This window comes from Fringilla coelebs, assembly GCF_963513975.1.
Source record: "Fringilla coelebs genome assembly, chromosome: 1".
In the NCBI taxonomy this organism is placed as follows: domain Eukaryota; kingdom Metazoa; phylum Chordata; class Aves; order Passeriformes; family Fringillidae; genus Fringilla; species Fringilla coelebs.
This window is the reverse complement of record NC_140028.1, coordinates 30,721,882-30,793,970: the sequence shown is the minus strand read 5'-3', so window position 1 is coordinate 30,793,970 and position 72,089 is coordinate 30,721,882. Positions and strand designations below refer to the sequence as shown.

The window sequence follows — 72,089 nt, the reverse complement described above, 5'->3', positions numbered from 1 at the left end:
GAATCATTACTTCTAAGGCGATATCATCCTGATTTTTACAGCCCATGTGGTCAAGTCTACACAGCCAGCACTTTATTACAGTGTTATATTTTTTTATAATGATGCATGGACAAATGCACAAACACTCAAAAAAAGAAGAAGTGATAATTATCACTATGAAAAGCTCTTTTTATCATTGTGCTGAACTGCTCCAATAGGAGCAAACAAATGAACTCATCTCAGCCAAGGGTACTTCAATTATTCTAAGATGCTAAAGACGTAAAAACCCCTTTATTTTTTTCCCTACAGTTCAAAATGGATAAATGTATTTTTTCTGTCTTGTTCTGAAACATCACATTTCTGTCCCAAAACTATCCTTAACATAACCCAGAATGGACAGCATTTAGCTCTGGCTTCAAACGAAGAAACAAAATATTTTATGATTTGCAAGATGTAGAAATGAGAATTAACAAGACTTTTTCAGCTTTCAGAAAGAATACACAGGTTTACAGTCCAAGTCAATATACAGCTATTAGCATTAATTATTGATGTAAATAATATTAATGTTACTTATTATGAAGCGGTGTTTGAGTAATTTTTAGATGTCTATAACCATTATGAATTCCACCTTTTGTCCTTCACACCTATTTATAACTAGACCCTTAGCATTCGAGCAGATTTATCTAAGAAGCAGAAAATATTATCTTCAAAAGTTAAAATTAGCTGTAGATTGATTCTCCTGAATACAACAGTATAAGGTGATCCTAAATCAATTTCCATCTATTTGGGAAGACTGCCCTTTGAATTTTCCAGTCTAATTTCCCATGAATCTGGCATGGTCTTTCAGGGTCTAAATACCCAAGTATTGCCTTTGATTAACTCACGAGGAAGATACTGGCGGTAACTAACCACACATCAGTTACTTTATGTTTTCTGCCTGTGTATAAATCTCTTCCCTCTATAATTTTAATTTACTTTGAAGAAGGCTTCTAATCAGTTGAAAAAAGCTTCATCAGACTGACTGTGGGTAAACAGCATGCAGTCAGAGCACTGTGCAGGATTTGCTATTTCAAGAGTTGTGTTCAAGGTCTTACAGCCAAACACCCTTTACCTCCCCATGGGAAATGCCCTTCCATCATCTCATGCCACATAATTTCAGGCAGCTTAGGCCTCTAGGAAGTGCCAGGTGCTCTAGATTGACAGGACATGACTGAAGGTCCAGTGGAAAAAAAAGCAATTGTTGGAAAAAGAGATAGAAAAAGGAGCTACAGTACCAAACTGTGCCCCAAAACCATTTGTGCCCAAGAAAAATAGTGATAACAGATTCAGTAAATGAACAGTATCTGCCTGTTTTGTTTGTAGAGTTATAAGGAAAACTTCAGTTACTGGAAAATGTTATTTTCCCTTGTAACCTGACATTTGAATAGACAGAAAATAAATGCCTATTTCATGAATTATATAGCTGGTCAAAATCTTGCTCAGATGTTTGCACTAGAGAAAATTCTCGAATGGTATAGCTAAAGCACTTTGACTATACATTCCTAATATTACCTCAGATGCACCATTTCTCCAAATAAAGAATATTTAGTAGAATACAGCCCTCATCCTAAACAAGTCCTGACAATACAAAACTTATGGCTTTACCTCCCAACCTCACTCCCACACACAAGGGAACAAAACACCTCATTCCAAAGGGCAAGAAGAAAGGCCATTAAAAGTGAAGTTGCCCATCAGGATACACTATTTGTATCTCCCCTAGTGAGGACACCCTGAACCCCAACCACAAGTGCTGTTCTCCTGACTTCTCAGCACCAGTTGTAAAGCCCAGACTCCCAACGTGCCCTGCCAGAATCTTCTGTTCTCTTTGCTATTAACCATGGATCACGGCTTAATGGTGGGTCACAGAAGGTCCAAAAGAAGAGATGAAGAAGTCATAGAGGAATACACTTAAAAGTTTCTCTGTGGTTTTTTGTGCACTTGCTGTTCAATGTTTTAAACTTCCCTGGATGAAGTGGTATGGTTCTGAGAATAGGGCTGAAGTGCTGCTACAGTTAGAAGATTATTTTCTTTTTAACAGCATAAGGCCTTTACTTTCTACTTTGGAGGAAAAAAAAACTGATCGAAAAGATTACAAAATTTTAATGTTGCCCCCTTGCTCTAAATTTCCAGTGACAAACTGTGTTGACATTTTTAGAAGACCAGTTTCATAATGATATTCATTTATAAATCAGTCTTAGGCATTTTTACAGTTCTTAATAAATTTATTCATAATTATTTTTAAAAGACCTTAATAAATTATATAAAAGGAAACTAAACAGGACAGAAAAACTCTAAGAAGCCCTGCCAGAGTGGGACACAGCAGCTTTTACAGAGAACCTGCCCATTCAGGACTGCATGGCCCTTTGGCAATCTTTGAAACAGAAGGTTAAGCTGTCAGACCCTGATTAATGTTTTCGTTAAGTCCTTTGATCCTCGCTACTAATAAAAATTTGTTTGGAGCAAAAAAAAGATACAAACGTACTACAAATGGTATTACTCCAACTTTGCCGCTTGAGGGCAGTCATTTCGTGTCCTGCAATAAAATGGTAATTTAGCAGCAATTTTCCATGCTGGCACTCGGCCTGCTCTGACCCAAACTCTGCCACTGATACTCAGAAACTGAAAACAAACACAAATTACCTCTTTTGAATTGCTAATTTGATCTGAAATTCATCTCAGTCAAACTTTGGAGAGAAAGCTAATAAGGTGTGGAAAAAGCCACTATCACGGGATAAGTGCTCAAATGAGAATGCAAAAAAGGAAATATTTAAAGGGTGCTAAGACAAATTCAATGGTTTCAGTCAACCTAAAAGATATTTGTCCTGAAGTATGTAATGCACTTAAAAGCAAAATAGAAGTGCCTTATATCACACTTACACTGCCAGCAAATCCTGAAGGATTTGCCCTGAAGCAACCTCAGCATTGTTAGCAGTTGTGGTTGAGCAAAATGAATAGAGGATGGGTGACATTCCTAAAAAAAGAGAGAAGTGAAAAACATGTGGGAGATCTTGAGAGCAGGGCAGAATAAGGGGAGGCCAAATTATTGTAGATTAGGCATCTCAATTCAGAACTATAAAATACTGACAAACAATAAAGAAATTTGTAAGCTCTTGAAAAGCACAAGGAAATGCCAACCTAGGCTGCCTAGAAAAAAACTTTGTCACACCAACTTAATAGTCATCCATGATAGAATACAGGGTCTCATGAAATAAGAAAGGGGAACTGAGTGTAATATATATCTTGGCCTTTTTCACATCACATCAATAGCTTAGATAGCTATAGTGAAAAAATGTAAATCATGATTTACCTAAAGCCATAGTCTAGAAAAAACATGCCTGAAAATATGTGCATAAAGAAAAGCTATCAAACAATTTACAGTTTCAACAGTAGGATATATTTTGGATTTCTCATTGATTCTGACACTGCATTCAACCAACACTCCTGCTCTGCTCTCGTTTAAAAGTCCCCTCCAGCCACTGTCTCCCAGAGTTAATTCAAACACATGATTGTCCTGAATTACTCTGCAAGGCCCACACTCTATGCTTCCAGCTTCTTTTTCAAAATGTGTTTCTGCATATTCTTAGATTCATTCATCCACACAAAATAACCCTCCTTTTAGCCTAGATGCTCTTGCTCTCTCTGCATTACAATCCCCACAAATCTTGAACATCTTACCAGAGAGTTGAACACATGCCATTTTCGATGAACCCATGTTACGTACCTTAAATTCTGTATACTTTTACATTGAGATACTCATTTAAATTAAAGGGCTTCTTTCTGTTCTGTTTAAAATTTTTTTCTTTAAATTTTCAGTAGAAAGATACATTGTTTTGCAAGACAGCCAAAGCAATTTTTTAAGCAAACTCTGGTTTTGCAGCTCTTAATGGACCGCTCTCTTTGCACAAACTTCTTCACACCATGAGTGTGAAACACTTCTATGTGCCCTGTGGCAAATGTAAACTACATATGTCTCCAGTGAGGATAGTCCTTGGATTCCATCATTTTCTCTATACTGAAGCTCCTGCAAAGGCCCTATTGATGCCTCCTATTGCCCACAAGAAGGCAGCAATAGGTGGTGAATGGATGACAGACTGCTTCACATCAGTGTCAATAACTGCTCTGAACTTTGATTCTTACCATAGCTTAAAGAGTGTGAATTCAGTTCCACTGATGGCAAAACTGATATTTCAAAAGAAGAGTGGTAATAAATTTTACTAAAATATTAATATTTGCTGGAAAGACAAATGCTTTTCTTACTACACAGAATACAGATTCTACAATATGAATCAGACTATAGTGAAGATGTTCAGGTTTTTAGTTCTTAAATGACCTTCAGAAAATCTCTTGAAAGAAAAATAGAAAGCTTGTGACAGTATGAGTGCCATAAGCATCTGAAAGGCTGAACAGATCTTGATTGAAGGCAGCATCACATTGACACTGCGGATATCACCGCCTCAAAAGGACTCAGCGATCTTAGGAAAAGCAGTCAAGTTGATATGATTCATATTGTACTTGGAACTTCCATTTAAAATCTGCATTGTGTTTGCAATGGCAGACTATCGAGGTTATCCAGAACACTGGAAGGCAAGGAGAGAGGGAGGCAGAAAGGGAGGCAGGGAGGAAGCACGGGAAAAGAGAATTGTTTGGTTTTCATCTTGTTATCCCACACCAAAATAATTTCATGTGATCTAGCCATACATCTGAGGGCTACGTGGTTTTAGCAGGACACCAGAAGGCAAACCAACCCAGCAATGGCTGGACATCACTTCCTTACCCCAGAAAGGCTTTACACTGCTATTTTAAAGAATTATACTTTCTGAGCTGACCCAGTTATACTGCCTCATCGCTCAGTGGCCCATAGTGGTTTTAAATACAGTTTGCAATCTCCCTTGAGATGGAGGAGGGTGACTGTTAAACACAGGGATAGACCTTCTGAAAGCTCTGAAGAGAGGTGGGGAAGCATTTTGAACACAGATAGTCAGCCTGACCATACAGTCTGCATTGTTTAAATATTCTGGAATTCGGCCACAGCAATGGTTCAATTAAATACTTTTGCAAGAAAAGTTTTAAAGCGTTTATATAGTACTGAGAATAATACCATTTATATTTCATTATAACTAAGCACCAGCTTAATTATTCTTAAAGACTCTAAATTCCAAAACCACATTGCCCCAAAACACATTTCCTCTTCCTCAAAACTTATGAATCTGATTCTCCAATACTTGTCAAAATAAATCTTTTCTGTGCTCTTCTATTAACAGGAATAGTTAAAAATGGTGTTCAAAACTCTGAAGGTAAAACTGTTTCCACAGCATTAAAATCATAGAAACAGAATATACTGAGTTGGGAGGATCCATCAGGATCATTGACACCAACTCCTGGCCCTGCACAGTACATCCCCAAGAGTCACACCATGTGCCTGACAACACTGCCCAAACACTTCATGAACTCTGTCAGGCTTGTTGCTGTGACCACTTCCCTGGGTAGCTTGTTCCAGGGCATAACAACCCTCTGTACTGTATGGGTTCTAATATCCAACCTAAACCTCCACTGACACAACTTCTGGCCATTCCCTCAGGACCTGTCACTGGTCACCAGAGAAAAGAGACCAGTGCCTGCCCCTCCACCTCCTCATATGAGAAAGCTGTAACTGCAGTGAGGTCTCCCCTCACCCTCCTCTAGGCTGACCAGACCAAGTGACCCCAGCTGCTCCTCACATGAGTTCTCCTCAAAGCCCTTCACCATCCTCATCGCGCTCCTTTGGATACTCTCTAATAGTTTAATGTTAATGTTTTTCTATTGTGGTGCCCAAAACTACCCCCAGCACTTGAGGTGAGGCTGCCCCAGTGCAGAGCAGAGCAGGACAATCCCCTCCCTTGCCCAGCTGCTGATGCTGTGTCTGGTGTACCCCAGGACAGGGCTGGCCCTCCTGGCTGCCAGGGCACTCCCGACTCACGTTCAACTTGCCAACAACCAGGACAGCCAGGTTCTTTTCCATAGCGCTGCTCCCCAGCCTCTCATTCCCCAGTCTCTACCCACAATCAGGGCTGCCCCATCCTAGATGCAGAATCTGGAATTTGCTCGTTAAACCTCATCCAACTGGTGATCGCCCATTTCTTTAATTTTTCATGGTCTCACTGCTGGGCCTCTCTGATCTCAAGTGTGTTGACAGCTCCTTCTAATTTGGTGTTGTCAGCAAACTTAATATTGCTTTAAATTCTGCCTCCATGTCATTTATGGAGAATTTGAAGAGCTCAGGGGTGAGCATGGAGCCCTGCAGAACACCACCAGTGACAGGTCAATCTGATGCTGCCCCATTCACTGTAACCCTTCACCGACCCGTGAGCTCACCCATCCCATGATGTGTTTATCCAACTGTGGGCTGGACATTTTGTTCAGTAACGCACTGTAAGACATGGTATCAAAACTTTGTTGAAGTCCAAAAATATTACAGCTGCTGGCTTTCCTTGATCAGCTAGGTGGGTTACCCTGTCGTAGAAGGAAATTCAACAAGCAGGACTTTCCCCTCATGAGGTTGTGCTGGCTGTGACCAGTGACTGTGTTGTCCTTCAGGTGTTGTCAATACCTCCCAGAATAATCTCTTCCACGATTTTGCCAGGCACTGAAGTAAGACTGACAGGCCTGTAGTTTCTGGGGGTCCTCCTTGCCCTTCTTGAAAAGCAGAACATTAGCCAGCTTCCAGTATTGATAAAGGGCTGTTTTATCATCTTTCTAATTTTCATCATGATCTAATCTGCAGTTACTTTTGATGTAAATTACAGTGCTTTTTGAGATCAAATACTTAACCACAAGTTCTTACCATATTTGGGTATTGGCAGCATGTATATTCTTGTGTATCTATTTAGGAGAAATACAGCTAACTGCAAGCCTTGTGATAAAAAGGTATTACATTAGCATCACCCATTTGAAAGCATTCTTCCTCTCCAGGATATCCCAAGAAAACTTGTATGATTGCTTTAGGTCATTGGCTAATGTAAGTCTACGTTGTATTTGGATGGGATTCAGCAATTCTGCAGTAGAGTCATGCATGGTCTAACATCAAGAAAATGTGGGCAAATTATCCACTGCTCAAAGAAATGCATAGCTTACAGTATCTAAATAAGACCACATGCCTCTTATGGAAAGTCAATCAAAACACTGATTTTAAAAAGGATTCAGAATTTCAGATTGCACTATTAAAGCAAAGGACACAGCTTGACAAACGCACCAACCACCCAAACATTTATATTTTACCAGCCTTTTTCATTCCCTTATCCCCCTATTTTCCACATTTGCTCCTCCTCAAATCTCTTAAATCCCTCCCTTTTAATCTTTGGTTCCTGCTTGGAATCCCGTGACTGTTGTCTCAGCCCAAGATGCTCTTCCTCTGCATCCCACCACGTGTCCTATCACAAGGCACTGACCCCTCTTAGTCTGAAAGGTGGAGACCTACTCCCAGTGAGTCATGATGATGGATTTTATGCCTGGATACTGGGGCTCTCCTGGGGCGGCCATCAGCTTTATGAGAGATTACTCTGTCTGCAAATTAATGGAGAATAAAAACAAATATTCACTACTAGCTAATTGCCCATTTCCTACAGAGCAAAATGCACTATAAGTCATAAAATGATCCTGCCAGTGATGTAATAATATATTTCATATTTCTTTCGCATCTTCCAAAATTTCAGGATAATGGGAGCTATGTCATTTTGCTAGTTTTAGACACTTAGAAAAGTTATGTGCGTCCCTTTATCTCTACAGCTGAAAGCAGCATAAAATGTTTTGTTACTTTCCAATATTAAATTTATCCCTTGAGAAGAAACTGCAATTTTTAGTCTCTCTAAAGATGAAGCAGAGGGATTGGAAGAAACTTTCCATGACTGAGAACTGAAAACCATTCCCATTTATTTAATGACATAATGCACTGATGGTTAAGCACCAAAGGAAAGTTGATAGCAAATTATTTTTTCACAAATTTAATACACCTTAAGCAACACGTATTTCAACAGCAACAAAAACAACAAAACATAAAGAAATTTATTTTAGCAATATACTTAAGGTAGCTCAATATAGCTTTCAAACTTAACATTAATGTGTCAGAAAAAAAATATACAAACCAAACCCTAAACTCCAGTATAAAGTAACTGGTTTACTTCACAAAACTGTTACAATTATGATAAGGTTTGAGTCTGAAAGACATACTATAGATTGTTTACATTTTAATTGAGAGTCAACAGAGTATGAAAATTAGGAAATTAGGAATTTTACTATCTTTATATCAGATTTTCTTAAGTAAACAGTCTTGGGAAGACTGCAGAATCTTGCTAACTATTAATTCTGTTCAGGTCAAATTTCAAACTGATTTAAACTCCATATTTATATACTAAATATTTTTGGGGGCTGATCTTTTGAAATACATTAAAAATGCATGTTAAAACTGAAACCCATTTAAATAGCAATACGACACATGCTGAATTGTATATAGAGAAACAAGAAAAAAAATATATTTGAGAGAAAAGGTCCTAATACTCTGGGAAAAAAGGCAGTTTTTCCATAATGACCTTTTTAAACATCATCTTCATATTCTTCAATTTTCCTTTTATCTCTGTGGTTTTTCCCCATCTCTTGAAGATTCCGAGACCTCTGCAAGATCCCAGCAGCTCTGACAGTAATTCCTCACCATGCAGACACAGGTGTTCAATGTTCCATGAAGGATGAATTAGCCAATGACACATTGTTTCTGCAATATTGTAACTTAGCAAAGTTACTTATAGACACAGAATCTGATTTTAAACTATTTTTCTTCTTTTATATCGTCATCCACTAGCCCACTCTGTTATATGTAATAGTGAAGAGAATTTTCACAAAATTATTTATGTTGGAAAAGATCATTAAGTCCAGCCTTTAACTGACTTTACCACAAACAAGTTCATTGCTCCTTTCAGCCAATACAAAACAGCCAATTTGAGTTCAGTTTTTCCAAGGTGCCATCACTATCAGCTAGAGACCTTGCCTTAGTTTTTAGGCATATGCATAGGCCTCCAAGAGCTGCTTTACTATCATGGTTCATTTGATGTCACAACAGCCACACTATGAATATTGCATTTCTCAATCTTTGAGAAAGTTACAAAGTACAATCTCATATACTTTCCTACAGCAGTGAAGGGGGGGGGTCCAGGATTGCACTTTTCAACAAAATTGCTGACAACAAAAATATCTTATAATGTCAATATGGGTTTAGACCCTGCTGAGTGCTTTTGGGTTTATGCATAAACAGGTACTTTTTCTTGTTTCTGACATTATCTTGGGTATACTCTAATTCTTCCATTTTAACACTCCTTCTTTGAATACTAAAGGCTGCAGATTATAACATCAATCCATTAGTTTCGGCATTAAAAAAATCAGATCCTGAAAAAAACTGTCAGTTCCTGAGAGCAAGAATTGAAGTGTGGGTGAATTCCAACAACTACACCCTGTGCAAACAACATTTTCACAGCAAGTCAACTACACTGCTCTTGACAAATCTCTTTGCAAAAAACATATTCAAATAGCAACCATGGTTTGGAGAGTCCAAATAAATGCTTCTTACTTCCTGTTACAGACACACAGGCATAAGGGCCAGAAGCATAATAGTAAAGTTAGCATATGAGGATATGTTTCACCACAAAAGAATTCATGTTTTTTCTTTTTAACTAATAAATGAAAACAATTAGTACCATGTCACATTAGCTTTGTAACATTTATAAATTTTTATTTAATACATTTGCAAGCTAACTACTAAGGATGTCTAGCATCACTTTTCCATATTAATGAAATTTGGCTGTGTTTTCTATAAATTTCACATGGTATATATTAGAAAATACCACATGCATATTGACAAAAAAAGACCAAACAAAATTTTATCAACAGATTAAGGATTATTAAACACAGTGCAAGACATATAACTGGTGAGTATAGTTTGCAAATATATGCATTAATAATTGACAAGGAATAACTCAAAATTTTGCTGTCCTGATGTTATTGTTTCCATGGTCTCTTCTGAGCTGGAGGATTCTCTTTTTTGTATGGTATATAGATATATTCTCCTGACTCTTGCAGTTTGAGCAATCCTTTGTAGTTACACTACCATATCACAGACATCACCTTTGGACAATCTCATGTTGACTGGTGTAATTTTGGCAACACAATTTTCATGGATTCCAAATTTGGCCTTTGCTTCTTCTTTTTGTTGCAGATTCTGTTTTCTGAATTGGAAATTGGCTTGGGGCTTGTTTTGGGTTGCTTGGTTTTTTCTTTTTTTTTGTATGCTCTCATGCTTATGCTACCAAGAATTTAACTTTGTTCAGTAGTTTTCATGTGGGTTGACAAATTTACTTTGCTTGGCAAATTTAAATGACTTTGATAAAAATTAGTTCTTTGTGTTTGAGACCTAGGACAAGTCATAACCTGATCTTTTATAAAACCCCCAGCATTCTTGCATTGTTAGGTCAGCTGTATTCTTTCTCTATCTTGCTTTCATACTGTCTTTAAAAAGGTTCAATTTATGTGTGCCATTCTAGTTTTTCAACTTTCTGGAAAAAAAAAAAAAAGGAAGAAGGAACCAAACCCAAAGCGCATGCAAAATGTTTTGCTATGCTCATAATAGCCATTTCCAGAGGAATCAAAACTCAGTATCACAGAATGGCTGGGGTTGAAAGAGAGCTCTGGAGATGAACTGGTTACACTCTGTTAAAGCACAGTCACCTGAAGGAGGATTGCATCCCGGCAGGTTTTAGTAAATCCAGAGAAGACCTAACAGCCTCTTTCCTCATTCTCTTTGCTGCTGCTTCTCATTGTGTTCTCTGAAGGACAAGTTGGTGTGACGAAGAGACCCTCCCTGCAGGGGGTGAATAGCACTGTGGGATTCACATTCTCTGAGAGAAGCAGTGAGAGAAGCAGAGAAAAGAATGATCAAAACAATTCTTATCTCATTCACTGCTCCTGTGTTGTGTCAAAGTAGGATGCAATATAGAGATTGTTTACCCAGAGTGATGGTGTTTTGTTTCCTTGGCTTATCAAGGCCAAGTGTGAGTGTGTGTCGGGACTGTCAGCAGACAGTCACAAAATTCTGGGCAGCTGAATGCAGCTGAGTGCTGGGCAGATTCAGTTTAGATGTAATATAATATAGTCTAATATAATATAGAATAATATAGAATAATAAAGTAATTAATTAACCTTCTGATGTCAGTAGAGTCAGATACACCACTTTCTCCCCATTGTCGGGGTTGCCCTGCCTTTACTGTAGAGCACCACGGTTCAAGCACCACCAACCAGTGTGCCTGGACTGGAACCAGCCCTGCTGGGCAGGCTGTGAGCTCTGTGCTGGGCTGCATCTTCTCAGGCACAAAGGAGGCTCCTGTCTCACCAGGAGCCCGAGCTGGGGCTGGACAGAACTAAAACTGCTGCAGCCATGCAGCTGTGCCTCCACCAAGGAGGGGGCTGCCTGGAGTCAAGCATTTTACACTCTAAAAACACTTGGCCCACCCAAGCCCACTGCCTCCTCCTGCAGCTCTGCTGGTGGCACTGCAGCCATCTCAACCTTCCATGAGCAGGGCCACTGCTCAAGGTTACTGCTCAAGGTCCCAGCATCTGACACCTATAACAAGGTGAGTAATACATCACATTAGGCCTCAAATACATTGTAGGCTAAATTCCTTTACAGATATCCAGCTGTAGCTTAATTATTAGAAGTGTGGTAAGTAGCAATGTTTGACTACTGTCTAAATTGCTGTCCAAATCAATGTCTAATCATCATCGAAACTATCATTTCAGTGAGCATTTAAATAATTCTCTATCAATTTAAGATAATGGTTTAATTAACATTAAGCTATTTCTTTATCACCATTTTTCATTCAATCATCAATTAACTACCATTTGATTATCATGTGATCATTAATAAAAATCTTTTAGTTATCCCCATAATTATGACTTTATTTACAACAGTTAGACTTTTTTCTTTTTTAAACTGATGGATAATGCAGCTTTTATTACTTTACTAGATGTCCCAGGGGAAAAAAAATTCTTAAGCCATAAAATTCATACCCTGCATTACATGTATGTGTGTGTTTGTGTGTGTGTGTGTGTGAATTTATAGTGCATGTTTCTCACAGACAACAAGATCTGGTTTTCACAATTATTTTGCTTCTTCTCCTGAGGCTTGGATATGAAGGTTGCAAATAAAATATAGATTTTGTTGCATATAAAAGCTTCAGAATATTAAAGCACTGGATCTAGAGAGTTCCAAGACAGACAAGGCATCCACTGCAAAAAATATTCATGCAAAGTGTTCAGACAATACATATATTGTAAACCAAACAAGGGAGGCAAGAAACAGAGCTGCCCAGTCCATTCGAGGAGAAAAAACATGCCTTTGTTTTCCCATGGCATTGTTAAACACAAAGAATGCTGAATAAGTGATGAACTTAGCTTTTGTGTGATTAAGTGCACAAGCTGTATTTCTGAATTTTTACAGTCAACTGGATGATTTTCAGTAACCTTTGTAATTAAACATTAATTCCTTCATTATGTTCTTTTACATAATGTAGATTTGAATAGCCACATCCAGCAGCTACCTATTTTGGAACCAGCGAGAGGTCTCAAATGTTGTGCTGCTTCAAATCAACATAATTTGAGGTATCAGACATCAACGAAATTATGCTTATTAAATATGACACATGATAAATGAATTCAACATAGCCTAAAAAATACTAGTCCTCTGAATCTCTTTATTTCATGTCATTGGCATAATCGAAAGAGGCTAAGTCTTTCCTATAAAATCAGCATAAACACCCTTCTCAAAAGACTATTTCTCCAAACACTAAATAAAGAGAGAAATGGAAGAAGAGAAACCAAGCAACACAGAATGGATTTTGACAAGGAATGCCCCCTACACAAATATGCTTTACAGATTTTTCACCTATACAAGCACACAAATACTGCATAACAGTAATGCTATCAAGACTTCTTTTACTTGCTAAGTTTTAGTTTCCTCATCCAAAGTTTTCTGTAACAAAGAAAAAAGACTATAAAGCTCCCTGGCAGCTTGCAGAGACAAACATCTCCTGAAGGGGAAGAATGGCTACATTTAAATAGCTGAAGACATGCTGGTTCCAAGGCCTGTTTTTCATGTGCAGGATTAGGACAGAGATTCTTTCACTGTCACCCTCTTACATAAATATTTCCTTCCCTGAGGCTGTATTCAATTTAGAACTGGAATAATGAAAAGTCAATAGCAGCCTGACAGGGACAGGCACACATGGATAAATTTTGGCACTGCGATTATTTTCTATTTCGTGAAGCTTTGAGGAAACATTAGGAAAAGCTTTAAATTCCCATGCAGCCGTCATACCTACCCAGAATGGCAAGCTGAAGCAGACTTATTCAGCAGATTCCAAACCTTGCTCAAATTTTAATGTGCTCCATTTCTTCATTGGTAAAGCAGAAATTAAATACTCCTTTTCTCTTTCTTCTACCCCTCTGTGAACTAATGATTCAGACTATAAAATACCTGAGATATACACCCCTATAGACACCATCTATACACTAATGCCTTTATACAGCCACATGAGGAGAGTTCCATGCCACGCTTTTTAGCGAAGTCAGTGCTGTCAGCACCACTTAATGGCTCTCCAGGCTGCAAGGCAGAATTACTCTAGGAATTAAGTAAGCAGGCACAAACTGTAGACTGCATGGAGCTTAGGCAAAAGGCAAAGATTTCCATGCTCAGTCTATCCATACCCTCAGGATATCCATACCCTCATTTTAGGCATACAAGGAATTTTAAGGACAGTAAGAGATATTAAGTATTCTCTGGAGAGCCACTCCAACTTGGACTTGAGAAAAATTTAAATACTGAGAGTCAGGGCAGAGCAGAATCTAGGTGACATGGATGTCATTTTTATCATTATGTGTATGTACAACATCCAAAACACTGTGGGGTCCAGACTTCCTTTGAGAACTTTATTGCATACCAGGGAATGAAAGGACTAGTTCTATTTCTATAGATTTGCTACTCACATTGCCTACTCAGAGTTTTAGACAGTATCTCACAGTTTACCCAGCAGAGTCCCTTCTCAATGAAGATGCAGCAATAACAACAAATCTATGAATAAACAAGTTGATAGACAAGTCTTTTAATTTTGTCTCTTTTAAGATTAAAAATACATTTAATCAGCTAGCTTAATGAAGATTCCCGTAGCTGCAAAATTAACAAAAGAATATTATCTGTGCAGAACATCCACAGATAACCAGCAGCAAACACTTAAGGCACAGAAATATTTCTGTGGCTGTTTGTAAAAGGATTTTCTTTAAGGTCTCACTTCCTGATAATTATCTTTGACATTTCATAAGTATAGCCAAGGTATGTATAGCCAAGGTATAAAGGTATGTTACATTTTGGATGTAGTTTGCACTTAGAAAATGGTTGTTACAATAATTAAATGGAAGATCATAATCCAAAGTCCCTTAGACACATTTAAAATGTAAATGATTGTAAAAATGGAGTCTATATTCCCCATCTAAGGACAATTTTCAGCTGGAAAGTGCTGCAATATATCCACTCATATTCTACAGCAAACTAAAAAAAAATGAACAGAATTATTGATTTATGCAGTAGCTGTATTAAGAAACAAAAAGAAGGGATTTTTTACGGGAAAGGAAGGGAAAAGCAAGAAAAAACAAGCTTCTCCTCTCTCCTATTGCCATTCTACCAAATATCAGAACCAGGAGTACTTCCTTCTTCCCACTGATTTTTAACTTGTTGACTGTGGAATTTTGTCCTTCCTTCATTTGTATGAAACAGTGTCCTTGGTCTCTTCCCACTTCTTTTAGGGTGGCCTTCAAAGTAGTTTTCTTAGCTCCTGTCTTTGCCTTCTCAGAGTTCTGTCCTTACTCTTCTTCTGTTGTCCTTTCAGATTTCATTTCAGTCATGGTCTGTGTTCAAAACATTTCTAAAATGTGCTTCATTTTTCTTTTTTCTATTTTTTTATGCAACCAGAAATCTCATTTATGCTCTTTTGAATTACCACAATATCCTTTTCTTTTGGCTTTGCCACATGCCCTACAAAGTCATAACACTGTTACAACAATGAACATTCTATCCCATAACTTTGACTGCACCATGCATTTCTGTGCATTTCTATATCTGTACTTTCACATGCAAAGGATCATAAAAAATGTTGTTGCTCATAAAACTGAAGTGAATAAAACTGTAACTTTGGGCATCAGCATCAGAGGTCAGATTAGGAAAAAATATACATTTGGCCTACAAATTGAAAGTTACAAGTCTCTGCTAGTCAGCTACTTATCCACTTAATTAATCTTTTATTGCCTTGAGATAGCTGGCATACACTATCCAACAGCACTTCTCAGATGGAGCATGCTCTCCTGCTTCACTGTCATGAAATTTGATATTACCTCTGGCTCTAAGGCTAATTTCATATAATTTTATCTGTCTGAGTGTTCATAGCTCCACAAGTACAATGAAATTCCACACATTATAAAATGTCAATGCTCCACTGATAGTACCATTTTATTCCCTTGTTTATCTCAATACTAATATCTGAGCTCATTAAAACACCTACTACTTCTCTTACAAATTGTTCCTTGGTAATCCTTTCTTCCTTGACTGGAAAAAAATGTCCTTGCAGAAGAATTTGTTGACAGTTGTACCTTCCATACAGCTCTTGCTGAAATGGTCTACTTTTCCACATCTGTTTTCCCCCTTATAACACAAAACAATATGGAGAAGCCCACTGTTGAGAAAGCAGTCTCCAAAAGACTATTGTTTCTTCTCTTTCATGGCTGACACAGTTTGCTCTAGGAACATAAACAGACTCAAAGAAATCCACAATCATAACAGAAGAGTGATTTGAAAGTGGGATTCCTATATAGGCATCAAGCTTGTGAGTGGGCAGGCACAAGTAGCAGTTACAGAATTCTCTAACATACACTCAGAAATGAAATAACAAAATTAAACCAAAACAAATTACAAGTCAATTAGTTTTTGTACAATCATATTTTGGAAAAAAATATTCACTAGCACTGATCCAAAACCGCTAGAGCACTTGGTTTGGGAAATTTATTTTTAAGAAGAAAGCCCTAACACCCTGACTGCTTTAGCAAAATCATCAAACAGCTTTTGGCACAGCAATTATTAATGACATTTATTCTTTTTAGTCTATAGGGAAGAAAAAAAAATTCACAAAATATACACACCTGTACAACTGAGAGAAGATTTCTCAGGAAACAGATAGCTGACTTAACTGATAAAATATATTTCTAATGATGACTATCAATCAACTTGAACTCCAAATGTCCAATTTTGTCCAGACTGCACCAAAGTCAGGAAGAATCACACTTGTACATGAAAAGGCAGGAGGACAGACCTAATCAAGTTTTGAAAGATGGTACCCAAAGAATCAACTGAGAACTATAAATGCCTTGAAAACCAGGAGAACTGGATATGTTTAAATGCCACCTACTCATCAACATTTGAAAAACTACAAGCAACCCACAAGCTTCTTTTATTTAGCAAACTAAGATTAGTTACCATCCAAAATCATTGGGTTTTTTATTTAATTCGGAGCTGAATTTTTTTGCCCAAGAATATTAAACAGAAAGGGATACAGAAAGGAAAATGGGAAGTAAACCTAACATGCAGAATGAAAACAAACAGTCCTCAGTTTAAGAAATTACTTTAGGCAAAGTTTATGGGTGCTGAAACATTGCTGCAAAATGGGATGTGCTAGATCTGGAATTAGGAAAACATATATTTTCTCTGGTCAGATGGACAGGAGTCTCATATTTCTTGGCTGGTTTTTATTGTTTTGGCACTGAATAATAATCAAGATACACAGAAACACTGTGACACATTTTTGCTGTCAAATTTTCTGCATCTGCAAAGGCACTGAGTTTTGGCAGCTCTCATGGTCTTTGTTTCTCTCTTCTTGTGCCCTGCAAATCTTGGTAGCAATCTTCTTATTTTTCTTTTTTTTTTTAATTAAAGATATGTGTTGCAAGAGGCTCTCTGCTGCATAGTAAATGAAGAGAAGACAATCTTTTGGACAAATCTCTTTAAAAAGACTTTTTCATAACAATAAGCACCTGGACTCACTGACTTATCTTAAACTGGTTCCTCCACTAAAACAAACAGGTGTAAGAGAAGAAATCTGAAATCAGGATTAAAACTTTACAGAATTTAAAATTTGTATTAATAACAGTCAAAGAAATAGGCTGATATAAGAAACCTGGAGATGGGAATTAAGCTGAAGATCCAGCAGGATGCAAAGACAGAGTTAGAAGAGGGCATGAACAGTAAATGTCAGGATTGTCCCATTTTTGTTTTTGTACTGTTGACAAACAGTTATGGGAACAAAAGGTAAAGTACTACATCTTACTTTAACATGACAAAATCATAGAATCGTTTGGGTTGGAATGGGCCTTTATAGATCACCTAATCCATGCCACTGTCATGGGCAGGGACAAGTTTACACCAGGACACTAGAGAAGAATTCACATAAGTAAACATACTGAAGACCTATGTAGGTATCAGAATTGTCATGACAGTATTTTTTTTCCTTTAAAAAATAACAGATTTCACATACTACTTTGAAAAATGTGAGAAAACAGAGGCTGATGAGTCAAGAACTCAGAAAACATTGTGGCTAATACCAGAATTGAGATTGCTTAATGTCTTAATTTCTCCCCTTATGGCATATGCATTATAGCAACATTATACTGTTAAAAGTTATTTTTCCCACTTGAAGGGATGTTTTATATTACAATTCTAGTAATATATTTTTAAGCATAGAAAATGCTATGATGGGACTATTGTTCCTACCAACTTCAGAAAACATATAAGCAAGCAATGAAGCTGACAGTGGAAAATTAGAAAACCCAAGCAGTTTTCAATTAAAGGCATTAAGAAATTCAGACTGCTTTGTAATAAGAAAATGCTAGAAGCCCCAAGAGAAAAGAAAGGAGAACACATCTGTTCCTACTGACGTCAAGGAGGCTAAGGGCCAGGCTCTGCCCCTGTGCACACACAGCTACCATTGCTGTCAGCTGAAGTAACTTGTAGCTTAGGGTGCAGCTGAGTCCTGTGCATCCAAGTCAAAAGTTCACGGTATTGTTAAGTGCCATAAATTATTATCAATGCATTTTGCTCATGCCTAACAATGTTGTACAAACTGAATCTTTGACAGCCCCTGCCTTGAAAATTTGAGTCTAAGAAAATAAGCAACTAGCATTAAGAGGAGGATACTGAGAAACACTGGCAGAGACTGCCTGAATCCAGAGTTTGGTTATTCTAAACTATGCACAACCAGATAATTTTACTTCAAATCTACTATTGCTGAGGGTTAGAAAATAATATACCGAATGCTTTTTAATTCATATTCTTTTATTAGCTGTTAAATGATTAACCAGAATTTACTTTAAAAATTACTCCCTTACAAATGGTTTGGAAATTATTGGAGAAATTTATCACTGCTTTAAAAATGTTTTCTTGATAATGATTCAGTTGTAAGGAAGTCTATTTGAGTATTGCTGACATTGCAGTTCATCTTGCAATATTCTTCATCATAGTACTTTTGAGTCACTGTTTTTGGCATATATATTACACTCCAACCAATTGAACAAAATGCGTTAACTTAGCTAATTTACTGAAGAACTTATAAAGCCATAATAGAAAGAAAGAATAAAGAAAGAAAAGAGTAAGGAAGTGAAACAGTGGTCATGGAAAAACAGCTTAATCTATTTGCTTTTAAAAACTATCTGCAGACACCATACTTCCAATATCAAGATTATTAAATACTGTCTTTTCTCAGTAGAAAGCCTATAGCAATTTTTATTTTGTGCATAATTTTATTTGTGAGACCTGAAATTAATTCAAATAAACAGATGGATCAGCTGGATATTAACTTATTAAGGGGTGTAACTAAGGGTTCTTATGGCGCACTCCTACATTGTATTTCAACATAAGTAAGACTGTTTTGATATCCAGTAGGAATATTACTGTACTCTACTATACTCTACTATATTCTCCATGGGAACCATAAAATAATGCTCAGTATCTTAAACTGCACTGCTGTTGACATGAGACATTTTTTTCAGTAGTTTTTTTTTTAATGTTTATGTAAAATTTTTGCCCACATCTGTTAAAAAGATTGGCAAAAATTCGTAAGAACTGTTTATTCATTGTCTTGCTTTCATTTAAATGCAGTCTGAGGATATCCAGAAAAACCCTGTTATTAAAGGGCACATTAGTACTCAGCTTAATATTAAAAGGAAAAAAAAAGCTTATGGCAAACTGACAAAAAGCTGGTTATAACAGTTATAATAACTGTTTATAACAGTTGCAATATCATCTATTGCTCTTCAGGAAACAGCACACTGACTTGCAATGCAGAAACTCCCAAAGAATCTGAATTTTGGAAGACATGAAAATAACTTACCATAAATAATTGCCACTTAAGAAGGTCCATAAGAAGTAGGCTATTTAGGCAGAAAAAAAGTGGCTGGGAGATTAGATTTCTTTTTTTATACTCAGTACAACCCATTTTCTCTAGTTTCAGGAGTATAAACTTGAAAGAAGCCTGTGTGCAGTGGCTCTTGTCTCTTATGTTCTTGTACTACTGGCTGTGTGTTGCATGCTATCACCAACCAGGCCATGTAAGTGTAAATTCATAGGTCTCTTTTTATTTCCTAAATACTGGTGCTACCTGAAAATCTCCAAGAATGGGGCAGCACCTCTGACTTCACAAATTTGGAGCTTTATTCCTCTGACTTGAACACGCTCTGGATTTTAATCTCCCTGTAAAAACAGTAACATCCATTTGTATAGATTCATTAGATTCATTTATTCCCCTTCATTGTTTTTCTTTTGTTTCATCTTTTAGTCCAGTCAGCAATTATCAGGAAAGCCAGTACTCAGTCTGAGCAAGAAAACCTTGATTTTTCACCCCTTCCTCACTATAAAAAAGAGCTCTACTTCTTCATTTCAGGATTTCTTAAATTTTTACAATGCACCTTTAGCTTTTTATTATTTTTTTTAACAATCTAATTTAACTTGAATGTTGGAAAACCTCATCCTTGCTGTTTCCAACCTCTAAGACACAACTTTCTCCTCCTAACGCTCCCTTAAACCTCTTTGAAGCCACTCCCTTTGCAAATAAACAGTCTTCCTTTTACAATATTTTCACTTACTAAAGACATTTCCAGACTTTCCCCATATTCAGATATTCATGAGAGCCCTCTATTCCCTTTTATTTTCCCTACAGCATGGTTTTTAAAGCTGAAATGCTTAGATTTCAATCAATTTATATTGACATTCATTTTAAACTGATTGAACCCATGACTGCTAAATCAAAGATTATATCCTCCAAGTAAAACAGGCTTTTTGAATGTTGCTAAATTATGAATATCTATATGTTTTTTCTACTAAAATAAAATCCTGTAGGTGTCTCCCTCTTTGCCTTGTTTTTGCAATCATGTATATTGAATAATACTAATTAAAACCCTGAGGCCAAGAGCATTTACTTCTCTTGATTCTGGAATTTACTGTTTCCAAAGAAATAATAAAAATTAAATACTACTAATTCCAGCTTTTGCACAGATCTAGCTATTTCTAGTCATTGGCTATATCTAACCATTTTCTAGTATGCTAATCATTTAGTGAATTTTGTTATGAGTTGCTGAACCATATAGCCCAATAGAAGAGAGGCTGCCATAGCAACGTTTTCCTAGGCCTTCAGCAGCAAGTCTGAACACATATTCCTAACAGGCATACACACACATAAAGTATGTACACACAAATATATATATATATATAAGCACAAGGCCAACCACCCAGATCAACATAGACAGAAACACTCACTCAAACACAGATGGCATGAACGGTGAAATCCTGCCCTCCTCTCTGGCATGAGTCCCTGTAACCCGAGGTGTGACTCTTGCTGCTGGCACTTACACCCATGCAGAGGCACACATATAGCACAGGGAGACCTCTCACACAGTAAGGTTTAGAAACACAGTCTAGTCTAGGAGAGACTGCACTGATCAGGTGCAGGGCATAGCCAGACAAGCAGTCTGACCAGCAATTTGTTTACATCAGCCCAGCCCTATTTACCACCTCATTCCTCTATTTTCTCACATGTGCTCATTCCCATATCACCTTGATCCCTTCCTTTCCCTGTCTTTGGTTCTTGCCTTAAACATCTCATAAATCTTAGTCCCAAAATGCTCCATTATCCATTCCAAAATGCGTCGCAAAACCCTAGGCAGTAACACCCACACAGAAATTTCTGGTTGACTGCTGGGTGTGCCCTCACCTCCCTGGGAACTGAGGCTTGCCTGGGAGGGGCTGGGCATGGGCTCCCTTTGCCCAACCCGGCTCCCCCACCTGCCCAAGTGCCCCTAAACGCCTCTGTGCATGTGGAGATGAGCCTTCAATCACCTAATTTAACCCACTGTCAGCTGAGATTAAGTAACACTGTTGAGATGCTGCCGCCGCTGCACATTCAGCTCTGCAATGCCAGCCAACAGAAGAGGTTCAAGGCAGGGAGTAAACAGGAGCAGCCCAAAATAGAGCAACTGTAGAACTGCACAGGTGAAAAGCCATAGCACAACCACCATAAAAAACACAATGAATTTCCAAAAGGGAACTTAGTTTTTATATTTTATCTGAGAGGCTAAGAACTTTACCTTAATGACATTTCTCTTTGCTGTTTTCCTCTACCACTACATACAATCTTCCCACCTATAGCCAGGCCACTGAAGCAGCTATTCATGTTTCAGACCTTACCACAATGGAGACCATCAACATTTCCAGCACGAGTCCACTCCAAAACCACTGAGGCACCACTTGACCACTGGGTCAACTGAGCAGGCACAGCACCTGGAAAACTCCTTGTTTGCTTTTCCTCATCCAGCATAGCTTCTGTCAACCAGACACAACCCTGCCTTGCTTGTAAGATATGAAGAGCTCTCAGACTACCATGATTTGGCTTGCACCGGTGCCATGCATTACCAATGCAAACTAGACCGCCTGGTGTCATTTATGAACCAACATAGCTGTGCTTGTCATGCACATGGGATGGGTCATGGAATTGTAAACTGTGATAGGAATCCGGCCTTCTTCACAAGCCTGTCGGTCACTCACTATGTGCACAGCACTCCGTAAGTACCAAAAATAGAAACGCTGCCTACTGCTGGGTCTCAGAAATATCAGGACCCCCTTGGTAAGGGGGAAGTTTGCCCAGGTGACCTTGAGCACAGCACAGTGCCTGTCCCCCATTCCCCTTCCAGGCACAGAGCAGGAGCCACTGCCAGAGGAGCTCTCCTGCATCCCAGGGAGCGCTGCATTTTTCAGGGGCACGAGCTCAGGAGCGCTTGAGCGTCCTGAGGCCGGGAGGTGAGAGTGGAAACAGGGAGCCCACCCACGAGCCCGAGGGATTACAGAGCATTTTCCTTCAAACTGAGAGACCCAGGCACACAGAGAGCTCTCCCCGGGGACGCTCTCCCTTGGCTCCGGCCTTGCAGCGGGCCGGGAGCTGCCCTCCCGCGTTCCCCGCCGCTCAGCGCGGTACGGCCGGGCGGTGCCGAGCCTGGGGCCGGAGCGGGCGCGCAGCCCCACCGGCCGGGCGGTGCCGAGCCTGGGGCCGGAGCGGGCGCGCAGCCCCACCGGCCGGGCGGTGCCGAACCTGGGGCCGGAGCGGGCGCGCAGCCCCACCGGCCGGGCACAAGCGCCGCGGCCGCGGAGGGGAGTCCCGGGAGGGCACGGCAGGCGCGGGGCGGAGCGGCCCATCCCGCCGCCGTGCCTGGGGAGGGCCCCCCGGACCGCCACCGCACCCGGGAGACGGTACCGCCCCTCGCAGGCTCCCGGGCAGGCGGGCACGGGTGTTCCCGCGGGTGCGGCGGCCCCTCCGGAGCGGGTGGAGCGTCAGGGCCCCGCGGGGCTCGGGCTGCCGGGCGGCGGGGCCGTCTCCCCCTCCGCGGCGGGAGCGGAGTGCGGCGGCCCGCGGAGGGGGCGGGGAGGATGACTTCATGCCGCCGGAGCGCCGTGAATTTAGGAGCAGCAGCTGCCGCCGCCGGCGGCGGGATGTGGGGGTGAAGTGACAGCGGGAGCTGCTGCCGGCTGACGGAGGAACAGCGCCGGGCACCCGCCGAGCCCGGGGGCTCTGGGCCGCCACCAGCAGCCGCTGCGGGAGAGAAGGAGGGAGGGAGGAAGATGCGCTGAGCCGGTCGCTGAAAGGTGAGCGGGAGCTGCCGGGTGCGGGGGCGAGCGCTGCGGCGCTGCCCGGCCGGGGGAGCGCGGCGCTGCCGATGCGAGCCCCCGCTCCGGCTCTGCCGGCCGCCCAGCCCGGGCAGCGTCTGGAGCGGCGCTGGGGCTCGTAGCTTTCTTCTCTTTCCCTCGCCTTCCTTCTGCCGTGGTTCCCTCCAAAAGCGGCAAGGCTGCGCTCTCTGAAGCGCCTCAGTGGTGCGTTTTATCTTGCATGGCCAGGATGTGCGGTGGCTCGGTGCCAGCTCCCGCTCGGGCTGCTCTCCGTGCCCGTGTCGGAGCGCCCTGTCAGTGGCGTAGCCCAGGACGGGGGCGAGAGCGGGAGGGCTGCGACAGGTGCGGGAGGGCGCCCCGCGCTGCCCCGGCGTTCCGCAAGTGACGGGGAGACATCTTAGGGCAGAAGGGCTTCAGGGGAACAGAAGCAAGAAAAGATGTCATTTCATGCACGTTCCTAGATTTGGAAGTCGCTTCACAGGAAACTAAAGAGTGTAGAAGTTGGGGAGCCGGCCCTTACACCAAAATGGGTTCTGTCGTCTTCTTCCAAGACTTGCGTGGTTTTTTCCCTTTATTCATTTTTATCTAGCCTAAGGTTCTCGACAAACAAAATAGCACCAAAATTCAAGTGCATTTGTTTGTTGACGGAAGAACTAGTGAATTGCTGTTCTATCATGTCACCTGTAGAAGCGGAAAAAAGAAAAATGTATGTATATTGTAGCTTGGCTGTTAACATTGCACATTGTGGTACGTGCGTAGGTCTTAACATCAAATGAATGGTATTTTGGAACTGAGAAGGTAAAAAAATTTGCCTGACCTATTTCTGTGCCTGATACACTGGTGGTTTTTGTTGGGTTGGTTTGGTTTGGTTTTATTTTTTGTTGATTGGTTTGTTTTTATTTTTTAAGTTTGTTCGGCTTTAAAAAAGAAAACTTGCCCTAAAGCAGGTATAGCAATACAGGAGGTTGGTGTGCAGAGACAGCTCATTAGAATAGACACAATCTGCATATGTAACAGTTAATGGCTCTGTGTGGTTTGGAGATGGAAGAAATGACTGTGTCTCTGGGAAGTAAAGAATTGGGAATTAATCTGTTCTTCATGAAAAAGGAAGTAGGATACTGGAAGCTGAAGGTTATTTTATTCAATGTCTGTTTACCTGTATGTTCATCCTCAAGGATCCTGTTACCCAAGGGTTCCCAGAAGCTCAGACAGTTGTGGTTGTGGCTAAAGCTTCTGGTCATGGTGCCAGAGTGACACGAGTAATCCTTAGGGATGTAACAGGGAGTTGCTTTATTTGTTGTCATTGTCTCTGGGAAGATATTTAAATGCAGTCTGTACTGTTGCTGGGTATGCAGAAGGCAAATGACAGCTACAGAGACAGAAAATGTGTACAAAAAACAATTGAGCTTTCACAAGGCTGAAACAAAGAGTGAATGATGAACTGCAGAGTCAGAAATCAGTCCAACAGACAAATCTTTTCTCCAAAGCACAGTCATTAACTATGATCCTGTGTAGGCTTGTTGCTTTAAGTCGTGGCATATGTAATATATGTATTTCAAACTAGGAAAAAAAAAACCAAAGTTTTGTCAAACCTGTGTCTTTCATCGATGATACATTTATTTTCTTCCTGTAAAAACTTTGAAGCATTGGTTAGGACATTTCTGTTGGTTTTTCCTTTCTGGAATTAAGCATGGCTGACGGTTTCAGTGCTGCAACGTTCTTCTCTAGTTGCATTTGGTTGGAAAAAGAAACCATGTAGCTGAGTTCAGATCCTTCACATATTAGCCCATCCAGTTTACATACAGTCAATTTCTTCAGTGGAGTGAAGAAATCAAGTAATGGCCCCCCAGGCAGTCTTACAAGCTTAGGGTAGTATGACTACTCACTAATGTTGACACAATGTTATCACAGTAAATTAACTCTTCATGCTTTCTGGCAAACCGAATTTTTCAAGACTCTTTATTCTTTAAAAATTAACTTTTTTTTTTAAACAATATGGTAGCAGAGATGAAGCAGTGGTTGACAAGAGCCCCGCTGCAAACTTGAATTGCTTTTGTTTTTATCTTGTGTACGCTAAAGGCAGGTGGTGTAATGTGCATGTGTCCATAGAAGAAAAAGTACATCTAATTATCAATGTGAGTCTAGTTCAGCGGCGTAGCTGGTGTAAATCCACTGCCTACGGATTTCTTTCCCAGAACTCTTCTTGCTCCTTCTGTTACTGTAACTCTCCATACTTCTGCCAGCCAAAGGAAAGCATCTTTATTGCGGTTGATCTGGGGCAGCAGCCCCACTGACTGGAAGAACAGCCTAGTTGGCCAGCTGGTTGGTGCCAGACAGACTGGGTAGCAGCTGAGATTTAGTTGTCTTTTTCCTCAGAGGTTCTGCTATTTTGGAATACTTCATCTGGGTTTGTTCTTCAGATATGTAAGAGCTTAATTATCTTTGAGGTTTCTAGGCTGCTGTCAGCCTTTGAACCGGCAGGTTCATTTACCCAATTTTATTAGTGGGGACCAGATGGATATGTTTGCAAAAGGCTTGTTTCCTTAGTAGAACAAACTGGAAAACCCAGTGACCTTGAATGCACTTGAAGTTGCAGAGGTTTGATTTCACTTCTGGTCCTTTCCAAGGGCTGAGATGAAACACTTCAGTTGAATATATTTTCTATTATTATGAGAATTTTTAAAATTATGTTACCAAGTGCTGTTTGAACTAACTGAAATAACCATGTCTCAGAGCAAGCAGGTCATTTTTCACTTATGTCGTTACTAGGCTTTCAGATGGATTATTTTTTCCAATTTAAGATTTCTATTTAAAAAGGCTTGAGCAGAGTAAAAGGGGACAGATATTACACAATGAACTTAAAACTTTAGCATGTGCAAACAATCAAGAGTATTTCAACAGCAGTGATACCATTTTTATTTTGAAGAAGAAATACATTCACACTTTCAAAATGCATGTCCTTCATGTGCAATAGCTCATGTTTCTGGGAGAGAAAAAAATTATTTCTGAAAATAAATACCAGGCACAAACTGAAACTTGGTCTTCTAGTATGCAGATGGATTCCATATTGGACTTACTGTCAATAGAGGATCTTTATGTGAGTGCCCACTAAACTGCAAAGGTAGCAATCATTAAAGAGAACTGAGAGTTTGATCCATTTATTGTATATTAGTGGTGGCAACAAGACAGGTAGTGATAATCTTATTTTGAATTTGACACATTCAAGTAAGTCAGCACTTCACAACCTGGATAATGAACCCCTGAGTTTAATATGAAATGTGGAGATAGAAATGCAGAGTTCATGTATGCTTCTTGCAAAAAAGAAAGCTGCTTGAAGCTTTTCCCTTGAAGGGGACTGCATGTAAACAGCAGCAAAAGCATGGATCTATTTATATGTATTGTTTTCATGATGTGTCAAGAGACTAGCTTTGAGAGAATCTTAATATTGTCTACTCTTAGAAAATTACTTTATTAAGACAACATCATAAAAGAAAGGATCTGATTGTACGAGAACTGTATGTTTGTAGTATATATCCCACCCTCAAAATATAATCATATATATAATCATATATCAGAGGAGAAAGTAACACAGAATGGACTCGTATAGGACAGTTGGTGCAAATGTCCCAACCAAATGCCAGATCAAAAAATTGCTTTTATTTTTCCTTTAATTCTTATGGTAGAACCAATAAGATATGATAGTGGGTTTTGTCTTCCCTAGAATACTGAAGACACGCTGCATTTCTGAGCTGGTCATATTTCTGTGATTGTAAAGTGATTCCAGGGTATCTCTGCTCTTCTTTCCTGGTTGAACTAAGTATAAAACAGTAGCTATGAGGAAGAGCTGCAGTAGAAGAATTTCTATGTCAGCTGGGGTGTAGTTCTCTCTAGCAGAATTTGGTTTGTTTTCTAACCTTTATTAAAATGAATTAAAAAATTGGCTGCATTGCTCTTCTTTGGCTTTACAGGACTCATGAGGAATTTAACCTGCCTTTATGGCAACTGCCTGGTCTCTCCACAGCTCTGTATCCCTTTCTGCACTCATGTCCCGATGGTTCATCAGATGTTAGAGGCAAATAGGTCTAATGCCAACATAGGGTCTTAGTTTCTCTTACTCTGACTGCTTCTTTTTGTCACGTTTTTGTTCTAGTGACTATTCCAAAAGAGTCAAAGGTATATTGAAGTTATTTTGGCAGCTGTTAGCTAGCCCATGAAATGTGCTGCAGCTTTAATGAGATCATATAGATCTTAATATATCCATATAATTATATATATTATATAATATATATATTTGCTAACTATTCACTCATTTGCCTTCTACCTCCTACAGTATTTCCACTTACACATATGGTGAGCACATAACTTTGGTGAAACGATCTCACCACCTGTTGTTTTAAAATAGCACAGATGCTTATTAATGGTCCTTCCATGATGCTGTTTATAGTACATGTGAAACCTCACTTAAAATACTGTGGATCATGTTGATAAAGGATATTATTACTTCAGCAGCAGCCTTAAATGCTGTTCAGCATCTTGACTTAACTTGTCGGTCATTAGCAGGTAGGAGAGAGGTGAACTCCACAGAAGAGTCAAAATTGTGATGCTCAAGTGAGCTGTCATTGAATCCTTCACAAGGTGTTCTGTGGAAATGCCTGCTGCCTTTTAGACAGCTAGTCAATCCCAAGAGCTTCAAAAATCACGAGCACACATTACATACACTCGTAAGTCTTGCGCTCAGCTGAAGTGAATTCCTTGAGGCCAAGCTCAACAGCACTTTCACACTTCAAATCAAGGGAAAGGAAATAATTGCAGAACTTTAACCTTTACCAAGACTGTTGCCTCATATATATATATTTTTACCACAGAAAAGTAATTTCCCAACTCAATAAATTAAGTTTAGGTGCATAAATGTTCCATCAATTCCCGTGTTCTTTGTTCAATCTCATGAGTCACTTGGGTTCTTAGGTTTAATTTCAAACAATTTCTAGAGTTCTGCAGTAATGTTTCTGATCTGCAGCTGTCTGCATTTGTCTTGGATTTTTTTTTTTTTTTGTCTAACACATTCAAAGTGGAAGGTAAAAATGTTTGAAATCACCTATCTGCAGGTAGACCCAAAAAATTCTTGGTGTTAAGGGTCAGTTTGCTGACATGTAAATGTGAAAGTGCAGTCAGGCCAAACAGACTCGGCTACTTTCAACCTTCCCAAGGTGCTCACTTGAGGCACAGAAAGTTCTTGATATCTGTATGATGCTAGTGAATTCCAAGACAACACTATTATACACTGAGAAAAATATAGAACAAAAAAAAGGAACAAAAGAATGTTTCATTCAAGTTTAGCAAAAACTCCTCATAACTAGTAGTATGAGTAGCTCTGGATTTTTTGTGATTTTTTTTTTTTATGAAATATGAAAACTTTTTTCCCTGTGGTACATGACAGACAGCATTGATTGTTTGAGTTTAATGTTGCTAAAAAATTAAAGAAATAGTTGCTCACACTAGAAGGGTGACTTTCAGATGCCAGTTCCATTTCTATAGGATGGGCAAAAACCTCTTTTTGTTTCATTAAAAAACTGTGGCATATTATAATGTAGCTTGTAAGAATGTAAGTCTGTTGTTAAAATAAGATGGCTGGCAAGATTCCAGTAAAGGATGCTTAGAGAAGAAATTACTAAATTAGGTGGAGTAATCATCTTTTGATACAGTCTCCCAGTGTTTGTTGCTCAGCATTGATTAGAAGTTCCCTGGGCACAAAGCAATGTTTGCACTATTACATTTAATTGCAGGAGACATCATGTCCTTGCTGCATGTGTTTGGTTGATCTGATTTCTGTTCTCAGGCTCCACGGTATCCTTTGGCATGATTCAGAGCATGTGGAGTGTAAGGAAAAAAGTCTCTTTGTTTTCCCTTAAAATTTGTTGCCTAGTGGTTTAATTGGGCACCTTTTTAATTGACATGATGTGAGTAATGTTAAACAATTGCTTCCTTTTCAGTTTCTCACGAGTCAAGATTTTCTGTCGCATTCTTTTTCCTCAAATACAGAGTTGTCTTCTGTATGCACTCTTTCTGTACATATGGACTCTATTCTATGTTTGATTTATTCTTTGACACTGTTTTTATACCTTCTGAAAATTTATTTCTGACATGCAGGATTAAGAATCTCTTTTTAATAGTACAATAATTTCTTATTTATGTCCTTTTTCTTTCTCATTTTTTTCACTATGCATATTTTTTTCCAGTTACTCATTATGTTTCAATTGGGCTGATCTCTTGTGTCCCTACGAGGTTCCTTTTCATTGTAGGATTGATAGAACAATATGTTTGCATGGCATTAAGGTACTGGTGCCATTAGCTGGAAACATAAAAGTTGATAGCTGGATATCAAAAATGCATTTTAAATGTAGGACAGAACAAACTGTAGTGTTTAGCCTTGCAGAGAAATTCAGTCATAAACTGTTCCTTTGTTTTGTGTTTTCCTTGCTTTAAAATAGTTGGATGATGGCAGCTTTTCTGGGTTGGGCTAATGTTTTTGAGCTCAGGCATGGGAAACAGAAAATAAGTGAATAGGATTTGTTAATGCATATAAGAATTGGAGCATGTGAAAATAATTCAGACTCTAAAAAGCAGGCATAATGTGAAACACTTTATATAAAAAAGTCCAAAAACAAACCACACAAAACCAAAAATAGACTGCTGCATTTTAAGTAACTGTTATTTGTAAGGTCTCGTGGAGTCAAAGCGTGATAAGAGATGTGAATGGAGTCTGCATAAATATAGAAGCTGTATGACTTGAGAAAGAGACATAACTTATCAAAATGATTACAGCATGCCTGTAAAGCCTAAGGGAACTACAGCTTTTTTTCAGTGAAATAAGCCTATTTTATCTTATACTTGTTTATATACAAGCTAATAGTGTTTACAAACACCAAAAGCTTTTCCAAGCAAAGTATTTGGCCTGAATAGGGAGTTGTCTTAAGTAATTCTGAATAGCTTTAGGCTTTATAGATCCCTTTCCCCCACCTTTTCCTATGTGTTTAATTGCCTGCAGGGACTACATGTGCTGATTTATCAAATGGCAGCTATAATATTATATGATAGTAAGAATTGTGTCGATGCTTGTGTCATTCACTCTAAGTGACAATATGCAAAAATAATGCCACCACTGCTACGTGTCCTTTTAAAGTCTAATTTTTCTGTCTGTACCTAATGTGGTGCTACTTGACTGGGCCTGACTGGGGCAATGGCAATATTCTCTTCAGTTTTACAGAAGCAAAATCCCTGCTACATGGTGAAAAACAGGTGCAAAGCCTTCAGTCATCCCCAACTCGTGCACAAAGCATCTCCAGAACAGATAAAGTTTGAATGGGTATTTATAGAAGATGAACATGATAGCCTGCACCCGGAGAAACACAGATACTGTATAAGAAATTTAAGCATGTAATATCACTTCCTTGCTGATACTTCAGCATTCATTACATGTTCATGTAACAGTAGGCTTTTAATATTAGCTAATAATGGGGAATGACTTCATTAGCATTTAAGGAAGGAATTGAAAGTGTTTTGTGAAGTATAATTCATTAGCTAATTGTCCCTCTAGACGATACTTTTCAGCTGTACACTTTGCACACTTCGGGAATTGCAGTACAGACCAAAGAGCAAGAAGGAACACATTTTTGTTACCCTCTTTTTCTCAGATACTGGAGAAATGTATTATTTATGTGGCCCTTTTAATCTTGGAAGATCTCAAAATGCTTTTCAGCACTTCCATTTTCATTGACAATATTTGGAAATAAGGGATGAAAGCTGTTATTTAAACATTGTTTTCCCAGTTGTATAGCCAATAAGGCTGCAGATCAGGGAGTTACTTATGCAAGTCTCCAGAAAAAGGTACTGATTTCTGATGACTGCTGCAGCATGCTGACCCATGCTGTTTCCTTCCAGGCAGAAAATTCTCTTTCCTTTCACTTGTGTGCCTCATAGAAGCAATTTTTGAAGACCATTCATCCGTTACAGACTGCTGCTCTGCTTGTTAAGCAGTGTTTCTAGTGGGATAACACACTATGCAAATATATTTTGTGTAAGTTTTCTAGGTCTTCCAAGTCCACTCTTTGCATTTCTGTTCCTCCATCTCCCTCTGGCTTTCTTGGTTTGGCTAAGGTAGGGACTAGTACTCATTTTGCAAGTATATTTTTCTACTGAATTTTTTTGTGTAAAATTTTTGAGTTTAAAGTTCTGTCTCTCTTGGTAGCACCATATTTCTTAACTACTGTCTTGAACATTTATTTGGACACTAACAGTTTGCACACCTTAAATAACTGCACATGATTTCTTAAGCCAACTACAAGGCAGAATAGAAAGATAACTTGAGCAGTGTTCTAAGATCTGTATCCAAATAAATGCCCATCTTCCTGTGGTGGTTTGTTGCTTTGATTTCCTACTGCAATGGGAGAATAAGGAAGTGCCAGAAATGTCCTAAGTTTCCTCTGCTTTCCAGACTGTGTAATCTGAACATTGTGTATTTGTTGAGCCTAAGGCAGCACCTGAGCACTTCATTTTGGTGTCCAAGCATGTTTCTGGCAAGTGAGCTCTTTTATGCGGCTCCTTTTGAGAGGAGCAGTTGCCTGTGTCTCTGTGCTTGGTAATGATTCATTACACTCTCAGGGCTGCTCTCCAGTGTCATCTTTCATAATTCTATTCTTGTATGAATTTTGGTGGCAAGTATGGAGTTTCTGAGTTTGGGTGGGTTTGTTTTTTGTTGGTTTTTTTTTTTTGTATGGCATGGCTATCAGCAGGATCAGAGTGGCACTCTTTGTTCTGAGATAAACAGTGTCTCTGAATTCTGCTGAGGACTAGGACAGTTTCATGACTGTTAAACTGTTGTCAAGGTTTTTTGTGCATTTTTGACTTATGTCAGCTTGTTCTTCCGAACAAGGCAAAACTTGTTCTTGGAATTGTTGTGGGTTAGGTGCCATTTCCCAGTAGGTGATTTGAATGTTGTTTAGAAAATAAATTCTCCTTTTAGAAGCCTCTTAGTTTACCTGTCTCTCCTTTGATGTGGGTGCTGTTGAAACAGGCCAGATTTTTAGCTAATTTGTCTGGCTTTTCTCTGTTCAAATTGCTGAAAACTGTGGAAGCTTTCTATGCATCCTGCATCCTGTGATACCTGTCTTTCAGCTAATGTTGTTTCTGTGACATTCTTCTTGAGCACGTAATCATATCTGCCATTTGTTCTGTTGAAGAAATTTCACCTTCCCATCCCCCTTTCTGAAGTATTCCTGCTCTGCTCATGGAGCAGTAATTTCAGTAAAATGTTCTACTTTATCTCTATTTTTGAGCATATTTGAAAGCCTTGTTCAGGAAAGCAGAAATATTTTGGAGTATCATGGTTTTCATAGTAACAGGTGTAGATACTTTCAGTAGTTTTACTATCTACATGTGGGTTTTTTTGTGAGTGATGTGAAAATCCAAGATAAGTCATTATTTAGCACCTTAAGTTTCTGGATTATCCCTATATAGTGCTAATTTATAATGTACTTAACATTCTGATAACCGTGGCCAAAATACTAGACTTTTATTTTGTCACCAACACTCCTCTGTTGTAAGAGATCCTTTTGTAAGTAAGGACATAGATATGGACAGGTTGGAAAATTGTTAATAGGAGTTAAATGTCACCAGAAGAATGGGGGCGTGGATCTAGTGCATGTCCTTCTGGATAAGTCAAAAACATAAGATCTAAAAACGTAATTGTGTACACATGGTAATATTGATGTGTCAGTTGTTTGTCCAGACTTTTTCTCTCTTCTTCCAAATGAAGTGCCTTCTCTGTGGAACAATTGTGAGCCCAGTGTGAGGGAAGGAGTAGTTCCTTTTAAGAAGATTAGTAATACCAAAATTTGAATAACCCAAAGTCAAGGTAGCTGTGGTCTCCACTCTGAACTTTTCCTCTCCTTTTTTCCTTTTCTGCATGTATGTGTATTTGGGTATTAGCTAGGTGCTTTTATCCTACAGTTTGGGCATAAACACCTCTTATAGGCTAAGGAACAAAGGCTTGCATTGGGTTTTCTTACAGGTTTCTACTATTCTCTCCAACTAGCCAGCTCACTGAAAGCCAGAATCTTCTATTTGGCTTGAAGGCTGTTTATATCTAACCCCACTGATGTATCACTAAAGGGAAAAGTATTTAGAGAAGCATGAAAAGATTCAGTAGGATTAAATAGCAAAGCGTAAGGGTTTGCTCCATGCCGGAGCAGCCTTTGAAAGCTAAAAGCAAGCTAAAGAAAGAGGCATTATTAATTGTGGGAAGTTAATGTAAAATGGGAATCAGAAAAGATGATTTTTCAAATCCTTTCAGCTGAAAGCGTTGAATCAGGGTCTTATGTTTACAAGTGATCAAGTATAGAGATAGAAAAGAAGCCTATTAGGGATAAAGTAAATTTGTTGAAGTGGCTTTTACCTACATACCTGCTCACAACCAGCTGAGTGTAAAAAGAGTCTCTTTTTTCCTACCCTTGAGGATGGTTTTAGACACATTTGACCAGAATTGTTGGTTATTTAAGGTGGCATGAATGACATCTGAGAGTGAGCCAACGTTGAAGTCAACATCCATGTGGTTCTATAAATAAAGAAGGTTACATGCAAGGCCTTGCTGAATGTTGGCTTGTCTGAAAGGGCTAACTCTCACCAGTTTAATTCAAGTTTTATTCCTTCAAATGCTTGATTGCTCAAAATCTAGCCAAAGCAGAACACCTGCTACTTTCTTTTTGTATTTCTCCTTCCCTATTTACTGCTTGCTTCCAGAGCTTCATGTCAAACTTGATGAAAACATAATTCTTGCTTTTGTAGTTATTTGCTTGATTTCACTTGGGAAATCTGTACACAACTATATCTGACAATAACCAGTTACTCCTGAAGGATCCTTTATCATCCTCTGAAAATCCTTTTGTCTCTGAACACCACAGGAATAAACAAAGGCTTGAATAAGCTCTTAAGTGCTAGTTTAGTGGCACCTGGGTAATCCCCAGCATACTTACTTGGACTGTGCACACGTGCACGTCCTTTCCATGGAAACTGGAATGAGGGTGCAAAGAATGGGAATGCCCAGGTCTCATCCCTACATTTAATCATGACAAATCTGCAAAGTAATTGTGAAACATGCAACTTTATTGTTTGGTCTTACTGACTATCACGTTTTGCTGCATTTTCTACAGGCAGACTTTTTTTTCTTTGCAATTTCCTATAATTTTTAAAATTAAAAAAGCCTGTCTGCTACTTGCACTGAGTAATACTTCAAAGCTTTCATTTGCTGGAGTAGATCTAGTAGGACCTATCAGAAAGTGTGATTTAGCCCTAGTTTTCTGATAAAAATACCTGTTTTGGTGAGTAGTTTCTCTTTCCACAATTGTTTGGAAGAGGATGTACTTGATGCTTTCCCATCTATCTGAAGCTGAATAAAAAGTACATATCAACAGTTACAAGACTTATCTAAACATGAAAACTTTCTGCCAGGTGCTTTGAGGGAGCTAAAGCGTCTTTTTGTCAAGACTTTTTTTTCACTTAATAAGTGAAATAATTTTGACTCCTTCCTCGAGCTTCCTGGGAGAAGACATAGGCAAGAGAGTTTCTGTGTTCAAGGGAGATTTTTCTACAAGCCTTTTACGACATCCACTTATTTCTATGGAACTTTCGTGGTATTCTTCTCATGTTCAGATGGCATCTGTGATCAGTTTTCTAGTCTTTTACTATGTGTATATAAGCTACCAAAAAAAGTGGAATTTTTGTCTCACATTGCTGGATAAACTTGCTTAAAAAGCCCAACAGTGTCACTCAAATTTAAATTGAACTGTTCACCATTCCTTCTTCCATGCTTATGTACTCTTCACTTAAATTTTTTTGGAATAGCAAGGAAATTACAGAAGTCAAAAGAAAGCTAATCCAAGATCTTCTACAAAAAAAGGTGAATATAATGACTTAGTTAGCAATATCTGTTGATCTGATAAATCCCAGGCAAAACAGTAGAAAAAGCAAAGCTGTAAGTGTAATGTATATTGAAAGACAGGATTATAATTAATGCAAATCACTCATGGTCAATGAAAAAAAAAAAATCATGTCAGAGACCCTGACATGCTGGCTTTGCATATTTTGGCGGCTACAAGAAATACACTATGAAGCCTGTGTTGCTCAATGAAAACTGAAGTTGATGTTATTTCCCCTGTGCCAGGCAAACACAGTAGTTGATTCAGCATTCAGATGTGTTCAGTTCATACCTATGAATTACCCACTGCAGCTTTTTTTGTACCTGTCCTATATCCTGTATGTGTGATCACTTCCCAAAAAGTACTTCACAGTGCTGCTTAGATCAGTCCTGGCCCAGAGTGTAAGCAGCTCCTTCTGTGTCACTGTGAAAAGATTCCTGAAAGATGGAGTGAGGAGTCTTACCTCCTCAGAAAATACCAATGACTATCTATTTGAAGGGAAATGCCTGGTTTTCCCTTTTTTGCTCTGTCTCTGCAATGTTTTGCAATATTTGTGAGTGTTCCCATATTTTTCTGTCTCTTCCTTGAGTACCACCCCCTCCCTCACCTGCCCTGCCCAGAAATAAAAGCAAGAGGGAAGTTTTTCCTACAGCAGAGAGTAGAAACGGAATTCAGAAGTGCTCAAAAGAGCTGTGAATATCTGGAGAGCTGCAGGATGTCATACAGCTTCTATTTTGTACCAGTTGGAAAGAATTGTTTTCCTACTGATAACTTACCTTGACACAAATCTTTCTTTTGAAATAAAATTCTGAAACCAAAGAAATACGTACCAAGTTTACTTGTTCAAAAGTGTTGGTACTCAGAATATATAAGTATAGTAAATTTCTCAACAGTCCCTTAAAAATACCTCTCCCTAAGGCTCACTAAGAATGTTTGTTAGGCGAAGTCAAAGGCAGCAGAAAGCAGATTGAGTTCTCTCAGACCATCTAAAAGACCTGCCTGACTAGTGCAATTTTGTCTGTTTACATGTAATGCATCTGTGATCCTGTTCATTGCAAACTTATATAAATCCACTAAAATGGTCCCTTTCTTGCTGTAAAACTGTCAGACTGTTGAAACACTGAAACTGGACATCTCTGTTTCTTTCCATATGACTCATCACTTTGTTTGCCTCATTTAAATGTTTTGCACCTCATTAATTTCTTGTCATTATTTTGTGTGCCTTGGTTCTTTCTACTTTGTTTGTACTGGACAATAAGAACTTTGTTTTATTTGTCTTTTTGCATTTTAAACTTTGGTACAGGCTGTTCTCTGTTACAGCTCCTTGTTCCATCTACAACAGGGTAAGATTCTTCCATACACCAGCATGTTGCCTAAAAATCAAGGAAGTGGTTTAATGTCCCACTATCTTTGCTATTCCTCTTGTAGGAGATGTAATGAAATTTTGACTGCCATGGAAACATAAGACTGCCAGCTGTGTCTTATGCATATTATCTAGTAGCATGAAGAGAACCTCTTGTGCCTGTTGCAGTCAGACTGGGTCTTTCAAATCAGTTACTGAAATTGGCATATGAAACACAAGATGAAGAAATGCAAAGAAAAAGCTCACCAATTATAATGAACAAGATCTTTCAAGGAGTCTCTGAGAAGCAGCTTAAAAAAAAAAACAAAACCAAAAGATATCCAAACACCAAACAAAAAGTCCCCAAGCCCTCCCAATTTAGAAAGTATGTATTTTGCAGTGCTGTGTCCAGAACACCATATGAGAGTTGCTTTTGCAGAATCCTTTGTTTTCAGCCTCTGGCAGTTTGAGATCACTCTGTGTTTGTATCCCTCCCCTTTCTTCTTGTTTTCTCTGTGAGAGCAAATATGAAGGTCATCTCTGGGCTCAATCCATATGTCTGAGGGATTGTTTTGTACTATATAGCTACTGCTCTTTCTCCTAGCTTCCTTCAAAAATTCCTAGTTTTAAAACAAAGGCTTTGGAAGTTCATAATTGCAATATACTGATGAAGAAACCTCTCTACAAAACTGCATAATTAAGTCATTTTTCCAGATGCTGTTAACAGATACAATTTCTTACTATTTTTTTTTTTTTTATTTTACTACTTCAAAAGTTCTTTTAAAAAGGAAATCTTACTTCAGTGCCTGCCCAGTGTGTTTCAAAGGCTTGCTTGTGGGCCAGTTTATAAAGATCATTGTTCTGTCTCTTGTTCTGCCTCAGTACTATGCTACTGAGCTTGTAGGTATAGTATATATGTAAGACTTTATTAGATAGAATAATAGATGTATTAAAAGAAAAATGCATAACAGCCTTTAGGCTATCATCAAGCTGAAGGCCAGAGAATGTGTGTTCTTGAAAGTTTAGGAGTTAAGTATGCAAATCCTCATCTTCTCTTGAGAAATTACATATTTTTTACTGTATTGGTAGAATCTGATGAGAATTCAGCCAGTGAAAATTCTCCAGTAAAGTTAATTAAGGCTGGTATCCTGAGAACACTTTGCATTAATTTTGTATCAGATTATACTTCTACTTTCTGCAACTTTAATTAATCAAATTTTAATGGTTACTCAATCTCTTGCAGTTTGGGGCTTAAAAATATCAAGGGGTATGTTCCTAATTGAATACTGTTATGTGGGAGGGGAGGGATAGGTAGATATTGGTCCACTTTTCTAAAGGGGAAATGGATCCTGAGCAGAAGACAGGGAAAGATGAAAAGGGCAGCTGGTCCTTCAGGACAAGGAATGGCAGCAGAAGAGAGGCAGCAAAGTAATTAACAGGTCTTTCTCCACATGAGAAGGTGGCTTTTACTGTGCCTAATTACACAGACAGTAATTTAAAACATGCTGTCTTGTCTCACAGTTGGATCTTTCAGAGCCTGGCTCATGCAGGCAGCCTCCTGGAGTCTCAGGCCTGTAAGCAGAAACCCAGGTAGTCTTTGCATGAGACCACAAGCTGAGAGGACAGGTTTCTTGTGTGGAGTTAGAGCTCTCATCCTTTGTGGATTAATGTTGTAGTTTAATCCTTTGTAGATTAATGGCCTGTGATGTTACCGTTTTGCATTGTACCAGGACTCAAAGGAGTATCAACTTCAGTGTAAATCTGGACTCCAGTAAGCCAAAAGCTAAACTTTGATTTTACAAATGCTGTGCAGTTGTGTGATTAGACAGAAAATATTTAGTTACTTGTACTATGTGTCAGGAACGAGCAAGTCTGGAGCAGGCTGTACTAATGTGAGGGAATCACCTTGCCAAGACACAGTTGTGTGTCTTAGTTGAGGGCTGTATTTCACCCATGACATGGTGATAACTTTTTTAACTCGCTAATCATGGATTCACCAATGTTCCTGTACCCTTCACTTCTCCAGTGCGTCTAATGAGACCGGACTCTTGAGCCAGGAAAATATCTGGGAACTACATACAGCCGTTAGGAAACTGAATTATAGACTCTAATCTTTCCTATTTTATTTTAGAACAGTAAGTGTCTAGAACTGCTGGCTGGAGTCTTTGTTTTTGCATACCTTTGCATTTGTGTCACCTAAGATCTGGTAACGAGGATTTTCTGATCTTGAACTTGCTAAGAGGCACCAGTGTGCCATCGCAGTCGTGTGGACAGCTGCTACAACAGGGATGTATTGACATGCCTACTCAAGTGCAGTACTACAGAAAACATGAGGCTGGAGCACAAGATGTACAAGCAGGGACTGCAGGAACTGGGTTTGTCCAGCATGGAAAGGACACTACAAGATGTAACAGCACTAGCCAAGGAGGCACTGTGGAGATGCTATAGACTTTTCTTGGAGTTCTGCAACAAAAGGAGAAGTGGCAATGGCCACAAGTTGCAATAAGAAATTCCAGCTACGTGAAAGGAAAATCTTTTGCTTAGAAAATGGCTTAGCACTGGTACAGCTTGGCATAATGCCTGGGGACCCTCCAGCCTTGGAGATACTCAAAATTCTTCAAAGTCCCTGAGCAGCCAGACTGTTAGCCTACCTAACCTCAAGTGATTGTTGGACTTGATGGCCTCCAGGTATCCCTTCCAAAGTTTTTCTGTGATTCAAAGAGTGGTGGTTCACTAGGTGTGCCCATACAGACCTATCAGTCCTGACTCAGGGTTCGAGTTTAACTCAAAAACCTGTGTGGAAGTAGGGAAGAAGTGAATGTCACTGCTCATCTTCCACATATTAGCTTCATTCTGTGGAAGGAGAAGACTTGGAATCCAGGCTGTCCTCAGTCTCAAGGAACCCATGGACAGAGCCATCAGTGTAAAAGGTATGTTGAAACTGGTTTATGAGTTACAAGCACAATTGTTTTCCTTCTGGTCCTGTGCCTTTTTGCAGATGAGGATGCCTAACTCTGTAGTCTTATGATTTGTGTGCTGAAGACCAGGAGGCCTCCACTTCTGGATCATGCTCCTCAGATTAAGTGCATTGATTTTAATGATCTCTGGAGTAAAATACATGAGCAGTTCTGGAAGTCCTCTTAGCTTTCATTGTTATGCTTAAGACAGCTTTTTCCATCACACAGTGCTTATTTCACAGGAGTAAGCTGATCAAGGATCGTGCAAGAGACAGAGCTTCAGTTACACCTGAGAGTGTTCAAGTGCAGCAGGGCAATGATCAAGTGCTGAGATGAAATGGGTCTCAAACTCCTAGGTGTAGAAGAGAGTGGTGGCAAGCTGCTTTTCTCCTGAACCTGCAAGACATGACCACAGCCTTTTTGTGAAGAGATGATTTCTGTTTTCCATATGAAGTTCTTACTAAGACAATAAGATATGAACATAATAAGCAATTCCATATTTAGGTATTAATGACTTTGTCATTGTTTAATGTACCTTACCCTGGTGCAGAAAAACACAGATATGTGACAACAGGCCTTGCAAACTAAATTTATCCTTCTATAAAATCCACCCACGTAGAAGATATTCAAGAAAAGCTCCATCACATGCTGAAATCTGTGAAACATAAAAGAACCATGGGAAGTAAATTAATTTAAATTAATAACAGCATATTGTTCATATTGTACTGGGAGGGAATAACACAAGAAACCACAGAAATCCATTAAAGAGCATGGAATTTCAAGACTGTTTGGGGTTTTTCTTGTGTTTTAGTTTTTGGTGTTTTTTTTTTTTTTTTTTTTTTTTTTTTTTTTTTTTTTTTTAATTTTTAATTGTGAGTATTGTCAACATTATTCCAGGAGACTCTGTAGCTTCTTTTCCTGAAGTGCATTCACTTTTGACAACAGCCAAATTCTTTCTGTACAGATCTGTTAAGGAAAGCTAGTAAGAAATATTCATTCTGGATAGAGAAAACGCTTTTTTTTCCCAATTCTCAGGGGAAAAAAAGTATATTTGGTTGTCATGTTGCTAGTGGCATAATATGAAGTCAAGCACTTTGTATAGAGCACAGGGGTTTTTTATTTATGCATGCTGCACTATTATAGTTTATACTTTGGTTTTTTCCTATTTGTAATTCTTGCTTTTTTATAACAAAACTATCATTAGATTTTATCTTCTAAATTCTGTTCTGATCTATTTGGTATTAACCATGATCAGCACAATGTTTTCCAGTCTTCTTCAAAGCAGATAGAAATACCCTTGTGGCATAGCATGTTTCTGACTCTGTGTGTTAAGAAAAAATATATTCAGCCTTATAATGGCATAATGAGAGTAATTTTCCTAATGAAGCATGTGAGCTGACTTGAAGTACTTATTCTTCTAGATGTACCTCATCACAATTTGTTTCTAAGAACCTTCTTACCCAGTATCAGGCATGGTTCTGTCTCTGGACCTCCTCTGCTCTATTGCTGTCATTTTAGAGTGCCCAAGATTAGTAGAAAGAATGCAGAAAAAAGAACATAATATGAAGCTGAACAGAGAAAAATTACCTTAGTCTCATATGGTTTTCCTTTAAAAGACCTGCTTGCTACTGTTGTAACATCTAAAAGACATGATGCTGTGCTGCTTCATCAAAACTTCATGCAGTAACATTAGAGCTCAGTGGAATCTTTGATTACCTGCTTAATAATCAGACTAAGCCAGTTTGCCTTTGTTGGCAGTGTAATCATAATCTCTATTTAATCAAATTACAGGTGGTGGTTTGTTTTGTTTAGCTTCTCTGGGTTATTTTTTCTTCAACTTGTCATTTACCCAGAAAGTTAACTGGTTAAAATTGTTCCAACTAAGCTTCATTGTGTAAGAAGCATTTCTTTGGTCTTGGATGTGATGAGTGGAAGAGGTTTGCTTGTGTTTCATGGAATTATAGAGAGTTGTTTTGACTTTTAATGATAAACACCCCTCCCTTCTTTCTGTTTATATTCCTAGAGCGAATATGGTGAATGCCTTTTCCTGCTCTACTGTTTTTACTGGGGATGGCATAGCACTTAATTTATTCTTCATATAATATCCTCTTTTGAATGTAAGACTCAGAATCTGTGCATGTTTACAATTCAGTTGTATCTTTTTTAAGAAAAGGAAAAAAAAATCCTTCAGTATTTCTTTTTCGTGGGGAAATTTTGATTAAGTTTGATATTATGTTCTGTTGACCCCATTAACTTTTGAAGTCCCTTAAATGGCATTCTGAAGTAGGCCAAACAAGGGGAGAACTTCTGAAAAATAGCTTTAATGAACCTAAGAATCATCATGTTATGTAGTGAGATAGATGTGGAGTTTCAGGCAATAAACAAATTTGACTTCACAGATAAGTTTGCTTCATTTGGCATATGAGTCAAATGGCTAAAAGATTTGCAGTGATTCTCAAAACTCATCTTGTCACACATAGGTCATTTCTGTCTGGTTAAAATATGTTAATCCTGTAATGGCATCATGAAAAATAGCTCTGTGGAAACGAGGGGATGCATGTCAAGATATGTAGCACCCAGAGTTTGTGAGTCTTCATCCAAAAGTTTTCTATTGCAGTTAGCCTTCCAGATTCTTGATTTTTTTTTTCCTTTCAGTGCTTTGCATGTCTAAATTTTTCTATTTCATAACTCAGAACGTAAATGGTTTTTGTAATTTAGTTGATTTTAATATTAGAGTGCTAACGTTTGAATAACCCTTACAGGGGGATGGACAAGAAAAGTGGCAAAATACAAAAGGAAAGAAAATACTGCTTGGTTCTGAAACTCGTATTTAAAGATATTCCCCACAAAGGGTTAACAAGCAAATTACTAAGGGGGGGTAGAAGCATTTTGTGCAGAGAGATTTAAGACTTTGAGGCTGAGCATTGTATAGTTAAGATGTGTCTTACCAGAATGTTATTTCATTCAGACTGCTGAAAAGCTTTTCTGAACCGAAGATACATCGCCTTTCCATTTTTATCTTGGCTCTGAATTCATTGGAGTCTGATGAAAACAAATATGGAATGTTATCTGCTGTGCAAATATCAGTGCTATTTGTTTGAAAATACTGGCAGTGTTTCTCCTGGATCATGAGGAGGCTTATAGGTATAAGGTATGTAGTAGCAATGGAAAATTTTGTTAAAGGGGAGTGTAGAAAAGATGATTCTTGGTGGTTGAGCTAGCAAATTTCAAATGTATTGCCCTAAAAGTTAAAATTTGCTTACCTAAAGGATACCTGTGGAGTTCATGTTCAGTGAAGCTTTTAATCCAGGTGCAAATAGGCAGATTAGAAAATGTGGGCATTAGTTGGTTAGGAGGAGAAAAAAAAAGGTCTTTGCCTTCTCTCTCCTGCCCCCCTGTATTTCTTCTCTTCATGTTTTTTACAGTCTGAATGAACTTCTGACTGAGCTGAAATTTAAGTGGGTATTCTCTTCATCAACGTTCGGTCTTGAAATTTGCATTTTTTCTTCAAATTTCATGGGTGGTGTCCTACATTTCAACGCTATATTAAGTCAAATTTTCAGAAGTGATAAAAGGGCTTACATTTAGTAGTTTATTTCACTGCTTAACCCTAAATACTTTTACAAAGGTTAGTTCATACTGAATTCTGAAGCATAAAGTTCTTTGTCATATCTCATGTTGGTCACCTGAAACTGAGAGTATGAGTCTCTATATAATTATTCATGCAAACTTGGCATATGGGCAAGTCTATTGTCTTTTCACCTATTGTTCTTTTGGAATGTTTACTTTATGAACAAGCTAATCAATGCTTAGAGTAGAACCAAAAACAAACATCCTGCCTCTTGCAGTGTGTTTGCATTCTTGGCACTTCTGGCTCTTCTGAGAGCCATTAGTTCAATTGAATAATATGGTGTGATCTTGAAAAAAAAAAACTTGTAATTTAGTTTCTGTAGAGAATGCTTTCTCAGAAATAGCTGTTAAGTTTGAAAAGCTGGTATATACTCCTCTCTCATCCTTCTTGGTACAGAAACCTTAAACGTCAAAGTTAATCTTGTATTAATATTATTTAAAATAACAGAAAAGATTCATTGTCCTCTCTCATGTAAAACAGGACTATAGTCTTGGGGAAAAACACATCAATTCTCGTGCTATAAAAGTCCCAGCTACAGTGATCATGAGCACTGAGTTTTACTTGTTCTGTGATGGTAGAAGCTGGTGAGTAGAGAATAGTGCTTACTGTCTATCTCTCGTGGTGTTAACATGCTTATCCACATAACCTTTGCTTGGAAAGAGGCTGCCTCCTATCAGCTGTGAGATACCAGGAGTGAGATCCTCACATGGTTGTGATTTCTAAGTCTTCAGTGAAGGAAAGTGACAGAAGGGCAGTCTCAGCAGTTAATGGAGTTTAAGGAAGACATTGGAAAGCACAGTAAGTACTTATGGTCATTTATAGCCACTGAGTATCTTCTGACAGATAGGAATTTTGTTGTAGGGTAGGTGTTGGCAGTGAGGTGCCTTAGGTGCAGCCTCTGAGAGGAAAGGCCAGGGCTGTCCCATGCTGGACACAGATCAAGTCTGTGTGGATTTACTGCAGGATGCAGCTGAGTCCCTCAGCCAGGACAGTAGTGTCTCTGGGAAAACATATTTAAGCAAGGGAATTAAAAAAAACCTAAACACACAGGTAGAGAAGAAATAAAGATCGTGAGACACAGCACAGGGAATACAAAGGTTGCAGGAAAAGGAAGAAGTGGATGTGTTGCTCCAGGCCCCTGGAGGAGACCGCAGTGCAGTAGGTATAGAAATAGGTATTTGCCTACCAGTGTGTGCCCCACCAGAGCTCCCTGGTGTTCCCTGAAAGAGCTCCAGCCCACCCTGGAGCCTGTGGGAACAGCCCATGGGAGGGACCATGCTGGAGCAGGGGAAAAGCGTGGGGAAGGAGGAGCAGCAGGACCATCAGCTGTTAGGGAGTGATGTGACTGCACATTCCCTGTCCCCTTGGGCTGCTGCTGGGTGCTGGGGAAGGCTAGAGCAGTCAGAAACTACAGAAGTGAAGCTGAGCCTTGGCACAGGGGGGGTGAGGGTGAGTAAGGGACTGCTGTGGAGGGAAGGTGTTGGTTTAACTTGTCTTTGTTTCTCACTATCCAAACTGTTTTAATTGGCAGCAAGTTAGTTTTCCTCAGGTCGAGTCTGTTTTGCTAGTGCTCATAATTACTACAATATCTCCCTGTTTATGTCTCAGCCCACTGGTTCTTTACTCTTTCATCTTACCATCATCACCCTTGTCCCCCTGTTGAGGTGGAATGAGAGAGCAGGGTGAACATCAGCCAAGGTCAACCCACAAGTGGTTCTTTAAAGCTGATTATTTCACAAATAAATAGACAAAGATTTGGGATGTAAGGCAGTTCTCTTACAGTTTATGGAAAATCTACTGAGCTTACAGACTCTACTATATATATGTCTAGATGAAAGTAGTTATGCAGATGGAGTGAGTATTTAATGATACCTATCTTGGCAGGTATACATACATATATTTACATGGGTAGTAGATAAAGTCATATTCAAAGCTCTCTAACCCTGAACACTCAAAGTGTTGCACAGGAACATTACTGGTTTCTGCCAATTTTCTCTGGTGTTGTGGTCCTTCATGTTTTTCTAGGTATAAAGGTGGATAGTTGTACTTGGGATGGGATAGAGGCTTACAGACCGCTGTCAGTGTCTCAAGATTTTTGCCAGGAGGAATGACAACTATAGAATAAATAAAAATCAAATAAGTCTCACCTCTGTCAGGAGACACTTCAAGTTGATTTTCTTCCTGCTCAGTCTGAGAGTCCATTTGGGTTTGTTTTCATGCACTTTTTTACTGTGCTCTGCCCATATTTCCTTTCATTGTCTCCCAATTACTTAATTATTTTATTCTTTTTATTGTTAAAGTTTAGCTTTTACTCAAACAGGACACTTCCTTAGTGACTATGAGATATGGGTTTCATTGCAGATATTGAGCAACATTTTTTATATTTTTACCTTTTTCCTCTGAATTTATACCTGCAGCTTGCCTTTTATGGGGAATATGGTATCCAGGAATTCACATCTGTGAGTTCTTCTTGCTCTTGAAGGTTTTTTCCCTGTGCCAGGATTTAAAAATTGGAAGTCTTAAGAAGTATTCTGCCCACATACGCATTCTTACTGTAAGCAGACAGCTGGTACTTCCTTTTCATTATCCACCAGCAGGTAGTAAAAAGGAGGAAATCTGCAATTTGCATGGCCCTGAAGCTCAAGTCAGCTATTCAAATACAGATGGATTTGTGTAGTCTAACAACATGAATTCCTCTCAGGAATTTTGTAAGGGTTTTGTGTAAGTTCTCCTGTATCTGCTTATACCTGTGTGTTTATGCTCATAACCAGAAAACATGGCTTACAGTTTATTATATTTTATTGAGTTTATGCATGTGGCAGGAACTGTATGTTTAGATTCTTCTTAGGCTTTTCTAACATTTCTTAGTAGCAGCAACTTCTGTGACAGGGAGAGCTGCAAGGCAGAATTAAGAACTTGTGCTGCAGGAAATATGTGTTTAGTTGGATAACTTTTCTTGGCATGAATATAAAATGTCTACTGTATGTGGTTTTAGTAGGCCATCTTTTAAAGTTATTGAGCAATTTGTTAGGGTTGGCTGAAATCAATGAGCTGTGTGAGAGTCCAGAAAATTCTACTTTGTTTAGATGCTTCCATCACTGGCTTGTAAATTGCCCAAATTGGCATTTTCTTTTTGTAGATGAAGAAATTGGAACATTAGGTGAATATGGTTAAGTATTTGAGCTTTAATTTCACTTGAAATTTTGGCAAGGAGAAATATTTGACCATCAGGCTCAAAGCTGTAACAGTGATTTTAAGTAGCTGTGGTTTGCAGAACTTGTATGTTCCTCGATTGTGGCTGGGTATTGTGTTTGTCAGGGTACCTGGGTTTGCCTCTTGAAATGCATCTTAAATCTGAGTGTCATGGACAGATTATGTAATGCAGCACAATTGTTAATTGAATATTAGTCTGTGCAAGCCAATTTTTTTTTGTTTGTTTCCAGCTAGTTCCAGCGCATGGAAACTTATCAGAAAAATACTCTCCAGTGCATAGTTTTCAATACAAAGTGTACAAAATGATCCTAGGTGACAAAGGATTATTTAGCAAGGGATTTAGTTTCAATTTTTTCCTCTTTGTTTAATGAAATTCTTTTTTAAACGTGGGCATGCAAAAGAGGTTGCTAAGGTTTCTATCTTCAAGCATATTGTGACAAATATAAGGGATTTTTTTTGGCTAGGTTAGAAATTATTTGGCCTGTCTTTGAAATGCCCATAAATACTGCAAAGTATAAAATACAAACTGCACATAATAACAGATTTCACCATTATAAAGAGTTCTTTATTAATGCTTTCTTCTCCTCCATCCGATTCTGGGTAATTTTTGAGGTTTCAAATTGGTTATTTGCTGCAAAGGAGATCCTTCCAAGTGTTGCTGCTCTTCAGGTCTTGATATCTTAGCTTTTAAAACAGTATCGCTGCAGATTTGAGTCTGAGCTGTACCACTTAGGTGGTTTTAGAGAACAGAGACTTCAAGTCTGAGAGAGTCCCACTCACTGAACCTTGCTGACTCATATTCTTGGATAGCTTGGCTATTATGCATGTATGTGGTTATGCATATGAATATGGAAAATTACCCCTTTATGCCACCTCCTGCATTTGGTTTTGAGAAGCCTAGCACCGTCCACTCTGTTTAAAAGTCATCTTTAAGACTTAGGATCTTGCAAACAGTATGAAATTGCTGCTCTCTTCCCCCCGTTGCTTTAAAAGGCTGCAGATGGACTTGCTTCTGCAGGGACCTTAATTTAAACCTTGCTCTTATTTTCCTGGGCTCTGACAAACATCTTTCTCTTTATCACAATTCTGGACTGACACGCTGCTCTCTGTAGATGCAACTGCTGCTGAACATGCTAAGGTGAACGAGAGAGAAAAAGAATAAGAGGTAAAATATTTCCTTTCATTAAAATATTCTGTACTGTTAGACCTTCTTGCTTTGATCCCTCAGCCTGGTGTATTGTAAGACATTCGGCCCTCTGGAATTAATCAATGCTGTTTTTAACAGACTTGTATTTAAATTGCTCTATGTTTTTTTACAGAGATTAATTAACCTTAGATTCCCAATTATGCCAGCTATAAGAAAACAGAACATATTTTTCCACTCTAGAAGCAGGAGCACTAGAAGGTTGTAACAAGGGAAATGCTTTTGAAGGCTGGAAAGATTGAAGGTTTCATGGGACAGTTTCTACGGGGAATGCTTGAGGATACCTCAAAAAGCAAATGCAGATCCAGTTTTTGGCATCTATAGTGTGATTGTAAAAATTTGGAACCTTGTCCTAAAGAATTCTGACATCAACCTATTTGATAATAAATTGCAATATATTTGTAATATATGCAATATTTGCATGTGTTCATTCTGTTGAGATGATTAATTTTATAATAGACTCTGTATAAAGAGGGTTCATTTTTCCTGAGTGGTGGGGGATATACTCTAAATAGAGAACTTTTATTTTCTTTTCCCTTGAATGAAATAGTGTAAAACAAAGAACATTTAAGGGTTTTTTTCCCCTCTGATAAATATATGGCTCTCATACACAGGAGTAACATCTGGCAAAAATATTGGGATATTTGTGGTATTTACCTCTCTGTCAAAATGCAGCACGTATGTCCAGAATTTTGCAAGCATTTTTTTTTTCAATTTTGCAATATTCTTTTTATTAATCTTAAGTATCTACCAATACTTCCCAGTTGACCGCTATCTAACATTGTGGTCATATCAGTGGTCCATTATAAAAAATCTGTAAAGTATTCCTGCTGGAAACAAGTCTAAAAAAAGCACATTTGAGACAATTATTTCAGGAAGCCCTAAGTAGGCTATGCTGTTGCATAGCAACAGAGCCAGGCAGTCCTTAGTCTCTAAAGTAGTCAGTGTACACATGGGAACAGAATGCAAAAATGATGGAAACCTTGAAAAATGTAAGGCTGAGAATAGGAGAAACCAAAGTGAAATGATGTACAATATGAAATATGAATATATTTTGTGAGATATAATAAATTGAACTGCTTTTAAGTTAAAAAAAACTGAAGTGCTGTTAGCCAAATTGTTAGCTTTTTTTTTTTTTCAGCTTCTAGATAGTAATTAAAAGGCAGAATGTCTGATGGCTGAGACAACTAATTCAAATGTAAAGTAGGTTTTAAATGCGTTCCACAGGACAAAAAAAAGGATGGGAAAGGCAATTGGTTATTAACAAATCAAAAAGCTGACCAGATAAATCAGGAATGTGAATGTCTATGTGCCACAATAAATTAATCAGTCTTTTATAAATTGCCTTTTCCATCTTTTTTCTCTTCCAGGCATTGAAAATATACTTTAGATATCTCGTGTTCACAGGTCTTCAGGCTAGCCCAGTGGTATTTATCTTTGCAAATACTGAAAAATGTGATGTCATTGGGTGTATTTTTGGAAACTCCAAGCTTGCACGTGAAATGTGAGATCTTCACAGAAGCAAATGATCCTATAGCAGTTTTGTTTTTTTTTTTTTAGAGGTAATTGATTTTATTAAAAGCAAATAGGAACCAATATTTAAAATTTAGAAATACATGCTTGTGGTTGATCTTGCTATCAAAAAAAGGCAAATCCTTTTCTTTCAGTACAGTGTTTGCCACTGTCCAAAAAGAAACAGTAATAAGCTCAAGCTTTTTTGTTCTGGATGCTGCAACACATACTTTCTTGATGAGTCATGACTGCATGATTTTAAAAGGTAATCACATGCAAACAGTTGAGCTATTTCACCAGAAATTGCTGAAAAGATATGTAATACAACAAATGCTTCTTCTGTTTAGTAGCTTACATTACCCTAAAGATTTGAGGAAAAGTGCCCTGGAGAGGGGACAGCTGTGCTGTTTGTTTTAATAATAAGAATTTAAGGACAACTTAACTGTAGAGCATTTAGATAGCTTGAATATTTGATGGCCAGACTACACCATTGTACTGAAACATTGAAGAATCCTAGCAAATAGGTGTGGAAGAAACCTTATGAAAATGCTGGAGCATCCTCCTGTTATAAATGCTGTCATGATACCATCATCTAGACATTTTCTTCTTGCTGTTCTAACTTCATGCTTTCCCTTTCAAAGGCTTTGTTACCTGCAGACAGCTGTTGTAGATGCTGTAAACATATCAGTCAAATTGACAGAGTGCTGAGCATCACAAAATGCAAACTTCAGCTAAGCTGGGGATGGGAGCGACCCATTGCAATGGGGGAGCCAAGCCCTGCATTCAAATCAGTGGCTCTGTGTCAAGTCCTTGAGTCAAGTTATCCCACTGGGAGCTTTTTGGTAGAGCAGCTGGAAGAGTCCACCAGAGTCTTCCTTTTTGATTGTGAACTGGTTTCTCTAACTGAGCTCTTGAATTATCTAAGGCAATTGCTGCTTCCTCTCCATCTCCATATGCTTTTTTTCTTCATTTCTGGTCTTGTTCTGCAGACAGGCTACCTTTCCTGGATGCTACCTCCCCACCTGAAATCTGGTTCTTTCACATCCATATTGTGTTCTTATAATGCCATCACACTCCCCTAGCCCAGCACATGCATAGATATGTCCTGGCAATGCTGATCAATATCTTCTTGCTAGCCATTACCTTTACTGATATTTTAAAACAATGAAGAGCAAGCACTTACACTTTGCATAACACAACTGTATTTTGTATAACAAACTATTTTACCAGATTGGGTATAAGTTAATAGAGAAGAGATGGGCTACATTTCTTGGCTTGTAACAATACAGCATGAATCTTCATGTTAGTTTATGGTTTGCTGTTAGGAATTGCAACAACTGTAGTTAAGTACTTAGGAATGTTTAGCCATTCCAGTCTATAGTTCAACTATAGAGTATTTGAGCCCTTATAAAGAAATGGAGACTGCCTTGTGCTATGGAGCTGTCTTTTGGAAAAGATAGCTGGTTCCCATTTAAATGGAAAAGTGCACCACAATGTACTGTATACAGTCTTTATGCCACTTCTTGTTTGTTTGTTGGATTTTTTGGTTGTGTGGATTTTTGTTTTGTTGGGGTGGTTTGTTGGTTTTGTTGTTTTTGGTTTTTTTTTTTTAATGAATGAAGGCTTTTTCTTTTGTTTGTTTGGGTTTTGTTTTGGTTTTTGGTTTGTTGGTGTTTTTTTTTTGGGGGGGGGGCATTTGGTGTTATTGGTTTTACCTCAAATGCCATAGTACTAGTAGAGTAATATCTAACAAAATGTATAACTGCAAAGTTAGTGAGGGAAATAGATCTTACATGATAAGCATTTTATGGATGCTGAATTAGAAACTTCAATGGACCAGAATCCTTTTAGGGCATCTTGAGTTAGGATTCATAGAAGGATATGATACCAGGTTGAAAGGGGACTTCAAGGATCTTCTAGTCCAACCTCTCTTGGCAAAAGCATCTCTAGACAAGATGGCCCGGCACCCTGTTCAGCTGAATCTTATAGGTGTTGTATACCAGGGAATCCACCTCTGCCATGAGAGATTATGCCAATGGATGAGTGTTCAGATTGTGAATAATGTTCCTCTTGTATCCAACTGGAATCTCTCCAGTAGTAACTTGTACTCATCAGCCCTCAACTTTTCCACGACCTGTAAGAAGGGAGTCTCCATTTTGTTTCTAGCCACCCCTTAGATACTGAAAGATGGTGATAAGGTGTCCCCTAAAACCTTCTTTCCTCATGGCTGAACAAATGCAGTTCTCATGGTCTAAAGATCTCATTCTTAGCCCCTTTCACAGCATTAAACTTCTACCAGAAATTGGAAATCTGTTTCATAGAAAACCATTAATCTGAGTGGCTTCCACATCACTGCCTATGTACCATTGATTGGAAGGCTCATAGCTGTATGTGGGTAATTCACAGAATTATCTTGCTATCAGAGCTTCAGTTAAAAATTTGCTAAACCTGTATTTTTGGGGTTTTTTCAGTGGAAAGTTGTCTGTAAAGAAGACAGTGGCTCACAGCAGTTTGGCCCAAAATATTTGCAGTTTACTGATCATGACTGTTCAATGTTTTGGGGTTTTTTCCACTGTGAAGCTGTATACAGGCTGTTGTATGTAGCAGTGACTAAAGGAGACAAAAATAGTCACTGCAGTGCTTATATCAGGTTCTCTAAGGAACAGAGTCTCACCTAATGAGACCTGTGTTGATCAATACCTTTAAATCACTAGCTGTGAATGCTGGCACTACTGACAGAAGTGTCTGAGAGAATAAACTCAATTACAGCACGAATCCTGATTTAAAGGCAAGGTAAGGAGCTTTATGAGCAAAGCCCACACAAATTTCCCTCCCCCCTGATCCTCATCCCCTCTACTAAACATCCTGATCCTAAGCAGACATCAACTTCACATTTCTACAGGAATTCTTGTCTTTTCTGCACAGAGTGTTTCCAAGCTGCCAGTCAGTTATGAATTCTCAATAGACTGGTCTTTTCCAGTAACCCAGCAGTTGAGGAAGAGCCCGTTTTTATTGTTGAGGGGTGATTTTTGTGTCATAGTCTTCATGACAAAAATTGTTATTTCATCTCACTGTTCTTTAAGAAGGGCTTCTGAATTGCCATATAAAGACCCCAATAGACAGGCTTTCTCCAAAGGCTGAATCCAGTCCTTTTGAACAAACACTGTATTTGTTCAGTGTAGTGTTCTGCCTGTGTTCCTTGGTTCAGAGCACCACAGCATTCTAAGGTGCTGCATACCTGGCCTCATCCTCCCAGAACCTTAAAACATGGACCTCCTTTCAGCTCAGATGGATGTGTGAATGCTCATCAGGGCTGCCAGGTGTGTGTCACGTGAGGAGCTGAAATCCTCTCACCTGGCTTGAGGCCTTTATCTATCTCTGTGATTATAAGGTGCTTGCAATGCATTTTGTTGTTCATAGAGAGTATCAGAGTATCCTGAAAAGTAGTGCTTTAACTTGCTCCTTCCCTTCACAAGCCAAGAAGTTCATTCACAAACTGCAAGAAAAATTAACACAGCAATGGATGCCTTTTCTCACAAACATGTTTCCTGCCATTAGTGTTCTTTAGGTTAGGCAGTGAACAGTGATGGTAGATTCTAGGTCACCCTCTTCTGCTCCCTAACATAATGTCCCTATGTAGATATTTAAATGTTGTGATTAGTTTTGTCTGTAGGGTATTAATTTCAAAATATCAAAACATTCATTGCTATTTTTTAATTACTCCCAGAACCATCAATGATCTCTGCAGTGTATCTTTCCAAAGAACCAAGGTCTCTGTGGTATTGCTTCATTGGTTATGTTTGCTTTTTGTCTTTAATTTGCTGCTGCTATTTCACTGCCCAGTTTCATGGAACATTGGAAGCTACAACTAAATTTGGGAATTTAGATTAAGTGGTGGATGAAAGACGAAATTCTTATGGTTATGGGCATAATGAAATTTGCCTGGGCGAGGACATGGTTAAGAACTGTAACTATTTTGCTTTTAGTTTTGTAGATCTCTTTAGGAAAACTGCAACTTAGATAACATAGAAGGAAAACCAATTAACTGTCTTTGTGAATGATCTCCTTGTATAGGTTGTGAGCTGAAGGATATCTCGCTTCATAGTGCTTTTGTATGCAGGTTTAAACAAGCTAATTTTTTTCTGAAAAAAATCTCAGGTGGTGATTTTCTTTGTTCTGTTTTATTGTTTAACCAGTTGAATTGCCTGTTAATTTCTATTAAGATCTTGGTAGTACTAGGATGGCTATGTATAGAATGTGCACCCTCAAAGTATGCTAATTGTCAACTGTAAGTAACCTGTTCTGCATTACTGTTCCAAGGAGCTGGTCACTTCAGAAACATCAGACAGAAAAAATTACATGAGGGATTTTCAAAGTGCAGATTAAAATATTGCCCAGCTTGGTATCTTGCATTGTTATTAATATTTAATTGGCTTTCAAGAGTTAATTCTATTTTTCTGTTCATCTGTGTCTGTGCAAAAACACATTGTTACATAACACAATAGATACAGTCTCTGTGGAACAAAAAATGTTTTTGTTAAATTGTTCCTCTGATTTTACTTTCAGCTTAGAAGACCATGCATAAGGTAGAAATCTAGGTACAGATTGCTGTGGAATAGATCTGTTTCGTCACTGGAAAGAGCCCTGTAGCCCTGTTTCTTAGGCTAGATTTAGAACCAAAATTTGTTTTAAAAGCATAATTATACATCTTCTCTAAATCAGACATGCTATTAAATGACAAATTCTCTTTTTTTTCTTTTTTCTTTTTTTTTTTTTTGTTCCCTTGTGAAAGCTGAATATAGATAATTACATTTAAATAATGTGCTGATCGTGATACAACATTTAGCAGCCAAAGCCTGGGAGAGTTTTATTTGAAAATCTTTTATTTGATGCTGCCATTAAACATAGATGGAGAAAGAGCAGGAGCAGCATTGAAGGATTTTACCTCTTAGCCTTACACTGAAGGTTTGCCAAGAAAATGGCAGCTCTCTGGTGCTTGCCAGCAGCATGTGCCAAATTCATAGACAAGCTGTAAGGATGTCAAGTGCCTGCTCTTGTTCTGTCTTCCTTTTGAAATAATAATGAAACCAATTAGCACAGGTACTTCAAATTCACTTGGGTTTCTTTTAGGTATCTAGTCCCTTAAACAGACTTAAATTCAACAACCCTAGGTACCTCTAGCCCATAAGCAGTACAGACACTGATTTTTAATTCATGCTGGTATACCACATAATTTCTGTACTTTTCCTCCCAAACCCTTGAGAGCAGTGACACTGTGTATTACTGGGTTTCACTGAATGATTGTGGAACACAGTCACATTTGGATTACATTTGTGAACTCATCAGTAACTTTTTAGGATTTTTTTTTTCAGTTACAGAGATTTGACTGTTATCTTCAGAGATTTGTGGGATACCATTTTCTATATATAGCGTGGAAATGGAAAATTTAACATAAATTGGATTGTGGAGTTAAAGGAGTGTTCCGGTAGATTTCTGAAAACACAAATACTGATCCTTTCTGTACCTGTTAAATTATAATGTTCTCATCATAGAATCATTAAGGTTGGAAAAAGCCTCTAAGATGATCAAATCCAACCATTAACCAAACATCACCATGTTCACCACTAAAACATGGCCCTAAATGTCACGTCTACACATCTCTTGAACTTTTCCAGGGATGGTGATTGACCACTTCCCTGGACAGCCTGTTCCAATGCCTGACCACCCTTTCAGTGAAAAAACTATTTCTAATATCCAGTCTTAACTGCCCCTGATGAAAGTTAAGGCTGTTTCCTCTCATCCTGTCACTTATTACCTGGGAGAAGAGACCAACCCCTGCCTGACTACATCCTCCTTTTAGGCAGTTTAGAGTGATAAAATGCGCCCTGAGCCTCCTTTTCTCCAGGCTAAGCACCCCCAGCTCCCTCAGCCACTCCTCACAGGACTTGTACTCCAGACTCAGCCCCAGCTGAGTTGCCCTTCTCTGGACATTCTCCAGCACCTCAGTGTCCTTGTCGTGAGCACAGCATTCAGGTGCAGCCCTACCAGTGCCAAGTACAGGGGACAATCACTGCCCTGGTCCTGCTGGCCACAATGTTTCTGGTACAGGCCAGGATGCCATTGGCCTTCTTGGCCACCTAAGCACACTCTGGATCATGTTCAGCAGATATTGACCGCATCTCCTGGTCCTTTTCCACTGAGCAGCTTTCTAGCCACTTTTCCTCCAGCCTGTAGCATTGCATGGAGTTGTTCTGATTCAAATTAAGGACCCAGCACTTGGCCTTGTTGAACCTATCCTTGGCATCCTTCTTTTCTCCTTCTGCATTCTTTGGATACTTACTCTACCCCTTATGTTCAATACAGAATATTCATTAACAATACAGGCATGTCTTGATAGACTGACTAAAATCCGAGGTAACAACTACCATTCTTATCTTCTTTAATTTCTTAAGTAAATAATTTTAAGCACAGCTTTTTGTGAGGAAGGAGTTGGGAAGGGAAAGAGAAAAAAGTCTAAGATACTCACATTTCAAGATGTTTATGAAATTGAGAATCTGAGGAAATAAAAGAGGCTGTATGAAAATCCCCTGGGCTGTGATGCAAACTCTAACCCACTATCAGGCATAGTGACTCTACGTGGGAGGAAAGGTAAAGCACAGCTGGGGGGGATTTCTGATGGGATAGTATCTTATCAGTTACCAAGGAATCCAGTCTTGCAGCAGCAGGTTTCATTAATCCTTATTCTCTCAGAGCTTCTTTCTTCAGTTTGCTGGTTGAATTGGCAGAGACAGTGAGGTTTGCAGCCCTCTTGTTTCAGTGTAATTTCACATAGCAGTGTACTGATTTTGCAACTTTTTGAAAAATTTAAATTCGTAGAACTAGTGGGACTGTGGCCACAATCTTTAATGCAGGAGTACCTGTTCATGATATTATTTAGAAAATTCAAATTATATTTCACAAAGTTATTTGCAAATTCACCTCCTTCCACAGAGATTGAAGGGGGAGAAAAAGATTTTTTGAAGTGTATGTGAATTCCTTAATGACTGGTTCAGTGAATAAGTACAAACTGCTGGGCACTGAGCCATTCATTGGAAGGGGAGCTCTTTGGTGATGTCAGTGTAGTTCCATATTTATGCAGTAATGTCTCAAGATAATGCCAATACAAAACAGAACGGTATTTGTTATTTAGGAGGAGACACAGACAGGAAAATTTGGAAGTGTCATAAATGTATGTTTGATAACATTATTTTTTGATCAGACTGTTGTTAGTAATCCCATATTGAGCATACAGAAAATGAACATTTAAAAAGTTCTCTACAAGCACATTTTTTTCCATGCCTTTGTAGCTTGTTTTGTAGCTGAAACTAAATAAGCTTGAGATTTCCCCAGGTGTTTTCTATTTTTATGGCATGTTTCAAGAGCAGTATAATCCTACAGAAGCATATTCTGTGGAGTGCAGTTTGTACATCCAGGGAATTTCTCATGGAGTACAACCTGGATTATTTTGCAAGTCTTACAGCCCTACAGCTTGTTCCACCTCAGTCTTAGTCTTTTCTAGTTATTCTGGGCCTGATGCACTCATATGCATCTTTCAAAGAAGAAAAGAAAACAACTCTGTGGTGTTTTTTTCTGTGGTAAAAATAAATTAATGTCTTCACAGGGATGATACCTACAGTGTCTTTGGACTGGTCCTTCACTAATATGAAATCCAAGCCTGTAATGCTATTGATTGCTTTCATGGTTTGCACTTCCTTTTCTACAAGTCAGTTGCAATAAAAAGCATGCACAAATATAAGGGATTTCTGCTTAAAATCTTTTAGTCTCTGATTTTGGTGAATGCTATTCAGTGAGTGGGTCAGATAAATCTGCAAACTTGTGCTATTTTTGTATAAAAACTGTCCTCGTTGTTTGCCTTCACTTTTGCAAGTTACGTGCTGCATTACTACTACATGTTGGATATATTTGGCATTGCAGTGTCTGCCCCTTGGGCAAAGAACAAATGGTAGACTTCCCACTTGCTTCAATATTCTTGCAGTGTTTCAATAAGAGGGCAGTTCAGAGGAAAAAATGCATGTGGTCTCATTCCCTTAAAAGCTTTTATCATTAAACAAAGGCACTGTGCTATTTTTTGTGTGTCAGGCAGGCTTTCAGTCAATGCTGACCTCTTTTCCCTCCCTAGGTGGTGTTGTTAGGTTTTGTGGGTTGATTGTTTTTTGGTTGTTGATTTGTTGAAGTTTTTATTTCTGTGTTGGTTTGGTTTTTAAGCAGTTTCCTGTATCACAGTGGTTGATCTTAAGAGTTAAATTAGCCTGTCAGCCATTCGGTGTTTGGCATGGGACGCCAAAGCTTGATAGCAGTGAACTTCTTTTCAAGTCAGTCAGTCTTGCAATGATACTTGATGTAGTTATATTTAGACTAAATAAAATATGTTGTATGGTGTAGAACCCTTTTCTTGACTTCTCACACACATCATATATACACCCTCATACTGCTGACTGAATATGGGGAGGTGAGGAATGAGATGAGGATGAGGAGTGAACAGGGTTTGTAAAGTTATGAGGGTGGAGAAGGATTGGCTGTTGTCTTTTTTGTATCTATTTTTCAAATAAAAAGTGTTGATAAAAGATGAGGGGCTTTTTGTTTATTTGAAAAAAGAAAGCTGAACCTTTTGCTGCTGTTAATGTTTGTGATGACTTCAAGAGCTGCTTCAGTGTTCAGCACCTGCAGTAGGAACTGATTCAAAAGATTTATCCATTCTATGCAAATGTGAAGTTTTGGCTACATTAGTAATAACTGCTAAAGCCTCTTGCTGTAGGAAGCTGTGAGTTGCTGCTTGCATGGCCATGTCCTCTGACTGCAGTGTGCAGAACCAGAGAAATTCTGCTTAAAATGAAGGAGGCATACAACTGTGGGGGAGCTGCTTTGGCTTAGTGGTTCTGTAGTGTTTCTTTTCTTTAAAGCACTCCTCTAGCTGAAAGCTTCCCTGATTTCCCTATGACATGGAAACATAAAACATGAGGAAAGCATGGTTGCCTAGCATTTTGCAGAAAACCTTAGACACATACACATGAAACTATGGTAAAAGCAATGTAATCAGTGAGATAAAGTGCTCCTCCCCATACTCTTTAACATTTTATAAATTAAGAAAATAAAATTCTACCAGCTTAGATCTGCAGCAGAGAGGCAATTCTTTCTGTTACCATGACTGAAATAGCATATTGTATTTCCTGTATCTTTGTCAGATCTTGAATTAATGCACATCATCACATTCCATAATGACACAAGAAATAATTGTTTTCTAATGAAAAGAAGTTCTGAGATTATACCTAGCTTACAGAGCACTGTTTTCAAACCTCTGCATTCTAGTTTAGCTATTCTGCTTGCTCTGGTAGCACATCTCCCCTCATTTCAGGAGCATTATGGTAATGCATTTGCATCAGGGAAACTACCGCACCAAAATAAAGTAGTTGAGCCTGAAGAGGTCTGTATACAATGCCAAAACTAATACTGATAGGAAAGAAAATATACAAAACACAACAGTGTCTTGTGCATGAGCACAAGGTTCTGCACAAAAGCATTATCAATTTGTACTTTCTTACTCGTTGCACTCTGCTTTTTGTAGAAAAGAACTTTGTTCCACCCCCTGCCTACCTCCTACATCTCAGCTAATATTAAAAGCAGAGACAACTGTAAAGAAATTATGTTGCTGAGGTCATTGCTTTTATAAAGTACTCACTATCACTTTATGAAGCATGGAAAAATGAAGTTGGTTAAAATACTGTTGAATACAGATGGCATAAAATACACACGGTGGTTTTGCTTTCTACTCTCTTTCTTCTCTAATTTCTCCAAATTTTGAGACTGGCTAACCAGTAAAAGAAGATGTGTCAATCTACCCTGTAATGGGAACTTCTAGTTCTATTCCAAATTCATGAAGTCATCTGGTTTTCTGGTCGTCTAAGTGTTTTTTGTTTTTCTTTTTTTTTCTCCCATCCAGGTACTGCTATGTGGATATTTGTTAGCAATGACTGATGTGGAATCTACATATGCAGACTTTATTGCTTCAGGAAGAACAGGTAGAAGAAATGCATTACATGACATCCTTGTGTCCTCTCCGGGTGGGAACTCCAGTGAACTAGCCTTAAAGTTATCAGAGCTTGATATAAACAAAACAGGTGAGTATGGTTTGGGATTTGATTATATTTATTTAAAACTAAAATGAGAACTAGTACACAGAGCATGGTTTATGTGCCCACATTATTCCCTTGTTCCTCAGCAGAAATATTTTTTTCCTAATCAACATGGGTTGCCTGCAGTAGGAATCACAGATTTAATAAATTAAAAGGGTGGTTATTTAGGTTATTTGCAAGTACAACGCATGCCTGAATAAAGAAAAGTTGTTCTGCAGCGAGTGCCTAGTGGCAGGGTCCAAATCAGGATAAATTTTATGAAAATTAGAGTAAAAGAAAGACAATAAGGAAGTCTTTATTAAAACCCAAGTCTGCATAATATCCTTTAATGAATCTCTGATTTGAAGCCCGTAGGAGAAGCCATGTATCTGCTGAAAGGTTGTTGTGAAATTAACTTTTTTTCATCTGCCAAAGGGCAAAGCAATAGGAATGCACTGATGTTTGTTTTACCTGGATCTTTGTTTCTGAGTAAATTGTCTCTTTCTCTTTTCTGATGATACTTGTCTTTCTTTAAGGTGATAAGCAGTAATGCAATCCTAAATCTTTAATATTACCAAACATATTCAGCTGAGAGTAGGGAGGGAGAGTGGACCTTACATGAAATAAAATAGTAATGTGACTGGGTATTTATTTTTATGTTAGATGAGTAGCAGCTGATGAACGGATCTTACAGATATTATAAAGCCCCTTTCAGATGTTAGGGAAGGCATAGTTTTACTTATTTTAATAATAGCAGAAGAAAATAAATGCAGCAAAGAAGAAACTGTTGATAAGCTGTTGCCCTATTTGTGCACATAGTTTTCTCAGAGATAAAGACAAGAGTTCTGAGAGGGAGTCTCTTTGCAGGACAGTCACATGTGGGCAGCATAGTGTTGAGGTGGTTGTAGTGTTGTTTTGAAGGAGGGCTTCTTTTTTTGGCTTCTGGACTAAGGTACATCCCAAGTCATTCCTTTTGCCAGTTTAGGACCTAGAGATTCTATAAGCATGCAATTCTAGCTGGGCAGGGCCTTGAGTTTTTTTAAAAAATGCTTTATAAGTATGTGTGTAGGTGTGTAGTTTTATTTTAGTAGGGACAGGTGTAAAATGTTGGAAAAATAAAAAGTAGGTGCCATTTGAAAGGCATAATGCCAACATTCAGTCTCAGATTTACACTTATCAAAATCATCTTTGATCTTGTCCATTCAGAATATAAAAACAATCCCTATTTTTAAGTTAAATAGTGGAGTTCTTATAAGCCAGAAATGTGTTTTCAGGAGTCTCTTTAGTTCTTCTCGATGATCCCTTTTGAAGCCCGGGTAAGTTAATCAATGCAGAAAAACATACAGAGCTGTTCATAAAATTACCTTAGATAGTAGAAACACAGAAACATCTACATACTTCTTCAGAAAGTTATTCAGTTTCCATTAGATAAAATGAAAACACATTTAAGTTCTGCGTTATTAGTACACCTAGAGGCCACGTAAAAGCCTCCAAAAAAAAAAAAAGACTGGAAAAAGGCATTGTCTTACCTAGCATTCATGTGAGTATTAGTGCATTATCACATCATGTCATTCCAAATCAAAAGGCTAAAAAATGTTTTGCATGTAAAATCCCAGTTCAGAATATATTAATGCTTGTAGGATGCATATGTGCATCACATCTGACAGGATTAAGAAGAAAACACGTTTGGGGGCTATATCTTATTTCTTTCATGGTGCATGTCAAACAATTTATGCTAAGTACAACTAAATTATATAAATATAGACATCAAGTTTCGATTCTTTCCTTTTATTCCTATTACAGCTGCATGCATTTTCTTGCAGAACTGCAAGTGTGTTTGCTTTCAACTGCATGAAGTAATGGCAGAGTAGGATAATGCAGATGTTAAAGGAAAAAAAAGGTGGTTATAAAACATATGTAAATTAAACTATCCAAGTATATTTAGTACATTCACTTTGAAAAGCCTGCAGATACATTTCCTGTAAGAAAAACCAGAACAGATTTAACAGCACTAGACTTGTTCAAAGACAATATATTTTTCTGTTACTCAGTAGCTGATACCTGAATTTGAGTGTTGGTTAATCCCCTCATCAATGAGCCAACGACAGATAATCAAGAGTTTACTGCATAATTATGTATAATAAGTATAATTACTGTATGATAGTCTCCCTTCAAAACAACTGTCCCAGTTTTCTTTGTCCATGGCAAGCTAACAACCTGTTATTATCTATGGAATGGATATATTTACCAAACACCAAAATACAGGTTCCAAGGACTGCGTCAACACGTTTTATCTAAATTAAGTAAAAGCAACACTATGTACATCTGATAGATAGAAAACTGGAAGAGAAATCATATGATAGAAGCAAAAGGAAGATTTTTAGCAGGGAGATCAGCAGGTAGCTCTCCAGCTCAACACTCTCAAGGTAACCAGTGCAATCGAAGAAACTTGATTTTGCAGGTTGTAGCTAAATGAAGTAGTGAGGTAAAAGTACAGTGAAGAATGAGGACAAGTCTCTGCAGATCTAATCTCTAAAACAAACTGCTGCTTTTCCAGGTGCTATAGAACACGGCAAAGGATATTTCCTTGTAAAAGTTGTAGTGGTCCAAGCATCTACAAATAATGGGGGTAATGGGGTGTTAAAGACCTACATAAGCAGAATGAAGAACTGACTGTAGAAATTAGTGAGTGAAAGTAATTGATTTTAGTCCATGTTTTGGGTGTAAACAGGGGGACTAGTGATAGACACTGTAGACTTAGTAATGTTACAGGAAGAAAATTTGAGTTATAAGCTGTACATTAGCAGGACTGGTTACTCTAGCCAGCTGACCTACTCACACAACTGTATTTTGGCTCAGAGTATTGTATTATTTAGTTTTGTTTCTTTTTTTAATACTGCCTGATGGTTTCAAAATGCTGTGTAAAAATTACAATCCGTGCAACTTTTCATCAGGTTGAATGTGATAATTCACAGTATCCTTTGAGGCATTTTCCTGCCTACTCAGTGCATGCACAAAACACAGCTGTCATGTCTAAGCTGTTTGCAGTGTTCTTTGCAAGGCAAAGAACTTTTTTCCCCTACCAGTGTGCCCTTTCTTCTATGCAGAAAAGAGAAGGCGTTTATGATTCTTATTTCTATAAACAGAAATAAATCTGCAGATGCACCATGTGATCTGAAATGAGGAAACAATAAATATCTGCACTGAGAATGCTGCCTTCATTCTAAAGATCATAGATTAAAATTAAGAGGCACTGCTACATCTATCTAAACCTCCTTACAGCCTAGCCATGGAATTTTCTTCCCTTACCAAGCCATTTCAGTACAAATTACTCAGAATCCTTGCAACATAGAAGAGACAATTTATGTCTTAACATTATTTTTTGCTGTGTATCTATAGCTGATCAGTCCAGTGTTCAGGGACTTGTGTCCCACTTGCACTCACCTTCCTGTTGCCTGAATCTGTGAGGTCTTTAATTGCTATGTAAAATACAATACTTTGCATGTAGATTTTAAAAGCATTTGACGATGCTTTTCTTGGCCTTCTTTAGACAGACTGTGAGTTGCCTGCTCACTGTGCCTCTGTAGGATGTGAGCTGTTGCTCAGATCTTTCTGTGATTTGCAGTTTGAGCTGGACTGAACACCACGGACGTGATGCTGAAAACGGATGCACAGAATCAAAGCAGCTTTAGTAAACTATTGTTTTTATTGAAGTTACAGCTCCTTGTAGAAAACTCTCTTCAGATTGGTGCAATGAGGTTTTTTCTCTTATACTGTTATAGCATCATAATGAAGACATGTTCAAAAATACTCTACTGTTTTTGTTAAATTCATTAATTTTTAGCTACCTTTGGTATTTATTTATTGATACTTGCAATTGCAGCTAGGAATTTGCATCTCAAGAGACACTTCCTAAAACAAAATATAGTTATCTTAGTAGTAAGGAGTTTCATATTTCAGTTTCAATTTCTTATTTCTTTTTACTTTGTTTATTAAGCTAATGGATGAACAATCAGAGTTCTCTTTATTTTAGGGTGGATTACTCATCCTTTTTTCCTGTCTTATAGAAGGAGAAGGAGATGCACAGCGAAATCCAAGTGAGCAAACCGGGGAGGCCCAAGGGGAGGCAGCAAAGCAAGAAAGCTGACATCCGACTTTGACCGAGTGGAGCAGCTGCTGGATGTTTTCAGGCTACAAGAGTGTGCTGGAACAAATTTGTTTCCATGAGCAAGCTGGTAGAAAAGAAAGTGCATGTGTCTTCACTGCTGGAACCCACTCAACACAATGCTAAAAATCTGGGTACAAGCTGTGACAGAAGACAGAATTTTCTCTACCTCTGTCATTAGCAATGGTTGAACATGTATTGATTTTTTGGGATAGTGTCATCAGATGGATCCCTTCATAATGACTACTCGATGGGAACACTTTTAGAAAGTAGAACAGGTAAATCTTGTAGCAAATGGCCTTTGAAGCATCAGAGGATCTAATTGTGTATCTTAAGCAAAGGCTTGTGTGATCCTCCGAGTTTAAAATTCTCTGGCCAAAGTGTTTGCCCATTATAAGAACTGTAAAGAAAGCACTGTTTTTAGAACTTTGCATCTGTTTTACAGCTCTGTTATTTACAATGGTTTTTGTATTGTACGACTTAGATGCTCCACACTGCCCCTTCTCAACTGCTTATGAAGAATATTTCTGTTACTGTGAATTTTTCTACCACACGTTTTGAAAGGGCTGGTTTTTTGCATAAGGTGGTGATGTGCACATGATAGATCTAAACGTCAACCGCTAAATTGATTATGCCTAAACCTAAATGACTCAGCAACACTCGAATTTGTTACTAGATGAGCCTTCAAAACGATTTGTTAATGTGAATACTTGAGCGTGTGTTGTGTCCCTGGTACAGTTTTGCCACTCGCCTGTAGTTAGTTGCATATCAGAGACTCAAATTGAATCTTTTATGTTTTTCTTCCCCATTTTTCTAATTTTGGTCCCAATTTCTTAATCTTTCTCTGAGATATTTTTTTAAAATGTTATTCCAAGTATTTTATTGTTATGGTAGTTTTAAGAGTACATTTATAACCTCATATGGGTTAAAATTCAAACTAATTCCATGGTGCTAGAGGTTTTCCTGATTCACATTGTAAAAGATAGGCCTTGTTTACACATGGGAAAATAACTGGCAGAGGTTATTGCCAATTATGTATTCTGAAAAGAGTTTTAGAATGCAGTATAGTCCAACGAGTGGCTCCTGGGCTGGATCCAGCAAGGGGTTGGATTTTTACTATTCCTTGCCTTTGCCTCAGTTGATCAGGCTGTTGAGTTTGCACAGCCAGTAGCCTGCTACTGATGCACCCGGACAGCCAAGTGCTAGAATCTGCTACAGTAGCCTTGTGGCTTGGAATTGGAAAGGGAGGTGAGAGACTTGGCATCTAGCACCCAAAGACTAGATTTTTTTCCCATTTCATCTATTCCAAAATGACAGTCCAAACTGGACCTTCATCAAAATACCAGGATAGCTTGTCCATCCAGGACATCACTTAAAATATCTACAGATTAATAACCTGTTCTGCAGTAGCTATTGCTGATTGATTTGTTTTTCCCCCTCGTCCTGCCCCAATAGACAAGGCCATTCATGAGGCTGAATGCTGCAAAATGGGGCAGCCACACCTCTGTGTGACTAAGGTGAGTGAAGAGAGTGACTGATAGTAAACCATGGCAATCACACAAGCACCAATCACAAGGTCAGAAGATTTGTTTTCTTTTATTAATAGGAGGTGATGTCACTTTATATATAGTATATATATATTATATATATTTTTGTGTTGTTGGTTTCAAATGTTATGCACTTTTTAATGTTTGTAAACTTTTACTAATGAATAGTGTGATTGCTTCCTGAATATATTAATCATCAGTTAACAAAACATCTTTGTGGCCACAGCTGTTTGTTTCTACCATATGTATCATAGTACTTGTCACCTGAAAATTTTTTGTGAGATATGTGGAGGAAAAAAAAACCCACTTCTGATCAGTATTATAAGATCATTTATTAGTGTTAATAAAAACAAGCCAGCCGTATGCTTGTGGCTCATGCGTGTAATATTAACTCTCCCCTTCTAGTGTTTGGAAGCTGAATGCCTTGCTGTCTTATTAGCTGTCGTCAAATGCCCAATCTTCTTGGTAAGAGAAGTAGTCCATTTGCTTTGGAAATACTGTTATCCTTGAGCAATTCTTATTAATTTGCTTCACTCGGTGTTCCTTTCAAACTTAACACATTATTATTTACCTTTTTTTAAATTTTTTCTTCCCCTTTTGCTCTTGCATCAAGTCTTCAAGCTGAACTGGTTGCCCTTTGTCATGGACTAGTTACTGTCAATCTAGCACAAATGCCAGAAGGAAATAGGATTCTAGAGGTTTTTTTATAGTGTTACTTTATTGATGATCCATGAAACATCATCAGTAAAATGTTGCAGAAAAAGGGAATAGTAAAATAAGTATTTACAGTATATTAAAGTGATGGTTTTCCTTATTTTCCTTCACTGCTTTTCTTTATTTCAGTATACTTTCCTTCTTAATTCTTTTGTGTTGTTAAATAAAATTAATTTCAGCCTTTCCTCTCTATTTTGTACCTGTTTCTTCTGTTTCTCCTCTTTTTTTTTCTTGTTTTTAAACAAATTATGGTGTCCTTTGCTGGGTTTTGAAACCCATCTCTTTGTGATGGAAAATAGCGTTGTTAATTTTAGTGGAGTAAAAAGCTATTTATGTTTCTCTTCCCCCAAAAGTATATGAGTGCTTGATTTATCACTTGAACTGTGCTTGCTGTGTTAATTTTGGATATTTCTGTAGCATCTACAAGCAGGCCTCACTTAAAGTAAACATGTGGTTAGTCTGTGCCAAGTCACAACACTGTATCTTCAGTATTATTGTCACAGAAGAGCTACTTTAAGTATATTCACAGCTTCACTTCTGTGCATTTGCATCATGTAACAGGGACACTGATTGCAAACCCAGACTTTGACTGCGTTGTTTTTGCTTTTGTTAGTTATCTCTTTCAGTTCACCTGACACTCTGGCTTCTCTTCCAGTATCTTCTTTCTATTTTATTGTGTTCATGATAGTTAGATCTTAAAAAGATCTTCCCAAAAAGCTATATAGACACAACAAAGTTGGGTCTGGAATATCAGCATAATAGAACACTCCTTATCCTTAAAAGGTTTGGCTTTGGTGGGATGGTGGTGGGTTTGTTGTTTCATTTTTGTTTTTTTTTTTTTTTTTTACAGTCTCTATAGAAAGATATTTTCAGTGCATTGGTCACTCTGAAGGACCATCTCTTAAAAAGTGTCTGTATTCACGTTCTTGTTTCCATAATGAAGTCTATGACTATATTCATTGCACTTGCAGGGTTCGGGTTCCCTGTCCAAACAAACAGAACTTTTAGCACTATAATTGGACAGAGATACTGGCATTTCTTTCGTCAGCTTATTTCCATTCATGTTGGCCATGTGCTTCAAAAAGTATGTGGTAAAAGACAGCAGCAAGCACTCATGTTTGTTACTTCATCAAACCATCATTTTAGAGCCAAAAGTTCGCCATGACCTTTGATAACACAATTATTGAATGTGAAAAAATGTCAGTGTACTTGATCCTCATCTGTGTAATTTCTCTTGTATTTTTTTCCAAAATTTTGAAATGAGAAAATGTTTATCCTCATAGGAGTGCAAATAGATAATTAATTATCTGGTGCCTAGAAGGAGCAACTACCAAAGGAGTTAAGATGGAATTTCTACAGTGTGACTGCCTTTCTCAGATAAATTGGAGAAGTTCAGGTGTTCTTAATGTTTTAATTTTATTTTCAGAAACATCACTGAGTTTTGTTCAGAGGAAAGACTGAGAGCTGCTGTTGAGACTGAGCACAGTGTAGTAACCTCAGCTTTGACAGAGTTTGCTTTACCTCAGCAGTGTTCCTATGTTGAATGCTGTATTTTTGCTGACTTGTTACTTTGTTTTGCTCTGCATCTCTTTCTGGCTGGCTTATTTTCTGTCCTGTGGTTCCCTAATGTAAAATAATACCCTAGAAATAGATGGAGTGCTGTATTACTATATATTGACTGACTAAAGTCTTGTAGAGGAAAGACTGTTTCATTTTTTGGTCAATGCACAGAGTGGGATTTGTTTCAAAGTTATTTCCACAAGAGAAGCAATAGAGCCAGGAAGGAAGTGTGAATTCAAGAAGATAGGCCAGCCATATAAGGAGGATATCTTTTCTTAATAGTAAGGCAGGTGGGCCCAGTGCATAAAATAGCTTCCTCCATCATATGATGAACAGTTAGGATGTATGGATAATAGCTAAAAAGACAAATTGTTCAACTTCAGGTGATATTTTGATTTCAGAACCAACTTCAGGTTCTCAATGGTACACTCTAACAGAAGCATCCATAAATCTGGGGCACGTACCCTTGAGACTAATCCTAGTATCACCAGGTTCTAATGAAATCAAAATATCTATTGTTTTCTAACATAAAACACAGAATGCTCTTAAAAAGTAGAAACACTTAACAGATAAGAAAATTATAAGGGTAGTGGCAGGATCATTCTCACTGTTCTCTACATCTCTACATCAGGCTGAACTTATATTTTCTCCTGCAAGAGAGTAGGGACAGAAATTATCAATGTGGATGAGTGTTAGCTCACTGTCTAATGGTGAGTTAACAAAATATGAACAAGTTTTAAAGCAGAGAGTAAAGCTAAACAAAAATATAGGGCACTCATGCTTACAAAAAGCATCCCCATCTTCTGAAAGCAGCAGGACTTCATGTTCTATTCTTTTATGTTGATTTTTACATTATGGCTTAGGAGCTGCTGGTGTTTCAAGATGGAGGGCAGGACAGGCTTGTCAATGCATGATGCATGTGTATAAATGATCTCTTGGTATTTTCAGGCAACACATGCTTCAGTACCCTGAAACAAAATGTTTCTAAAAAGACCAGTGCTAGTGATGACTTCCTTATGAGCACTTAAGGTAAGTTTTTAGCAAATTAGCCATCAGTATACACTTTCAATCCTATTTGCTCTTAGGAAATTCTCCGGTGCTGATCCATGAGTGTAGTGTGATATCAAATAGTTTTACAAAAGTTCAACTGAGGCAGATGATCTTGAGCGCTCACAAAGTTTCTGAGACAAAAGCATTCATAAAAAATCCACAACACCTTCTTTCAATAGCAAAGACAGATGATAAGTGTTTTGTATTTGCTAAATAATAAACCAGTTTTATCAGTGGTTAATCAGTTAATGCTTAGATCTAATTTTGTGAAAAAACCTATTGAACCTGAAAAATTAATCAGGTTTTTGCATACAAAAGGATAAGAGATGAAATTTTAATAAAAGGTAGCTTGGCAGCAATTTATAGGAAATAGTGACATATCACCTACAAGAGGTATGGGAGATCCTTGTGGAGAAATTAAATCTTGAGCAGCTCTGCATATAAGTTGACCTATTCTACATCTGGTTTTTTGTATTAGTATGTAAATTATGTCTCACTGTGTTCATCAAACATGGGTATTGCAAACAGATACACAAAACAATTTTTTTAAGTATGAGCCCAGAAACAGGCTTACAAGGCAGCAAAGAAAACATGATATTTTTAACCACACAGCATGCTAACAGGTCAATTTCATTACTCATATATTTTTATTTGCAGGTTCTTCTTTTCAATAAAAAAAGAACAACCCATGATTGTGAAAGAAACTCAGCATTAGAATGTGCAAAACCATGCATTTTTCTTAGTAGAATTCATTTGTTGTTATTAGGGTCTCAAATGGCAAGTATCTAGCCAATGTGTATTAGACATATTTTTTATATGGGATATCATTAAGTCTCAGTGAAATTTCACTGTGTTTCCCACTAGTTCAGTCAACTCACTTGCCTGTAAAATGTCTTCTGTTACCCATGTTCTTTTCAGTTCAGTGAGCAGCTGGCTATTGATGCAGGAACACATGTACTGTAATGATATGTATCTGCTGCTTTAATATTTCTCTCTATCAATAGAACGGAACCTAGATGAGTCCTTGGGTCAGGATCTACTTTAAAATGTCCTGGGACTGCCATCGCTTGTAGGAATCCAATAACTGGTCCTGGAAGAGGCTATGCTAGGTTTTTGGTGGAAAATTATAATTTTAAAAATTATAAAAAATTTTAAAAATTATAATTACAGATTAATATAAAACACCAACATTATGCATAAATTTGAGGAGGGAGAGGGGCTTGAAGCTTGGGGTGTTACACATGCAGCCTGAAAACCATATCCTCACGGAAATGTGGCTACTAAATTAGATCTGGCAAACTTAAAAAGCTTTTAACATTTTTAGAAGTTTTGCCATAACCCATACAGCGCACCATTGTATTTGGAAATTGTTTTCATGCTATTTCTGCTCAATAAGGATTGTGTGCACTTTATCAAAATAAATTGGTTGGAAGATGCAATAAAAAGTAGGAAAACTCAATCTGACTGTACAGCCATGAAAAAAGTATCATTCCTGCACATAGCCCTCCCTCAGACACAGCATCTGCAGGTAATGTTTGTGACTGTTGCCATACACTGCATTTGAGGTTGGTTGGAACAGGATTTTCAAGACACCCTCTGGAGTACAACTGAACCATACCTTCTATCACCAGGCATATTTTATCAATTTTTTCTCCCAAACTGATGTTCAGATGAAAATAGATTTACTATTCACTCTGATGTATAGTTCTGAATATCCATGTGGTAATACAAATGGCTCTACTTTAGGCTGAAGTGTAATAGAATTTCTTGTAGTTATTTGTAATTTCCTATGGATCTGTATATATTTTATGCCTGTATTTGCACTGAAGCTACACTGTATACTTTCCAATTAAACATCACAGACCAAATGGGAATATGCAACATAAATACTGTGAGATATTTAGCTATTTGAAATATACACTCCAGTTTTCCTGGAAATTAGACACAAGTACAAATAGGGCACAACTTAAGTGTTTCAGTAAAAATCTTTGTTTTCACAGCCTCATTTTTGATCCTGCAATGCAGTCAAAATGTAGACTGTGTAACATCTGATTATAGTCATCATTTCCCTAGCAACAGACTGATATCCTCACTCAATACATTATACAGTATATTTCTGAGAACAGGGCATGCCAGAAGGGAGGAAGATGGATGACTCAACAGGTCTCTTTCATCCATAATTCTCTCATCCATGGAAAGAATGAAGAACTCTCTGGACACAAACACAACATCCTCATTTGTTTGGAAGTGCAAACAACAAAAGTGTATAATAATGTTAATAATAATGATTCTGTAGAAACTGCTACTATTATGGCATTATTATGGAGCTCTCCCGCAAAAATAAAAAAAGGCAAGCACCCCGGAAAGTAACCAAAAAACGGCACACGGACACCTCCTGGTGGCACTGGGGTGTATTTTTAAATAGAAGGATTCAAAATTCAACCAACCGATAGAAACAAAGGTCCAAACAGCCACGATGGATCTAGGGTGTTTAAGGGGTTGAAAAAAATCTTTGAAAATCATGAGAGCAGAGTATTGTAAATATATCTTTTACACGATTGAATTATGGCCTTGCCTTTTGTACTTAATCTCTTTAAAACACATTATTTTTTGGAACTTCCCCAGGCACTGCACCCGTACCCCATAAATAAGATTTCCATGACTACTGGAAATAAACCAGGGGTTTTAAAGTAGGCCTTGCAACTGGTTTCAGTAGATGAACTGAAATCAGAAATGCATTATTGGCTGGTCTTCGTGCAAACTCTGATAGCTCTGAGGACAACCAAAAGAATTCCAGCCTGTGTTCACCAGTTTGGCAGTGCAGACAAAATCCTGTACATTCCTGGTGACATTTACTATCAGGAAATTAACAGTCTGAGTATATCAAATAGACTATAAACTTAAATAGTCATCACAGAAAAACAAAAGAATAGTCATCTGAAATTTATGGGAAGTTTGTGCTTACTGGAATTCCCCCCCCCCCCCCCCCCCCCCAAAAAAAACCTCAGAACATAACACAAAAAAAATGGACCCAAACAAGCAAACAACCCTCAGAAATGTCATTAAGTCAAATTCATAAGGGAAATTCCAAAGTATTATAGAGTGCTTATGATAGACCTCTCTTTCCTTGTGCTATTCCCATGATCCAGGCAAACAACTAGGTTTTAAAAAGACAAATAATGAAGGAATTTGGTGGCTATTACCATAAGTAGTCCAAGATGTTTCACAGAAAAGGGGAAAACAGAAGAGAGCTCTGGTGAGTAAACCTGTTTTCTACCTTCTTTCCTAATGTCTGAAAGGTGACTTAGTGCTGCAGTGGGTTCAATTTTAATCAACAATTTTTTTGTCTTTTCACTATCTGGAATATGTTCCTTCTCCACCAAGTCTTGTGACCAATCATTTAGGATTACAAAACAGTTCTGCATAAGACAAAGCCACAGAGAAATTTCATTCCCTTTAAAGTAGCCTAGCTATGCTTTCACAAATACAGAGTCCACAGAATATTGTAATACCAATTATGACAGGGATGGTAAGTTGTTTTGCAATGGTACTTCCAAACAGAATCATAGAATGGTTTGAGCTAGAAGGAGCCTTAAAATCATCCAACTATCCTGCCATGGACATGGACACCTTCCACTAGACCAGGTTTCTCAGAGTCCCATCCTTGAATACTCTCAGGGAGGTAGCATCCACAACTACTTTGGGCAACTACCAGTTCCTTGCCACC

The 72,089-nt window shown here is 38.3% G+C and overlaps 1 protein-coding gene across 1 annotated transcript; it reads left to right on the top strand.

Moving 5' to 3' along the window:
- The first annotated feature begins 23,050 nt into the window (after positions 1–23,050).
- PKIA (cAMP-dependent protein kinase inhibitor alpha) lies at positions 23,051–65,932 on the top strand. Its single transcript, XM_084212383.1, has 3 exons — positions 23,051–23,308; positions 59,155–59,332; positions 63,394–65,932. Exons 2-3 carry the CDS (start codon positions 59,182–59,184, stop codon positions 63,471–63,473), a joined length of 231 nt encoding a protein of 76 aa, XP_084068509.1. The 5' UTR covers positions 23,051–23,308; positions 59,155–59,181; the 3' UTR covers positions 63,474–65,932.
- Positions 65,933–72,089: the final 6,157 nt, after the last annotated feature.

Coding starts and splice junctions, on each gene's coding strand:
- PKIA (XM_084212383.1), top strand. CDS start 59,182: ATGACTGATGTGGAATCTACATATGCAGACTTTATTGCTTCAGGAAGA. Junction 59,333..63,393: donor GCTTGATATAAACAAAACAG/GTGAGTATGGTT, acceptor CCTGTCTTATAG/AAGGAGAAGGAGATGCACAG.